The sequence below is a fragment of the Papio anubis genome, chromosome 17 (genome assembly GCF_008728515.1).
Source record: "Papio anubis isolate 15944 chromosome 17, Panubis1.0, whole genome shotgun sequence".
Classification (NCBI taxonomy): Eukaryota; Metazoa; Chordata; class Mammalia; order Primates; family Cercopithecidae; genus Papio; species Papio anubis.
In genome coordinates this window covers 23,320,062-23,392,150 of record NC_044992.1, presented here as the reverse complement: position 1 = coordinate 23,392,150, position 72,089 = coordinate 23,320,062, and the positions used below count along the sequence as shown (strand labels likewise).

Below are 72,089 nucleotides of genomic sequence, written 5' to 3'. Positions count from 1 at the left end.
GGCCGAGGTTAGGTAGGACTATTCTATTTTAAATTTTAGTTAGGCCTGTTTCTAGGGCATCGATTATGCTGTTTCCCAATCATGAGAGCTTGATAGTAATTTTGATCTGTATTTCCAAAAGACTCTCTATTAGCCAGCACTGAATAAACAGTAATTCTATTATCATGAGGCAGGGAAGGAGCAAAGCAGGTATCAGATACTTTCAGTTGTATGAGTCAGAAAACCTGACTCATTCTAGCTTAAATAATAAATGGAATTTATTGGCTCATGTAACTGAGAAGTCCAAAGGAGAAGTCTGGATTTGGGCATAGCTTTATCCTGTGCCCATTTTGGCTAAATGGGCACAAAACACCTGGTTTCTTTTTGTCCTGTGGCCCTGCCTTCTACAATGTTCACTTCATTCTAAGTCTGACTCCCCTGGTGATTCCACGAGGGCTGCCAGAAGCTCCCAATGCTACACGCATTCTCATTCATAGTTCAGCAAGAAAACAGAGGATGTTCTTCTCCTTCAAAATTGCCAAGCATAACTCAGATTGGAACTGCTTAGGTCACCTGCCTACTCCTGAACCAATTGCTATGGCCAGGGAGATGGAATATGCTGATCGCCTTAGTTTAGGATATGAGCTCTATTGCTGGTGCTGGGAATGGAATCTGATTCCCATGAACTACATGGATTCCCAGATAGAAATCAGGGCCTTTGGCAAAGGGGACATACCAATAAACACCAACCTGCTTCATGAAACAAGCAAAGGCAACAGAATATTGTATTCACTCAGCATTTATGAGCGTGCCCTGTCCTGGGCTGGGGAGCACATAACTACGTATGAGACAGAAGGAAGAAGAGAGAGAGGAAAAAGAGGAAATGCAGTGCAATACGTGACAATGTGAACAAAGTGTTGCTAACCAATACCAACATGGCACTTCAGAGTTTATGCTTTTCATACAGTTTGTCTCACTAACCCCCACAATTGGGAAAGGAAACTTTGTCCTTATTTTTGGTTGTCCAGTGTCTGAACTCCCTCTCTTCATCTGGGGAACCCTCCACCTTAGGAGTTGTGGTGGAAGGCAGGGCCTTCTCCCACTCTGCAGGCTAAAAATAACAGGTGCTTGCTCTCATAGGACATAAGATACATAGTCTGGCTTTAACCAAGCAAACAAACCTGTGACAGACTTCGAATTGGGAGCTAGTGACACAAAGAAACAGAGGCTGTGGATAATTCTTTCTAACTGTGGTGGGGGAGATGGCAGCAATATATAGCTTCTGGGGCGACAGAGCAAACAGAACACCCCGCCCCCAGCACCAGTGGTGCTGGCAGGACAAGCTGCAGCAGCTGGTACTTGGTGACAGTAGAGTGGTCTCCTAAGTTCTGCTGCTTGCTTTGTGGCATTCTTCCTTTCTGTTTGTAACCCCTGATTTCCCAACTGTCTTAGCAATTCTGTGAACCAGCCAATATCCTTTTAATAAATTCATTTTCAAGCAGACTCAGTTCCTATGGCTGCAACTTATGGAAATACAACTCTTTCAGGTCAATATTATCATAATTTTACAGGTAAGGATACAGGCTCTGAGACATTAGGTTACTGGTGCCCAGGACCACACTATCTTCCAACTGCAAACCCCATCGTTTGTTCAGTATATGTGTCATTCTTAGGTGAAGAGTAACTGGAAAAGTTTCCTTCATTCCTAAAACATTTCCTTCCCTCCCCATTTGTTTAGTGCCTAAAATGCACCATTAGAGAGGGGTTCTCTGAATCTAAAAGGCTTTTCCCTCAATTAAAAGGCAAACATCAAGGAATCTTGAGATCAGCTGACCCTTAAGGAATGGGGAGAAAGAGTGGGAATTCTTACCTTAGAGAGGATTTGTTTGACAGGCTTCTTGGAGAGCAAAGGCTAGTGAGAATGAATTGCAGATGAGAGAGAAAAACACTGAAAGAGGAGGAGTCGGGTTGCCAAAGCCAATGGTACCTGTGTGACTGGGGCAAAAAAAACAGAACTTGCCCCCACATTTCTAAAGAGAATCTTTGATTTAGCTGCTTGGCCACCTGGATAAACAGTGGCATTCTAAGTAGGGAGAGGCAGAGGGGAAATGAGATTGCATGACGCTAATTGTTCTCAGCCCTGGCTGCCCTTTTGTTTTTCTTGTTTTGTTTTTTGTTTTGAGATGAAGTCTCTCTCCATCGTGCAGGCTGGAGTACAGTGGCATGATCTTGGCTCACTGCAACTTCCGCCTCCCAGGTTCAAGTGATTCTCCTGTCTCAGCCTCCAGAGTAGCTGGGATTACAGGAGTGCACCCCTAGCTAATTTTTGTATTTTTAGTAGAGATGGGGTTTCACCATGTTGGTCAGGCTGGTCTCAAACTCCTGACCTCAGGTGATCTGCCCACCTTGGCCTCCCAAATTACTGGGATTACAGGCGTGAGCCACCGCGCCCAGCCCTGGCTACCCTTTTGAATAGCCCAGGGGGCCTTTAAAATATACTGGAAGAGGGCCAGGGGAGGTGACTCATGCCTATAATCCCAGCACCTTGGAAGGCTGAGGTGAAAGGATTGTTTGAACTCAGGAGTTCAAGACCAGCCCGGGCAACTACTAAGACCCTGCCTCTGTTTTTTTTGTTTGTTTGTTTTTTTGTTTTTTAAAATATATTAAAAATAACAAAATATGCTGGTGCAGGGGGGACTGGGGGAATCCGCTTAATGGGTGCAGGGTTTCCTTTTGGGTAGTGACAATATTAGGGAACTAGATAGAACCAATAGTTGTACAACCTTGTGAATATAGTAAATGCCACTGCATCCTTGACCTCCTCGGCCCAAGCAGTCCTCCCACCTTAGCCTCCCAAGTAGCTGGGACTACAGGCACACACCATATGCCTGGCTAATTTTTGTATTTTTTGTGGGGACAGGTTTTTGCCATGTTGCCCGTGGCTGGTCTCAAACTCCTGGGCTCAAGAGATCAGCCCACCTCAGCCTCCCAAAGTGCAGGGATTATAGGCATGAGACACCGTGCCCGGCCGATTGTGCACTTTAAAATCATTAATTTTATGTTGTGTGAATTTTGCCTCAATTAGAAAAAAATATTGGCATCCCCTGAGAGGGAAGTGGGTGATAATGAGCTTATATGAGGGTGGAAGCAGCTCTTGAGAAGTGTGCGACTTTAGTAGAGTGATGGTGCACTCTATAATGAGCTCAGAAACTTTCTCCTAGATGCCCTCAAGATCACTTCAGGTGAATAATGAATGGTGAAGATTTACATGCTTTACTTTTCAAGGCTTTTGTAGGAGTTGGACTTTGATTTCTTTTGGATGTGAATCTGGGCTGAGACAGGGCAATATAGCTTAGTTTCACCAGGGTTCTACCTTATACTTATTTTACCGGTTAGACCAATGCTAGCCCTAGATTCTAGCAACAAATTTGAATGGGACCAAATACTCTCTTGCTCACAGGTAGTATGGTGTGCCAGATCTGAAGACATCCTCCAGTAAAAACAGCAAGAAATTGGGATGGTGCACTCTTGCATAAAGGGTCTAGGGCATGACTCCCATCCCCAGCCAGAAAAATGTTCAGCTACCAGGAATGCCCTGGCAGCCAGCAATTTCAGCCTCTAATTTTGATGAAAACACTTGCCAAGACTGAATTGTCACAAACAAAGCACATTTACACCCAACCAGCTGTATTCCATCTTAAGAGTACAAGCTGAAGCTCCAGAAGGTGAAGAGACTGATGCTATTCATGGGAACAATCTGCAGCCATCTCTCTGTTATAGGTCTGGGTGAAAAAAAAAGGTACAAGGGAAATTATAGTGCTGGAGAAAGCAGTTGCCCAAATACTGCAAGCCCGCATACAAACCAAAGCTCCCTGGGAAACCCTAAGCGTGAGGGACACAGAACAGGAGAGCGGGTCTACAAAAGACCTTCATAAGAAAAAATTAGTAGCTCAAGGGAAACACTCAAGGAAAGGAAAGAACAATGAAGCCACATAAAAGAGGGTGAACTGATATAACCAAAGATAAGACAAAACTGGTAGAAATTATAGCAAATCTGAAGCCGATGTTCCAGGCAAGTTCTCTAATGGTGCTTTCCAATGCCACCCTGCTCCCCATTCCCTATCTTTGTCCTTTTCCCAGTACTTGGTTCTGCTCTGCAAGCTCTTTCATCCATTTATTAGTTAATTCAACAAACCTTGATTAAGCGTGGTCTTTATGCCAGTACAAGGCTGCAGGCACGCAGAAGTGAAGAAAACACAATTAAGACCAGATAAAGAAGAGCCTTGCCGGGCGCGGTGGCTCGCACCTGTAATCCCAGCACTTTGGGAGGCTGAGGCGGCCGATAACTTGAGGCCAGGAGTTCGAGACCAGCCTGGCCAATGGGGAGAAATCCTGTCTCTACTAAAAATACAAAAATTAGCTGGGCATGGTGACATACGCCTGTAGTCCCAGCTACTCAGGTGGCCGAGGCAGGACAATCGCTTGAGCCCGGGAGGCAAAGGTTGCAGTGAACTGAGATTATGCCACTGCACTTCAGCCTGGGCGACAGAGCAAGACTCTGTCTCAAAAAAAAAAAAAAAAAGAGAGAGAGAGAGAGAGCCTTAGAGAACTTAAGCACTAAAAAGATGAGAGTCTCCCTGTCCCAAAAGAAAACTCAAAATTAAATTTGATTTTTCTTTTTTTTTTTTTTTTTTTTTTTTTTAGACGGGGTCTCCCCCTTTCGCCCCGGCTGCAGTGCAGTGGCACGATCTCGGCTCACTGCAAGCTCCGCCTCCCAGGTTCAGGCCATTCTCCTGCCCCAGCCTCCGAGTAGCTGGGACTACAGGCGCCCGCCACCACGCCCGGCTAGTTTTTTGTATTTTTAGTAGAGACGGGGTTTCACCATGTTAGCCAGGATGGTCTCGATCTCCTGACCTCGTGATCCACCCGCCTCGGCCTCCCAAAGTGCTGGGATTACAGGCTTGAGCCACCGCGCCCGGCCTTGATTTTTCAAAATGACATAAACCTTGCATGTTTTTGATTTTTCATAATAACATAAATCTTGCATGTATGCTAACATTAAAATAGCTTCTTTCTAGATGTGGGGATTACAAAATTCAGATTTTATTAATTAAAGATGAGTGTTTCTCTCACTGTCACTCTCATCCTGGTGTTCCTGCTTTGCTAGTGCCTTCAGGGATGACCCAGCTGTAAACATTTCCTCTACCTTTGAAAAGGTGAGGACTCACGGGAGGACGATTCTTAACTTTCTGGCTACTGTGGCTGCTCTTCTCTTTCCCAATTTCTGGTAGCCAGTGTGTTGGTTAATGAATGGAAGGATGTTGGGGTGGCAACAGGGGAAGGAATTGGTATTCTTGAAAAAGGATCGGCCTATTTGCTGACAAAATTGTTGGGCTATTATGTCAGCTGTGGTAGCTGTGCTTCAAGACATGGAGAATAGTCAGGCGTGGTGGCTCACTCCTGTAATCCTAGCACTTTGGGAGGTTAAGGTTGGTGGATCACTTGAGCCCAGGAGTCCCAGACGCCCAGGCAACATAGTAAAACCCAGTCTCTACAAAAAAAAAAAAAAAAAAAATTAACAGGGTGTGGTGGAATGCACCTAGTCCCAGCTACCCTGGAGGCTGAGGTAGGAAGATTGCTTGAGCCCAGGGGGTCAAGGCTGTGATGAGCTGTGATTGTGCCACTGCACTCCAGCCTGGGCAACAGAAAGAGACCCTGTCTCAACACACACACACACACGATGTGGGGAAGATTTTGAAAGCACCAAAGGAACAGAATGGATTCCATCTTGGGGTGAATTAAATCAGTTCTTTTTTTTTTTAGAAAGAGACCCTGTCTCAACACACACACACACGATGTGGGGAAGATTTTGAAAGCACCAAAAGAACAGACTGGATTCCATCTTGGGGTGAATTAAATCAGTTCTTTTTTTTTTTTTGAGACAGAGTCTGACTCTGTCGCCCAGGCTGGAGTGCAGTGGTGCGATCTTGGCTCGCTGCAACCTCTGCCTTCCAGGCTCAAGCGATTCTGGTGCCTCAGCCTCCTGAGTTGTGTGTGCCACCATGCCCAGCTAATTTTTATATTTTCAGTAGAGATGGGTTTTCACCATGTTGGCCAGGCTGGTCTTGAACTCCTGACCTCAGGTGATCCACCTGCCTCGGCCTCCTAAAGTGCTAGGATTACAGGCATGAGCCACTGCACCTGGCCCCAAAAGGAGAGCTATTTTTGAAACTAAAAATATAAGGACATAGTTTCAGGATAAAGAAGAGTTCTTGGGCCTTACGTGGTGGCTCACACCTGTAATCCCAGCACTTTGGGAGGTTGAGATAGGCAAATCACGAGGTCAGGAGTTCAAGACCAGCCTGACCAACATAGTGAAACCCCGTCTCTACTAAAAATACAAAAAAAGAAGCACTTTGCAAGGCCAAGGGAAGTGGGCAGATTGCTGGAGCCCAGGAACTTGAGACCAGCCTGGGCAACATGGCAAAACACCGTCTCTACAAAAAATACAAAAAAAAAAAAAATTAGCTAGGCATGGTGGTCCATGCCTACAGTCCCAGCCACCTGGGAGGCTGGGGTGGGAGAATCACCTGAGCCCAGGAAGTTGAGGCTGCAGTGAGCCATGATTGCACCATTGCACTCCAGCCTGGGCAACAGAGTGAGACCCTATGTCAAAAAAAAAAAAAAAAAAGAGTTCCTTTTTTACTAAATGAAATTTAGACCAAATGAAATTTTACCAAAAGAAATAATGTTCTCCCACATTATTCTTATTTTTAAAATTTCATGACAGATTAATAATAATGAAAAAATTACTTCCATATCATCACCAGTTTGGAGACTAGAATTCGGAACCACTACCAGTAGATAGCACAAAATGGGTTGATAGGACAACCAGGGATAAAAACCCTGAGCCCATTGAAACATTATTCTGACCTATATGACATTTCTTCTGTCCTGAAAGCATGCTTGCACTCAGGTATAGATGAATAGCATGCAGAAATATTTCATAGACAGTTACTGGAAGACTGAAGACCAAAGAGGCCTCTCCACCAGAGGATGAGTGACAGCTGAGGAAACATCGTGTTCTCAGCCTGACACATTCAGATAGTGCACTTGTGGCTCCCCTGCACTTATGTTCTTATTTGTGTGCCTTTAATGGGTCACCAGTTTCACCAGCAATAGCTCTTGCAATTGTGGCTTACCAGGGGCCAGGAAATGAAGCCACCCAAGCGTGACGCATCCAGGAGGCTGAGTCTGTGTGGGTGGTGACAAGGTGAGAAGAAAATGTGACAAGTGTGAAACCACAAGGAAATTCAGAGTTGGTTCCAAGGCTTAACCTTTGCATGAAGTTCCAGAAAGTTTTGGGAGTCTACACAGGGACTAAGCTTCATGTGCCTTCTTAGGCAGCAGTGAGGAAAGAAGTGAATGGGTGTTGCAAACTGAGGTGATCTAGGAGTTCTCAGGGTTTACTTGCAGTCTACCCACTTCCTTTTTTTTTTTTTTTTTTTTTTTTAATTGAGAGAAAGAGACAAGGTATTGCTCTGTCATCCAGGCTGGAGTGTGGTACTGTGATTATAGCTCACTGCAGCCTGAAACTCCTTGGCTCGAGTGATCCTCTTACCTTCACCTCTCAAAGTGCTGGGATTACAGGTGTGAACCACCGCACCCAGTGTCACACTTCATATTCTTTTTTTTTTTTAGACGGAGTCTCGCTCTGTCTCCAGGCTGGAGTGCAGTGGCACGATCTCAGCTCACTGCAACCTCCACCTCCTGGGTTCAAGTGATTCTCCTGCCTCAGCCTCCCAAGTGGCTGGGCTACAGGCGTGCACCACCACATGCAGCCAATTTTTGTATTTTTAGCATAGACGGGGTTTCACCATGTTGGCCAGGATGGTCTTGATCTCTTGATCTTGTGATCCACATGCCTCGGCCTCCCAAAGTGCTGGGATTACAGGCGTGAGCCACCACGCCCGGCCACACTTCACTTCATATTCTTTAAGTAGCATTAAAATACTTTAATAAATCAGCATGAAAAAGTTTCTGAATGATACATCCAAAATTATTTATGTATTAGAAAAGCAAGACAGTTGAAAGGAATCAGTGTCATGTGATTAATGTGATACTCCTAGTATCTGTATACATAAACATCAAATAATGCTTTAAATATATTTTCTATGTCATTTCCCCACAGGTAATTATCTGTAATATCGGGGCGAAATCTATGTTAGGGCACATTTTTTTAAAAATCACATACTTTCAGAAAAAATGGCAAATAAGTACAAAAAACCTTTTTACTCTGCATAGGTAGCCCCTCTACATACTGCTCAAGGTTTCACACTGTGCAGGCCTATGCTCCCATATGGATGCCCCTCTCATTTTGCTTGAGCTCTGATATCATCAACAGGTCACCCTCATGCACGGATACCTTCCTCATTTGGCTCAGACTCTGACACTCTGCATGGAGCCACCACTACTACCATACGTGAACACCTGTCTCACCCTGCGCAGGCTCCCACTCCTTGCACTCAAGCAGCCCTCCAACATAGGTACCCTGCTTAGATTCTGACACCCCATCCTGGGCTGCACCCTGGAGTGGATGATGCCCTCTTAGGCTCTGACATCTTGTACTGGGTCACACCACCACCTGGATGTCCACCTCACTTTGTTTGGCAGTTCTGCTTTCTTATTCACATATGTAGGTCCTGTTTTGTAATATCTATGATTGTTTTGCCTTATTTCTAGATTTATATAGATTCAGACTTCATGATTAGCCTTATTAAATCTTTCCCATTTTCTAGTTTTTCATTCGGAAATGTCTTTTTTTTTTCTTTTATTTTTTTGAGACAGAGTCTTTCTCTGTTGCCCAGGCTGGAGTACAGTGGTACAATCTCAGCTCACTGCAACCTCCACCTCCTGGGCTCAAGCAATTCTCCTGCCTCAACCTCCTGAGTAGTTGGGATTACAGGCACGTGCCACTGCGCCCAGTTAATTTTTGTATTTTAATAGAGACGGAGTTTCACCTATGTTGGCCAGGCTGGTCATGAACTCCTGACCTTAAGTGATCTGCCCACCTTGGCCCCCCAAAGTGCTAGGATTACAGGCTTGAGCCACCACGCCCAGCCTAGAAATGTCTTAATTGGCTAGACTTTATCATCAGGTAGCTTTTTCAACCAGTGTTTATATATGTTTTACCTGAAGTAAGCCTTTGTCATTTGAGACTATTTTTTGATGACCTTATACACAAGTGGAAATTTAGCTGGGTATAAAATTCTTGGGTCACACTCATTTCTCCTTAGAACTCTGTAAACATTGTTCTATCATCTTTTGGCATGGATGATTATTGTCAATGAGTTTGAGCTGAGGTTTACATCTTCCTATTATAAGTGGCTTGTGTTTTCTGCCTAGATACCCATAAGATTATTCACTTAGTTCATGAAGTTTAGTCACTTCATGTAGCTGTGTCACATTTCTATTCCTCTGTGCTGTTTTTTTTTCTACAACACAGTGTATCTTTTAAATCTGTAGCTTCTGTTCTTCATTTCAGGAAAGTATACTTTTTTCTTTGAATATTATTCTCCACTTTGCTCTGCTCTCTGCCTAAAATACACCAAGTATAAATATGGTGGATTTTTGTTGTGCTTTATGAATGTATATAATATCTGTGACTGAAAAATTCTATGTAGATGTAAGTATGATATTATTTTGATCCAAATATGAGAATTTTAATATTCTTTCTCAGTCTAGGTCTCAGATACTAAAAACTTTGTGAATGATCTTTATTTTTTGGTGTATGTGTGAGCGCACACATGTGAATATGTAGAATAGGATACAGTAGGCTAAGATCACAGACAATATAGTGGTCAATTTATTTTCCAAGAGTTATAGTGAATAGACAATAATCAGAACTATTTTTTATTTAATGCTTAACTATACAAGGCAAGGACATAAGCACTTTTCATATATTTGCTCATTTAATTCTCACAATAACTATATAAAATAAGTGTTATGATGCCATCATTTAACAATAAGGGGACTAAACCTTAGAAGTGTTAAATAAATCTCCAGAGTGTCATTGCTACAAAATGGTAGAGTGGGTTTGGAACCTGAGTTTCCCAAAGCAATGGCCACATATTAATCCACTGTATTCTCTCTCTTATTTGTCTTCTGCTACAGTTGGAAGTCCTGAGGGGAAAAGCAAGTTGTGGATGCCTCCAAAAGGTATTCATATTTTAAGAAGTCAAAGCTGTTGGTTTCCATGAAGGCATGTTATCTTTATGGTAATGGACGTTAGATTGCAAAACATATGAACTCTAAAAAGGAAGTTTTAGCCATTGTCATCTTTAAAAAAAAACACACACACACAAAAGGCTTCACGAATTTGCATGTCATCCCTGTACAGGGGCCGTGATAATTTCTGTATCATTCCAATTTTAGTGTATGTGCTGCTGAAGCCAGCACCAATTTCTTTTTTTCAACTGGTCCATAGGTCCTTTCACTTAACGTTCCCAAAGGCACTAAAGTTCAACATGTTTAAAACAAAATTCATTGTTTTGTTCCTCAATAACTTTGTATTTCTCTCAATTCAGTTACTGACACTTCCCTCTCCCCTGTTTTCTATGCGTCATTGGTTGTCAACATTTATTACTTCTGTCTTCTCATTATCTCATTCCATTGAGTCTGTTCCTTTCCATTCAAAATGTCACCACCTTAATACAGCCTCTTATTAACATCGGCCTGAAATATTGTATTGCAGAAGTAACTGACTAGTCTTCTGTCCTCTCGTCTTTTTGTTCTTTCTCTTCTTTTATCTCATACATAGGCTCAGACCTGTCTTCCTACAGCAGTGGTCTCCAAACCCTTTTGAAAACACTCCCTATCAATACAAATGCTTGAGCATGAATTTCTAGTATATTCATTTTAATTTATTGTATTGTATTTTTGAGATCGAGTCTAATGCTGTCCCCCAGGCTGGAGTGTAGTACCACGATCATGGCTCACTGCAGCCTTGACCTCCCCAGGTTCAGGTGATCCTCCTCCGGCCTTAGCCTCCTGTGTAGCTGAGACTATAGGCATGTGCCACCACACTCAGCTAATTTTTGTATTTTTTATTTTAGAGAGGGGTCTCAACATGTTGCCCAGGTTGGTCTCAAACTCCTGCCCACCTTGGCCTCCCAAAGTGCTGGGATTATAGGCATGAGCTACCATGCCCAGCCCAATTTATTTATTTCTAAACGATGTCCACCTATGACTATGTATATATTGCATATATACATGTGTATTATATATTTATATATTGTATATATTAATATACATGTATGTTATATATTATTTCTAAATGATGTCCACCTATAACATATATGTATAAAATGTACACAAGTATAGAAATTAAAAGGAGATGAAGAAGAAATGAATATTTTTAATTTAAATTTTTATATATTTGAGGTACAAAAACATTTTTGTTCTCCCTATAATTGAGTAAATTCCACTGTTTTTAAAAAAAATTGGCTTAACAATTTGTGATGAAATGATTCACAAGCATGTTTCTAACTTTAGTTTATTTTGAAAATAGGTTTTAATTGCCATCATAGCTGAGAAATATATTCTCAAATTTACACAATGCCAAATGCACCACAAACACATTGCTAAATCCTAATATTCATTTCTATCCAGCAACTATGCAAAGTTTTTTTGAAATTCAGCCAATAAATCAACTGATGTCCAAGAGTTATTTCTGCAAGCTAATTGAAAAGTATTGTAAACCTATGTCTGGAATATTAATAGATTAAAAGACCATTTCCAAGTTTTTGTAAAGCATGCAGATATAAATGTTTCATAAGTAATGATAAAGTTATATGATTTTCAGGAGTAAAAAAACATTGTAGTGATTGTGAATGGGAGCTCACTCAAGATTTGGCTCTCTGTTTGTCTGTTATTGGTGTATAGGAACGCTTGTGATTTGCTGAAGTTGCTTATCAGCTTAAGGAGATTTGGGGCTGAGACGATGGGGTTTTCTAAATATACAATCATGTCATCTGCAAACAGAGACAATTTGACTTCCAGGCATCCATTTTCAAAGTGGTTTCTTAACAAAAAAGAGTTCCTTTGCAAGAGCAGTTACTTTTCTATTCTTTTCTTTACTTCTTGAGACAAACTCTCTCTGTCACCAGGCTGCAGTGCAGTAGCCCGATCATAGCTGGAGCTGTGTGTGATCGTAGCTCGGCTGCTGCACTCACACTGTAACCTCAAACTCCTGGGCTCAAGTGATCCTCCTGCCTCAGCTTCCTAAGTAACTGGGACTACAGGCGCATAACACCAGGCCCAGCTAATTTTTAATTTTTTTGTAGAGATGAGTTCTTACTATGTTGCCTGGGCTGGTCTCAAACTCCTGGACTCAGGCGATCCTCCTGCCTTGGCCCCCCAAAACAGTGACTTTTCATTCACTGTTAAACACCATTTTTTCCTTAAAGATCCTAATTAAATGTCTTTATTATTTTAATTGTACTATTATTATTAATTAGTTGATTGATTATTGTAATATCTCCTGGTAGCACAGTTTTGAAATTCATTTGTCATAACGGAAAAGGTCAGCAATTTTTGAACACTAGTCTTTTTGTAAGAGAAAAATTGTGCAGTTCACAGTTCATCTTTTTAAATTGACAATTCTTTTAAGTCCTTTACCCCACAATGGCCCATAATCCTGTTTGATACAATTGATTCTGATGGTCACTCTTCAACTCACTTTACAGTATTATAAAGATTCTGTGATTTATTAACACCGGGCTCTAACCAACTGAGCTAACCCGCCACCCAAGATTCTACTATCTAAAGTTTGAAGGTCTTGTTTTTTTGTTTTTTTTTTTTTAATAAAAATAGCCTAATGACACCCTGCAGCACACAAATTCCTCTTGGGAGATCTCTCTTACCATTTATAACACTTGACTCATGTTCAGACAAATGTGGCTTCCAGCATCACTTGATACACTGGGTATCGTAACGTTTAATTATTTTAAAGATAAATAAATATAAATTCTAATTTGTTTTCTGCAGCCCAGGGCAGCCAGCCCCTAATGAATTCCAGGAATTAGCACACACCCCACTTTGGAGACCACTGTTATAAAGCATCGCTCTGATCCTTTTACTCTTTTGCCAGTAAACCCTTGTTATCCATTGCCCATTTATCCATTGATAAAGCCCATGCTCTCTTTTTCTCAATAACATGGTTGCCCCCAGCCCCCTGCTGCCTTCTCACTGGCACAGGTGAGCCCTTTGTAACAGCCACACTTGAGGCTTGGAGACTGGCCCCACTTCTGAACTTTGAGGGACTGACATTGGCAGCTCACTGTTGAACCTGAGCCAGTCCGTCTTTCTGCTGTGTGCAGTTTGATTTTAGCATCTTAGTTCCCAGTTACGGGTTTCCTGCCTTGTACCCTCATTCTCCAGTGCTTGGGTTTGAGTACCAGACTGAATAATGATAATAATAATAGCAAAGACTAGAGAGCTTACTTGCCTACCATTGTTCTGAATGCTTTACATATATCAATTTATTGAATCCTCATAACTCTACAAAATAATACTATTCATAGCCCCATTTTACAGAAGATGAAACTGAGACACAGAGGTTACATAACTTCACCAAAGTCACTAACTATAAGTGGTGGAGATGAGTGGGTTTGACTCTAGGCAGCCTAACTTAAGAGCCTGTAACACCTGGCTGTTCTGGCCTGCCTCATGTCAACTTGCCATGGCTGATTATGGTAGGGCTGGAGAGGTATTTCTAAGCCTGTCAGCCAACAGCATCTCTAGCTTTTGGCCAAAAGCATGGCCAAGTTCAACGTGATGCAGTGCTGCTTTGGGGTGGATCAGATACTCAGCGTAAAAAACACTGGCACTGGTTGGGAGCTGACGTATGAAAGATGACTGGGAGCTGTAGGTGGTTCAAAAGTTAGAGTAAAAAAGAGAGACTGGGACTGATTCCAAGGAAAAGGACCTGGTAGCCAAGAAGTAGACTGACAGAGGATATGAACATTAGCCACTAATTATTAATACTTATTATGTCCCAAATGCTGTCCTATTTGCCTTATGTTCATTGTCCCTTTTACTCTCACAATGACCCTGTGAAAGTGTGTCACCATTTTCTAGACAAAGAAACTGAAGCCAGGCATGGGTTCATGCCTGTAATCCTGGCACTTTGGGAGGCTGAGGCAGGTGGATCACTTGAGGTTAGGAATTCGAGACCAGCCTGGTCAACATGGTGAAACCTCGTCTCTACTAAAAATACAGAAATTAGCTGGGCATGGTGGCAGGTGCCTGTAATCCCAGCTACTCGGGAGGCTAAGGCAGGAGAATCACTTGAGCCCGGCAGGCGGAGGTTTCAGTGAGCCAAGATCGCCCCACTGCACTCCAGTCTGGGTGATACAGCAAGACTCTATCTCAAAAGAAAAGAAAAGAAGAAAGAAAAAGAAAAAGAAAAAAGAAAAGAAAAAGAAACTGAAGCTCAGAAAAATCTAAGTAATTTTCCTAAGCTCACATAATCAAATCAAGTGGTTCCGCTAGGATCTGAACCTTAGTATATCTGAATTATGCTTGGTGTGGAAAGGTGCTACAGTCATCAGCCCCTATAGAATTTCCATTAGTTTGTCCAAAGCCACTGATATGGTTTGGCTGTGCCCCCACCCAAATCTCAATTTAAATTTAAATCTCCCAGAATTCCCATGTGTTAGGGGAGGGGTCCAGTGGGAGGTAATTGAATCATGGGGGCCAGTCTTTCCCGTGCTAGTCTCGTAATAGTGAATAAGTCTCACAAGATCTGATGGGTTTATCAGGGGTTTCCGATTTTGCTTCCTCCTCATTTTCTCTTGCTGCCACCATGTAAGAAGTGCCTTTTGCCTCCCACCATAATCCTGAGGCCTCCCCAGTTATGTGGAACTGTAAGTCCAATTAAACCTCTTTTTCTTCCCAGTATCGGGTATGTCTTTATCAGCAGCATGAAAACATACTAATGTAGTCACCCTAAATAAATATACAATTTAAGGAAAAGCAGTGTGTTAACTCTTAAACACAACTTCAGCACAAGACCTCCTTCCAACTACACTGCTGCATACTTGAACTGCCCTAGGCTTGTTCTAAAGGTGGCCTCTTAATGATAGATCTCTATACCTCCTCATCACTGAGAAGATCAAAGGGTAAGAAAGACAAGGGTGAAAATATATCTGCACTCTTCTTCCTCCAACTCCAATTCAGAGCAAGAGAATCAGGAATTGGTTATGGTGCCTAGTGGTGGCAGTGGTGGCAGAAACATCCGTTTCTAGGGGCAACTTGAGTTTCTGCAATGGAGCAGTATTCAGTGTTTTGGGGCCCCCATTCCAAGCTGTGGCATTTAGTGGCTCATCAGTAATGGCTTTCCTGGATGGGTTTATGGCAAAAGTTTAGCCTGTGGTCTTGGTTGCTCCTGGGACCTTCTTGTTCTAATCCTTCACTGAACCTATTTCTCTCTCCTCCTCCACAGTATGTCATTAGTAAATTTATTTCGTGCTTAAATAAGCTAAAGTCAGTTTCTGTTAGTTCCAACTAGAAACTCTGACTGGACAATGATTAAATTTTCATTTTAATTGTTACTGTCACAGTGCATCATGTTTCCAATTTAACAAAAATGGACAAGTAGCTCAAAAGCAGTTTCATTAAAATATTCATATAATGCACAGTTAATATAATGCTTAATGGTGAAAGATTGAAAGCTCCCTTAAAATCAGGAACAAACCAAGCATGTTCACTTTCTTTGTTTTTTGTTTGTTTGTTTGTTTGAGATGGAGTCTTGCTCTGTCACAAGTGCAGTGATGTAATCTCAGCTCACTGCAACCACCACCTCCCCGGTTCAAGCGATTCTCCTGCCTCAGCCTCCTGAGTAGCTGAGACTACAGGCGCATGCCACCACACTTGGCTAATTTTGTATTTTTAGTAGAGACAGGGTTTTACCATGTTGGCCAGGATGGCCTCGATCTCCTGACCTCGTGATCCACCTGCCTCAGCCTCCCAAAGTGCTGGGATTACAGGTGTGAGCCACCGTGCCTGGCCAGAATGTTCACTTTCTATTAAACATTGTGCTGGATATTCCAATCAGGTCAATCAGGTAAGAAAAAAAGAAAGCCATCAAGATAGGAAAGAAAGAAAGAAGACTATCTCTATTTGTAGATGACATGATTTACTTTTACATATAGAAAATCTTAAGGAATCCATTATAAACCTATTAAAACTAATAAACAAGTTCAGTAAGGTTGCCAGATATAAAAGCAACTGCAAAAATTAATTGTGTTTATATACACTAGCAAAGAACAATCCAGAAATGAAATTAAGAAAACAATTTCATTTATAATGGCGTCAAAAAGAATAAACAAAATACTCAGGAATCAGTTGAACCAAAGAAGTGCAAGACTTGTACACTGAAAACTATAAAACACTATTGAAAGAAATTAAAGAAAACCTAGACATCCCATGTTCATGGATCAGAAGACTTGATATTGTAAGATGCCAATACTTCAAATTGATCTACATATTTAATGCAATTCCTGTCAAAATACCAGCATTTTTTCTTGCAGAAATTGATATACTAATCCTAATATTCATATGGAAATGCGAGAGACTCAGAAAAGCCAAAACAACCTTGAAAAAGAAGAACAAAGTTGAAGGATTCATGTTTCCTGATTTCAAAACCTAGTATAAAGTTATAGTAATCAAGAGAGTGTGCTAATAGCATAGGGATAGACGCATAGATCAATGGAATGGAATTGAGCATTCAGAAATAAACCCTACTATTTTTGGTCAATTGATTTTCAGCAAGGGTGCCAAGACCATTCAATGGGGGAAAGAATAGCCTTTTTAACAAATGGTGCTGGGTCAACTGGATATCCACAAGCAAAAAAAAAAAATGAATTTGGACTCCTATCTCACACCACAGGCAAAAATTAACACAAAATAAATTCTGGGCCAAGCACGGTGGCTCATGCCTGTAATCCCAGCACTTTAGTGGGCTAAGGCGGGTGGATCACCTGAAGCCAGGAGTTCGTGACCAGCCTGGCCAACATGGTGAAACCCGTCTCTACTAAAAATACAAAAATTAGCTGGGCATGGTGGCAGGCACCTGTAATCCCAGCTACTCAGGAGGCTGAGGCAGGAGAATCACTTGAACCCAGGAGGCAGAGGTTGCAGTGAACCGAGATCACACCATTGCACTCCAGCCTGGGCCACAAGAGTGAGACTTCGTCTCAAAAAAAAAAAAAAAAAAAAAAATCTGGTCATAAATAGAAGAGCTAAAACTATAAAATTCTTAGAAGAAAATACAACCTCAGATTAGGCAATGGTATCTTAGATATGACACCAGACATATACATGACAAAAGGAAACATAACTGTTAGCCTTCTTTACAATTGAAAATTGTATTACAGGCCGGGCGTGGTGGCTCACACCTGTAATCCCAGCACTTTGGGAGGCCGAGGTGGGTGGATTGCCTAAGGTCAGGAGTTCAAGACCAGCCTGGCCAACATGGTGAAACCCCGTCTCTACTAATAAAAGAAAAAAAACACACATACACAAAAATTAGCTGAGCATGATAGCGGGCGCCTGTAATCCCAGCTATTCAGGAGGCTGAGGCAGGAGAATGGCTTGAACCCGGGAGGTGGAGGTTGCAGTGAGCCGAGATTGCACCACTGCACTTCAGCCTGGGGGACTGAGCAGGACTCTGTTTCCAAAAAAAAAAAAAAAAAAAAAAAAAAAATTGTGCTACAAAGACTCTCTCAGGCTGGGTGTGGGAGTTCATGCCTGTAATTCCAGTACTTTGGGAGAGCCAGGCTGGAGGATCCCTTGAGCACAAGAGTTCCAGAACAACCTGAGCAACACAGGGGGACCCCCATCTCAACCAAAAAAAATTAAAAGTTAGCTGGACATGGTGGTGCATGTCTGTGATCTCAGCTACTGGGGGTTGGGGGATGGGCGGTGCTGTCTGAGGTGGGAGGGTCATTTGAACCCACGAGGTCGAGGCTGCAGTGAGTCATAATCACGCCACTACACTTCAGCCCGGGTGACAGAGCAAGACCTGTTTCAAAGGACACTATCAAGAAAATGAAAAGAAAAGACAATCCACAAAATGAAAGAAAATATTTGCAAATCATATATCTAATAAGGGATTTGTATTTAAAATATATAAAGATTCTTACAACTCAACAATTAAAAAAAAAACTAAAAATGGACAAAAGATTTTAATGGACATTTTTCCAAAGAAGATACACAAGTGGCCAAGCAGCACATGAAAAGATGTTCAATGTTATTACATACTAGGGAAATACAAATGAAAACCTCAACAAGATTGCTAAAGGGTATGAGGTTTCTCTTGTGGATGATGAAAATATTCTAAAATTGATTGTGATGACGTTGCACAACTGTGAATGTAGTAAAAACCATTTAATTGTATACTTTAAATGGGTAAATTGTATCTCAGTATGTAGGTAAATTATATCTCAATAAAGCTGTACCAAAAAAAAAAAAAAACCCTCACAGTGAGACGACACTTTACACTTACAAGGATGGCTAAAATAGAAGAGACAATAACAAGTGTTGATGAAAATGTGGACAAATTGTAACCCTTGTACATTGCTGATGGAATTGTTAATGGTTCAATCACTATGGAAAACAAGCTAGGTGTTCTTCAAAATGTTAAACATAGAGTTACTATATGACTCAGCAATTGCACTCATAGATATACACCCAAGAGAAATGAAAACACATGTCCACAAAAAAACTTGTACATGAATGTTCATAGTAGCATTACTCAAAAGAGCCAAAACTGGAAGCAATACAAACATCCAGGATGCACAAAGTAACAAAAATGTGTTATATCCATATACTGAACAATATTAGGCCATAAAAAGGAAGGAAGTCACATACTGCAATATGGATGAATTTTGAAATCATCATGCTAAGTTAAAGAGGTCAGATAGAGGCCAGGAGCAGTGGCTCACGTCTGTAATCCCAACACTTTGGGAGGCTGAGTTGGGCAGATCACAAGGTCAGGAGTTCAATACCAGCCTGGCCAATACAGTGAAACCCCATCTCTACTAAAAATACAAAAATTAGCTGGGCAGGGTGGTGTGCACCTATAGTCCCAGCTACTCGGGAGGCTGAGGCAGGAGACTCGCTTGAACTCAGAAAGCGGAGGTTGCAGTGAGCCGAGATCAAGCCACTACACTCGAGCCTGGGTGACAGAGTGAGACTCCGTCTCCAAAAAAAAAAACGGTGGCTTACGCCTGTAATCCCAGCACTTTGGGAGGCCGAGGTAGGTGGATCACAAGGTCAGGAGTTCAAGACCTGCCTGGCCAACATGGTGAAACCCTGTCTCTACTAAAAATACAAAAAAATGAGCCGGGTGTGGTGGCGGGTGCCTGTAGTCCCAGCTACTTGGGAGGCTGAGGCAGGAGAATGGCATGAACCCTGGAGGCAGAGCTTACAGTGAGCCAAGATTGCACCACTGCACTCCACCCTGGGAGACAGAGTGAGACTCTGTCTCAAAAAAAAAAAAAAAAAAAAAGAGGTCAGATAGAAAAGACCACATATTGTGTGACTACATTTAAATGAAATGTCCAGAATAAGCAAATCCATAGAAACAGAAAGGAGATTAGTAATTGCCAGGGACTGTGAGGCAGAGGGAGAAATAGGGAGCGAATGCTTAGGGATGCAGAGTTTCTTTCTGTGGGGATGAAAATGTTCTAACACTAGTCAGGATGCTTGCACAATTCTGTGAATATACTAGAAACCACAGAATTGTACTCTTTAGAAGAGTAAATTTTATGTATCTTAAATCCATTAAAGTTTTTTAAAAAATCATGAACATAGGAATATAAACACCACAGATCATAACAGTATTATAAAGTTAAATAGTGACCAGGTGCAGTGGCTAACACCTTTAATCCCAACAGTTTGGGAGGCCAAGGTAGGAGGATCACTTGAAGCCAGGAGTCTGAGACCAGCCTGGGAAACACAGCAAGACTCCATCTCTTTAAAAAAAAAAAAAAAAAAGGTTGGGCATGGCAATACATGCCTGTTGTCCTACCTCCTCAGGAGGCTGAGGCAAGAGAATCCCTTGAGTCCAAGAGTTCCAGGCTGCACTGAGCTATGATCAAGCCACTGCCCTCTAGCCTGGGCAATGGAGTGAGACCCTGTCTCAAAAAAACAAAAGTTGGCCGGGCACAGTGGCTCACGCCTGTAATCCCAGCACTTTGGGAGGCAGAGGCAGGTGGATCACTTGAGGCCAGGAAGACTAGCCTGGCCAACATGGGGAAACCCTGCCTCTACTAAAAATACATAAATTAGCCAGGTGTGATGGCTCTGTAATCCCAGCTACTCATGGGGCTGAGGCATGAGAATCACTTGAACCTGGGAGGTGGATGTTGTAGTGAGCCGAGATCACACCATTGCACTCCAGCCTGGGCTACAGAGTGAGACTCAGTCTCCAAAAAAAAAAAAAAAGTCAAATAGCGAACAGGACTCTACTTAAACTATGGTGTGACCCTGTATGTGACAGGATAAGCCTCTGAAAATATGATTATTTTACATAAATAGTCCAAAAATAACACTATAGTAGTAAAAGGGCTGATGAGTGTCCAAAAATTGGATTTTACTGTATGTGATGGTTAACTTTACATGTCAACTTGACTGGGCTAACAAATGCCTAGATAGCTGGTAAAACATGATTTCTGGGTGTGTCTGTGAGGTGTGTCTGGAAGAGATTAGCATTTGAATCAGCAGACTGAGTGAAGATCTGTCCTCACTAATTCAGTGGGTATCATCTAACCCATGGAGAGCCAGAATAGAACAAAAAGGTGGAGGGAGGACAAATTCTCTGTTTGAGCTGGAACATACATCTCACCTCTCCTTGGACATCAGCATTCACAGTTCTCAGGTCTTTGGACTTGGACCAGGACTTTATACCATCAGCTCCCTAATTTTCAGGACTTCAGACTTGGGATGAATTACACTACCAGCTTTCTTGGTTCTCCAACTTGGATCTCCAAATGACACATCATGGGACTTTTTGGCCTCCATCATCACATGAGCCAATTCCTATAATAAGTCTCTTCATTCATAGATGGAGAGACAGAGACAGGGAGAGAGAGAGATCTTGTTGGTTCTGTTTCTCTGGAACCCTGACTGATACACTGGGCTAGCAATGTATTCATCTCTACTTCTCAGTGTATTGTTTGTTTGTTTGTTTGTTTGAGATGAAGTCTCATTCATTCTGTCACTTAGGATGAAGTGCAGTGGCACAATTTCAGCTCATTGCAACCTCCGCCTCCTGGGTGGAAAGGATTCTCCTGCCTCAGCCTCCTGAGTGACTGGCATTACAGGTGTGCACTACCACATGTGGCTAATTTTTTCATTTGTAGTAGAGACAGTGTTTCACTGTGTTAGCCAGGCTGGTATCAAACTCCTGGCCTCAAGAGATCTGCCTGCTTCGCCTCCAAAAGTGCTGGGACTACAGGTGTGAGCCCGGCCGCTCAGTGTATTGTTTATTATGAACTTGTTCATAAGCCACCCATTCTTTTTAGTGTCTTTTTTTTTTTTTTTTTTTTTTTGAGATGGAGTCTTGCTCTGTCACCCAGGCAGGAGTGCAGTGGTGTGATCTGGGCTTACTGCAACCTCCGCCTCCCAGGTTCAAGCAATTCTCTGCCTCAGCCTCCCAAGTAGCTGGGATTACAGGCTCTCCCCACCACACCTGGCTATTTTTGTATTTTTAGTAGAGATGGGATTTCACCATGTTGGCCAGGCTGGTCTTGAACTCCTGACCTCGTGATCCACCTGCCTCAGCCTCCCAAAGTGCTAGGATTACAGGCATGAGCCACCACACCTGACTGCTCAGTGTATTGTTTATAATGAACTTGTTCATAAGCCACCCATCCTTTTATAGTGTCATTTTCAAACAAAATATGGGGACCTCTCCGAAAAGCAATGAATTTTTTTCGTAGAATAAGAACAAAATAATACTTTTCAAACTGAAAATGTTATATCTAGCGGCAAAGACAAGACCAAAACTATAGCCACATCATTGATATCTATATTTCTTTAGCAAAACAAAGCTATAAATCACTCTAGTGCTAAAAAAGTATAAATCTATTTACAAAGCTAATGACACATTTTATGCTTGAAGAGAAAGCAAACAGAAGTCCTTTATCTGGTGACAGTCTAGGCTGTTATGAAAATTCAACGACACACAATGTGAAAGCGTCTAAGAACATACAGGATAAAACCAAACTCCGTTTCGCCTGTACTCTCACTCAGTAGTCAACACAGAAGACGTCTCTGACCAAATGTGGGTTTCCCCCACTAATAAGCAGGCAATCAATTCTGCAGCAGACACCAGCTGAGTGTCCTCTAATTCAATTCAAACCTGGAGAGAGAGCATCAGATCCCATAGATTGAGAGCTCAGTCCCTAAGCCAGCCCCCCATTTCAGATGCCAATTGCAAGCCCCACATTGTTTTATCTGTGCTTCTGACAGACTGCCTATAAATCAGTATTTCCACCATCCTCTCCTGGGGTTAGAATAATGTGTTAGAGTAGCTCACAGAACTCAGGGAAACACTTACGTTTACTGGTTGATAAAAGGACATTACCAAGGGTACTAATGAACACCAGGTGAAGAGATGTATAGGGTAAGGTTTGGGGGAGTGGGTACAGAGCTTCCATGTCCTCTCTGGGCACCATCCTCTAGGAACCTGCACACGTTCGGCTATCCAGAAGCCCTCTAAACCCTGTCCTTTGGGGTTTTTATGGAAGCTTCATTCGGTCGGCATGATGGATGAGATTATTGGCCATTGGTAATCAACTTAACCTTCAACCCTGTCTCCTCCCTGCAGGTTCGGAGGTGGGGCTGAAAAGTCCCAACCCTCTAAACCTGCCTTGGTCTTTCTGGTGATCCGCCCCCAACCTGAAGCTACCAAGGGGCTGCCAGCCACCAGTGATCTCATTAACATACAAGAAGACACATCACTTTGGAGAGTCCAAGGATTGCAGGAGATGTATGCCAGGAAAGGGGATGACCATATATTTCATAATCTCACAAGGAGCAATTACTATCGTGTGTACATCCTAGAAGATACTTCCCTTCACATAGGAAGGAAACAGCTGATATGCTGAGCATAAGTCAGTCTTTGGGATATGTGTATATATGAGAGAAAATATATATATGAGAGAAAAGTATACAATAATGCTTCATTCTATTTATCATTGCAGACTCATGCTATGGGAGAAGAGATTTTTCATCTATAACAATTAAAATGTATGTTGGAGTCAGTACTGATGGAACCCTGGCCACGTGTTCGGCAAAGAAGGGTGTTAGTAACCCTAACATTCCTAGTTAGGAATAAAAGGTTGCGCCTGAATACCAATCACACACCGCTTCACTCACAGAGAGCAAGTGCCTTGACCTTGAACCAGGGTTGAAGTTTGCAAATATGATCAGTACACAGCCACTAAATGACTTTTCAGAATGTTGTGAGAGGAAACAGGCAGTGAGCACAAAATTCTGCTTTTCCCCTTGGAAGCATGCTACCAGAACACTCTCACAATTTTTTTCAATAAAGGAAGTGACTTACAGTATTTCTTTGTAGACACTCATAATGCTTGTAAAGATGTTTCTGTACTTTCGCGTGAGTTATCTCAGCTCTGTAGTCACATTCCTGCATGATTTGAACCTATTACTTCAGGACTGATTGAGCAATGAATGAATTTTAAAAGTCAAGAATGAGACTAAACTAGCAGAATTTTTTTAAGAAGATATAAATCTGTATTCGTTATGTATTGCTGCATAACAGAGTATCCCAAAACTAAGAAGCTGAAAGCAAATGTTTATCATCTCATGATTTTTGTGGGTTTGGAATCTGGGTGCAGGCTATTAGTTGGGTGACTCTGGCTCAGGATTCCTCATGAGGTTGTGATCAGGCCGTCAGCTGAGGCTGCATCATTTCAAGGCTTGACAGGAGGAGGATCCATTTCCCAGCTCACTCAGGTGGCCGCCTGCTGTCTTTCCTCAACGTTGTCTGGAGAAGTCAGTTCCTTGCCAAATGGGCCTCACAACATGGCAGCTGGCTTCTCCCAGAGCAAGTGAGCCAGAGAGCAAGAGAAAACACAGTCTTTTTGTGACCTCGTGTCAGAACTGATGGCCTATCACTTCTGCCCCATTCTGTTTGTCAGAAATGAGTCACTAGGTCCAGCCCGCACATAAGGGGAGGAGTTTACCTCTAGGGCATAAATCTTTGGAAGCGAGGATCGCTGGGGCTCTCTCAGAGTTGGCCTCACACAGTATCCATATACTTCTGTGGACCAGGTGAACTAAGATTCAACAGGTCTTAGTCAGTGAAGCTTTCAAAGGCCCCTCCATCCGGCATGGCCTGCATCCTCAGTGTTCTGTGATCCAGTAGGCAGAACTTGACCAGCCATGTTAGGTGTTAGGTGATGAGTGCAAGGGCTGGGCTCTGTGGCTCATGCCGGTAATCCCAGCACTTTGGGAGGCTGAGGCAGGAGGATCACTTATGCCTAGGAATTGAAGGCTGCAATTAGCTATGATCACACACTGTACTCCATCCTGAGTGACAGAGTGAGATCCTGTCTCTAAAAAATTACAAATAAAAAAAAAGAGATGGATACAGGGCCTAAGTAAGCTGGATTGTGACTTAAAAGTCTGGTGTCCTCAGGTACACATCTACTACAAAGCTGGTGGGTTTCCCCCGGCCTTTTTCAGCTGGCATGGCTGTAAGCTTGTGTTTCCTTCCATGGTAGGGACAAATGTTGCCATACCAGTCCTGGGCTGACTATCTCTGGACTTCCTAAGTATAAGAGAGAAAATATATTGTCATATTTGTTTAAGCCATTTCTACATTTTTCTGCTATGCCTAACTGAATGTAATCCCAACTAATGATGTGGCTTTGTTCAAGTACAAACCCTAAACTTACGCAATTCAAATCTAGTCTTGCTGTGACCTGAGCTGCCCCACTACTTCCTCCTAGATGATGCTTCTAATGGGGGGGCGTATTGTCTCTAAGTGTAGGACAAAAGTTATGGCAAACATTGCCAGGTTTCCACTGATAATGGGTAAGGACCAGGATGTGTTAATGGACTGTGTCCAGAGTATGTTGCAATTTGCCGACAGCTGTATGCTCCCGCTGAACCACAGGGATGGCCCTAGAGTGGGGCAGGGGCTAGTCCTCTGGTTCCTCTTCAGGTAACAGGACGAGCAAGAGGTGGTGGGGCCCTGATCTGAGTTCTCCTGCCATCTGCCCTGGGTGCTGCCTAAGTCCAAAGGCCTGACGGGTACAAGACCTGTACATCAAATCCCTGTCTAACTGAGATCCACAGATCCAGCAGATAGCTTTAAAAACAAGGAGTAGGAGTGGCCAGGGATGAGGAAGTGCAGATAAAAGACAAATGAGTTCTCAAAGTAGGCAGGGAATGGACACAAACAAAAAAATCTATATAGGCCGGTGCAAGTGCAGTGGTGTTTACAACAAATCGATCAAGACCAGTTACAGATTTCTTTGTTCCTTCCCTACTCTCATTGATTCACTTGACTGGCCTTAAAAAAAAATCTGTATAAAGCACCAACGTGGACAGTGTTTGCGTTGTGTGTGCAATGCCAGCCAGAGGCCCTGGGAAAACAAAGGCCGTGACTGTTTTCTTTCACTGCCTCTGCTCCGCAGTGTCAGTGACTTTATCTAGTGAAATCCATACCCGGGCTTACTCCAGGGCTGTGCTCAGCTCCCACTCTCCTTTTCATAGCATGCCAAGTAAATCACTTGCCTCAGGGCACCCATGGGGCATTTCCACGGTATTTTATAGCAGTGGAGAACCAAGGGTATCCAGCAATTTCTTAGACCCAAAGTATTCCTATTGTAAAATATATTCCCTGCCTTCCGGGAAGGGCAGGAATTCACCTTAGAGAACAAGAAATTGTCAGCAAAAAATCTGTACTGTGGATGTTTTTTCAAATGCTTCTGAACTAACTTTAACTTTAATTTGACACACTAGCTAGGACTCGCTCCATTAACTTCAGTCTAATTTCCTTTAGTAGAAGCAGGCCCAAGAATGCTTCTAGTTCAAAATCCATATTTCCCAATATTAGGCAGAAGGGCACTCACTAGGCAAGAAATGGTCAGTGTGGGAGGCTCAGTACGGAGTGGAAGGTCATGGACCCTCAAGTTAGACATCCCTGTAATGAAGTCAAGACTTCCACACTCAAGTCCAAAGATATTATCTGTAGTTGTGGAACAGAAAACAAAGGTGTATGAGCATTACTTATAGTTACAAAGGTGTAGCTGAGGCATTTAAAATACTGATAAAACCTTAATGGACAGCAGTTGGAGAGGTAAAAGGAAAATGTTAGGGTACTAGATCCTCATCTTTCATAGCAGGAGGTCAATTAATAAATCAAGAAGTGATGTTATACAGGCAAGGCATGGTGGCTCATGCCTGTAATCCCAGTATTTTGGGAGGCTGAGGTGGGCAGATCACTTGGAGCCAGGAGTTTGAAACCAGCCTGGTCAACATGGCGAAACCGCATCTCTATTAAAAATACAAAAAAGTAGTTGGGTGTGGTGGCATGCACCTGTAATCCCAGGTACTTGGGAGGCTGAGGCATGAGAAATGCTTAACTCGGAAGGCAGAGGTTGCAGTCAGCCAAGATTGCACCACTGTATTCCAGCCTGGGTGACAGAGCAAGACCCTGTCTCAAAAAAGGAAAAAAAGAAATGATGAGTTTTCTTTAAAAACAAACATTTATGATGTGCCAAGCACTGTTCTAGACATTGAGGCTATAGCCAAAAAATAAACAAAACAAAGTTGCTGCACTCCTTCTTCTAGTAATAAGCTGATCGGTGAAATATAACACTATTAAGGTGACTAACAGAAGAACTAGAAGAACTAGTTAAAAGTCTTAAAATAATTCTCTTAGGGAGCAAACTTAGGGGAAGGAAGAGGGAGAGAGAAACAGGACAAAGGATTGTGGATTGTTTTTCCCAACAAGCCCTGCTATTCTATTTGATTTTTTAAAATTTGATTTAAATTATTAACAAGCTATTCTACTACCTACTAGTTGTATGTCCTTAAATAGATTAGGGAAATTCCCTGGGCTTTAGTTCTTTCATCTGGAAATTGGGGATAATAATGTCTCCCTCAAAGACTATTCATAGGCTGGGCACAGTGACTCACTCCTGTAATCCAAGCAGTTTGGGAGGCCAAGACAGGAGGATCACCTGAGGTCAGGAGTTAGAGACCAGCCTGGCCAACATGGTGAAATCCCGTCTCTACCAAAAATACAAAAATTAGCCAGGCATGGTGGTGTGCACCTGTAATCCCAGCTACTCGGGAAGCTGAGATATCAGAATTGCTTGAACCTGGGAGGTGGAGGTTGCAGTGAGCTGAGATTGTGCCATTGCACTCCAGCCTAGGTGACAGAGTGAGACTCCATCTCAAAAAAAAAAAAATTAAAGACTGAAGTAGACACACAAACGTCAGTCCCTCCCTGATGTTTCTCATGTCACATTTTGCAGCTCAAGTTTTTCAGGCTGAGAAGTGACATCCATGGTTGGGTCTGGCCTCAGCAAGTCACGCAACTTTTTGGGACCTGTTCCTGTCCATCTGACACAAAGATGCTCAGATGCTCATCTCAAATTTCTCCATTTGCAAGAGGAACAGGTGTAGGTTGGTGAGAACTCAGGGAGGCCTTTGAACTTCTTGAGAGAACACTGGCCACATCTTAACATGGTTTCCATTTGGAGGAGACCATGCAATTGTTATATTATTGTCTTTGCTGTTCACTTGGGGATATAAAGCGTAATCTACTGGCCTGACTCTATTATTGCCTCAGAAGGTTTCACAATTAGATACTTAATCCCTGAAATACTGAGGGTCTCATGATGTAAGGGAAAGAACAATTATGAATTCAAGAAAGAGAGAGATCACCATCTGAGATCAGGATGTAAATAGTAGGAAAACACTAAAGCTGTCAGCATGACAGAGCAGGGAGGGCCGCTGAGATCCAAGCTGGCTACAAAGGGAAAGTGTGCATATGTGATTCTTTTTGTGTTTATGCAAACACATAAATACGCAGGAGAAGTGCTTGCAGGTTCTGTGCTCTGTGTGTGTGTGTGTGTGTGTATGTTAGTGGTGAGGTTCAGGCAATGACGTGCTGGTAAAGGGTTAACAACCAGTAGTGGGGAGAGCCCTGATTTTTAGCAATTGCCAATTTCAATGGTGTAAATACTCCCACTGTGGCTTTCAAGCTATCAAGTTGAAGTCACTGAGTGTAGAGCTGGGAAGAGACACAGAGTCAGCTCCCACCAGTCGATGCAAGCCAGTTCCAGAAGATTGCTGGTTGCAGGTTTCCAGCACTGCCCTCTTTCAGAAACGGAAAACCTCCCAGCTCCTTCCACTCCTCTGCTTCTAAAGGTGTGGATATTGCCTTTGCTTTTATTCCAGAATCCATTCATATCTCCCAAACAAAATTGCTATTTCCATCTTGGTTATTTACTCCTTTGTAAAGTTTGTAGGTTATCACAACTCATAGAAATTCTGGAACTAGGCTGAGTATGGTGGCTCACACCTGTAATCCTAGCACTTTGACAGGCCAAGGTGGGCAGATCGCCTGAGGCCAGGAGTTCAAGAACAGCCTGGGCAATATGGTGAAACCCCATATCTACTGAAAATACAAAAATTAGCTGGGCATGGTGATATGTGCCTGTAATCCCAGCTACTCAGGAGGCTGAGCCACAAGAATCCCTTGAACCCCGGAGGTGGAGGCTGCAGTGAGCCAAGACTGCACCACTGCACTTCAGAGCAGACTCTGTCTCAAAAAAAAAAAAAAAAAAAAAAAAAATCTGGAACGATAGTGTGGTTTCCCCCCTCAAAATCTACACAATTGTTGGCAAGACGATTTGTTTATTCAGAAAGCAGTGAACAGGATGCTACAGAGCTGTCAGTGAACCACCCTGCTTCTAAAGATTTGGCAAACTCCTACTGACTCAGGAAAGCTCCCAGCAGGCAAGAAGAGGGGGCTCCTTCACGTCTGGTGCCCCCACAATTTCAGTTCTTTGGAGATCAAATGACTACCTTGTTCTTTGGCCCATGTATGGAGCTCTTTCTCATCCCACAGGAAATCCTCTCTTATTAGTTTCGAGGGGGGCTTCCCTTTGAAACGCTCCCCATTCTCTTTTCTCTTCTCTGAAATCCTGTAACCTAGAGCCAGAGAGGACTAGATCCAAGCCCTATGCGGCCTGATGTTTTTATACTTGACGGTGGTGGTGGTGGGGGAGTTCCTCTAAGGAAAAAACCCACAAAATTAAAAATACAAAGTGACTAAGGTCAGGGCCTTTAGAACAGGCCTAGGCAAATGAGGGTCCCTGAAGGCGAAGCTTCATTAGCTTCCAGTAAATATGCCCCTGGAGCCAGACTACACTCCAAAGGAAATTGGAAATTTGCCTGATGACGGTGGGTGGTGGAATGTCCTGTGTGTTTTTCCTTTTGGATGAGGAGGAAGCTTTAGAACCCTGCTGTGTACCCACTTGAAAACCCTGTCTTCAAGACTGATCCTGGAGGCCTTCTTCAGAGGGATCCATTTTATTCTGTATTGCTCCTGCTGTGTCACACGGCCACTCCCGGCCACTCCCGGACTGCCTGGTATGAAATAGACCAGTTAAGTCTGTAACAGACAGAGCCCACCTCCCAGGAAATATCTTCTCTAACCCCTAGCAGTCTAACTTCAAAATCACTATGTATGAAAAGGGACCTCTAGTAGTCAGTTGCAAAGGTCGCAAAGGTCACATCTCTGCTACCTTCTACCTATTATCGTACAGGTGTTCCTGCTGTCAACTCTGGGTCAGTCCCAATAGGTGGAGGAAGTGGAGGAATTAAATACCGACAGATAGTTTCCTGCTTGCTATCAGTCTGGAGGCAGGAAGATTTGGGGGAAAGGGCACTGGTTTTGGGAGCATTCTCACTTGGGTTACTCTTTTATTAGTTTTATCATCTTAACCCTGAGAGCTGGCTATGTCTTAGTTTCCTCACCTGTAAAATGGTGATTCGTCATAGGCACTTTCTAGGTGGATGTGAGGATTGAATGGCAGAACATGTGTAAAGGGCTCAGCGTACAATAGGTATCTGGTTAAAGTTGGTTCTCCTGGCTGGGCATGGTGACTCACGCCTGTAATCCCAGCACTTTGGGAGGCCGAGGTGGGCGGATCACCTGAAGTCAGGAGTTCGAGACCAGCCTGGCCAACATGGCGAAACCCCGTCTCTACTAAAGATACAAAAATTAGCCAGTTGTGGTGGCATGCACCTGTAATCCCAGCTACTCGGGAGGCTGAGGCAGAAGAATCACTTGAACCCAGGAGGCAGAGGTTGCAGTGAGCCGAGATCGCACCACTGCACTCCAGCCTGCGTGACAGAGCAGGACTCTGTCTCAATAAATAAATAAATAGACAAATAAATAAACAAAAAGTTACTTCTCTGACTCCTCCCTTCAAATGAAAAATTCATGGAGGGCAAAGAAGGAAGGAGAATATAGGGTAGTTCAGAGGAGTTTTTGTTTTTGATATAGGTAGGTTGTAGAGCACAGAATGATGTCTTAGTCCACTCAGGCTAAGATGAAAGACCATCTCCCCAGACAAATACACATATGCGCATGCACACACACACACACACACACAAACACAGTTTTGCCTACAATTCCAGCGGTTTCATTGACACTCTAAAGCTCATCCATAGTAATTCAAGAAGCCAACTTTTAAAACTCTGAAGTTAGACACTTGGAAAAAGATGCCATGTGGCCGCCAAGAGTCTTGAAAGCATTCCAATCCCTGCTCTGCCACTAAATAGCTGTGTTACTTTGGACAAGTCCCTTTACTTCCCTGAACTTCATTTCTTCATGTACGAAAAATGGGAGAAGACAGATGGAGAATTGCCAGATAAAAGACAGGATGCCTTGTTAAATTTGAATTCCAGAGAAACATGATGTTTTAACATATAAGTCTTAAAATATTGGTTTGTGATGAATTAGCACATAGTAGTTACCTAGGACATACTTATACTAAAAAGATATTTGTTAGTTATTTACTTGAAGTTCAAATTTAACTGAGTGCCCTGTATTTTTATTTGCTAAATCTGGCAACCTTTTTCAGATAGCCCTTCAGGTATTGCTTTAAGGTTTAAGATTTCTGGTGATGGAAGAATCCTTAATAATGGGGAATGAGAGGTTGGAGAATCACTGATTGTCACTTAAGCTATGACCAGGCCAGGTGCGGTGGCTCACATTTGTGATCCTAGTACTTTGGGAGGCTGAGGAGGGAGGATCACTTGAGGTCAGGAGTTCAAGACCAGCCTGGGCTGGAGAAACCCTGTCTCTACCAAAAATGCAAAAATTAGCTGGGCGTGGTGGTGCATACATGTAATCCCAGTTGCTCGGGAGACTGAGGAAGGATAGTCACTTGAACCCGGGAGGCAGAGGTTGCAGTGGGCTGAGATGGCACAACTGCACTCTAGCCTGCGTGACAGAGCAAGATCCTATCTCAAAAAAAAAAAAGAAGCTACGTCCAATTTTAAGCAGTCTAGAGAATGCTGTGTTGGATTCTGGATGGAAAAGGCAACACACTGGGTCCCTGTGTTGCTAAAGAACCACTCTATTGGCTGGGTGCAGTGGCTTATGCCTGTAATCCCAGCACTTTGGGAGGCCGAGGGGGGTGGATCACAAGGTCAGGAGTTCAAGACCAGCCTGGACAACATGGTGAAACCCCATCTCTACTAAAAATACAAAAATTAGCCAGGCATGGTGGCGGGCACCTGTAATCACACCTACTTGGGAGGCTGAGGCAGAGAATGGTTTGAACCTGGGAGGTAGAGGTTGCAGTGAGCTGAGATCATGCCACTGCACTCCAGCCTGGGCAACAGGCGAAACTCTGTCTCAAAAAAAAAAAAAAAAGAGAAAAATCATTGCTAGGCTATGCCTGTCAGATTTCTAGTTTTTCTGTCACTTTAAAACCATCAGTGGCATTCCCACTGACCTGGCCAGATGACCCTGCTGGCCCCCGGGCCCTCTAGCTATTTCCTGAGTTGCTGTCTCTGTCATACCAAGTTTGGTCACAGCTCAAAGACTGTGGGATGGCAGTGCTCAGTGACCGCGGCCCTAGGCTGCAGGCCTTTCCCACATTCTGGTTGGTTGTTTCTCTCTCCTGTTCTTCATTCCCATACAACAGAAAGTACTGTGAGGCCTGTGAACCCATCCAGCCAGCCTCCCATAAGGCGCCCCTGTGCACACATCCCCTTCCAGGGCAGAGCACCCAACTTGTACCTTGAATTTGACTCCATGGTTCTCAAAAGGAGATTCACAAACCGCTGTGCAGAGTCCCTTGGAAGGCTTGTTAAAGATGAAATTTCTAAGTCTCATCAGGACTGAGGAAGGAAAGGTACTGGAGCCTCCCCCAGGTGATTCTAATACTTGCCTTAATCAGAGAGTCATGGACTCCCTTGTCTGTTACCCTTCTAGAAGTACCTGGGCCTTGGGGTTGGGAAGCAGATTGTCTTTTTTTTTTATTTTTTTGAAACAGGATCTCGCTCTTTCACCCAGGCCGTAGTGCAGTGGTACGATCACTCTCACTGCAGTCTTAAACTCCCGGGCTCAATCCCTCTTCCCACCTCAGCCTCCCAAGTAGCTGGGACTACATGCCGCTATGCCTGGCTAAGTTTTGTAATTTTTTTATTTTTTATTTTTTGTAGAGTTGAAGTTTCACCATGTTGCCCAGGCCGATCTCGAACTCCTGGGCTCAAGCAATCCACCCGCCTCGGCTTTCAAAGTGTTGAGATTAGAGGCGTGAGCCACCACACCCTGCCAGATTGGTCTTTATTCCCAGGAATGTTCAGACTGGAGGCTGCTTTTCCTCTCTCCCTCTTGGTCTAAGTCACTGTGGAAGCTGTGGAGTATTGGACTCTGTAAATACTGCAAACAGTCAAACTACTTAGGCTTAATGGTTAACTACTGGGCTTAACTACTTACAGAAAAATGCCTTCTTCCCTCTGCCAGGTCTAGGAAAGAGGACTGTTCCAGGGATTTATATGAGCTTGCACAAGTCATATGATTTCTTTGACTCTCCAGCAGGGGCGCCATTATACCATTTTGCTTATCTGAAATCCCTGCTCAGCACCTGAGGCCACTCTGCATGGCTACTGATCATCATTAACGTTCTACTCTACAATGTAAGACCTTCAAAAGCCCAGAGCTTGTTTTTCATCTATGTATCACCATTTAATATTATGGAGACCTGGAAGCACTATTCGTCTTACAGACATCATAGCTTTGTAGAGTTATTATAACAATTTTCCACAGATGGCAGTAGAGTGACTAGAGAAGCCATCTTTTCCCTAATTCATGACACAGCCACCACATTGGCTTGGCCGCAACTCACATCCCCAGTGCTTAGAATACTTAGCACATGGCAGATACTCAATAAATATCTGCTGAATATATTTCCCCAATATTCTGGTGACAAAAATGTCATACAGAAAAGTTGAAACAATAATGCAATGAAGATCTATAGACCCCTATTTAGATTGAATAAATGTTAACATTTGCTATATTCGCTTTGTGTGTTTATGTGTTTACTTTTCTTGCTGAATCATTTGAAAGGTAGTTGCAATTATCATGACACTTGACCCATAAATATTTCAGCAGGCATCCCCTGAGAATTAGAACATTCTCTACATAACCGCAATACCATTATCACAACTAATAATAATTAACCATTATTTCCTAATACCACCTAATATCCAATTATAGAAGTTGCTGGTGGTGCTCTACCCACATCCCCTTGGCCTACCTAGAAGTTACTTGCAAAGAGTTCCCGTATAGCCCGTGACTTCCTGAGCATCTTTGCCTGGACATCTTGGCCAGCTTGAGAGAGTACACTCTGCCCTCACAGGGCAGGCTGAAAGTGCCAGAGAGTCAACACCTTGAGAGTGCCCCTCAGTCGCTGGAGATGGAGAGAAGCTGGTGATAAATACTAACACTTCCTTCCCTATCAGAAGTTGATTCAGAGGTGTGCTCCACCGAATACAACCTTGTCCAAGGCTCCAGGAGGACAGTTGCTCACAATAGTAACCTTTAACACATGCTTTACTAGTTTCCTCCCTTCCCTATCTTACTTCCTTACTATGCTTCCTGAGATCACTTTTTTTTTTTTTTTTTTTTTTTTGAGAAAGAGTCTCACTCTCTCACCCAGATTGGAGTCCAGTGACCAAGTCGCAGCTCACCACAACCTCCGCCTCCCAGGCTCAAGGAATTCTTCCACCTCAACCTCCCGAGTAGCTGGGATTACAGGCGCCCGCCACCATGCCCAGCTAATTTTTCTATTTTTAGTAAAGAGGGCGTTTCATCACGTGGGCCAGGGTGGTCTCAAACTCCTGGCATCAAATGAAGCACCCGCCTCGGCCTCCCAAAGTGCTGGGATTAAGGAGTGAGCCACTGTGCCTAGCCGAGATCACCTTTAAATAAACTACTTGCACTCAAAAGCTCTGTCTCAGGGTCTGTTTTGGAGGGACCAAGAACCAAGACATCACTCCATTGCTAAATTTATTTTAAAATGACAATCTTGGATCCCTAGAGAGGCAAACTCAAAACCTGCTTAGGTGGTGCTTGCAACCCAGCCAACAGGAGCTGCTCTTAGCTCTGATTTTTGCTTGAACAATGCTATAGTGAGGTTGTGTTGATTTAGGATGCCCTGCTCAGCCTATATTAATAATAACAGTAATAAGAGCTACTGTTTACTAAGAGCTTACTGTGTGGCAGCTTCACATGCTTCATTTCATTTCATCCTCACAGTGACTCCGTAGGGAGGGCACTATTACTATTTCCATTGTATTGATGAAGACCCTGAGGCTCATGGAGGTTAAATAACTTTTCAAAATCACATAGCTAGTAAGAGGCAGATTGCTGGTGTGCTTCAACAGTGTGTTCAAATTTGTGGATAACTATAAATATTCTTCTGTTATATTTTTGTGTAAATGGGAACAATAGTATTTGGCAGGTAAAATTTGCATTGTTAATAATACCATAAACATAGTGTAATGCAAGGATCCCCCAATCGGGTGAGAGCCTCAAGAGGATAAAACTGTTCCCTAGGCAAAGTGGGCAGATTGCTTAAGGCCAGGAGTTCGAGACCAGCCTAGGAAACATGGCGAAATTTCATCTCTACCAAAAAAATATATATAAACAAAGTTTAGCTGGGCATGGTGACTCACACCAGTAGTCCTAGCTCCTTGGAAGGCTGGGAGGCAGAGGTTGCAGTCAGCCACGATCTTGCCATTGCACTCTAGCCAGGGTGACAGAGTGAAACCCTGTCTCAAAAAACGAACGAACAAAAAAAAAAAAAACAGCTCCCTGCTATGCCTGGCTCGGTACAGCTTATGGACTGGGCTTGGGTTACCAGCGGTAACTTAAGACTTTTCCAGCATTATTTAAGTTATGTAGAATCTTCCGATGTTTTGACATCTGTGAAAGTCAAACTCCTTCTTGGACTTGTACCATCACAATCCCCAGGCTAGTAGACAATCAAAACGCAGCTATCTTACTTAAATATGACAATATTCAGTGAGATGCGCTACAGAGTTTTGCACAAGTTCAGGCTTTCTTGAAACAACACATCCCTGTCATTAACATCCGGCCCCACCTAGTAACCTAGGTACACATAGAAACTCAGATCTTAAGAAGATGTCTTTCCCAATTACTATCTTCTCTAAGACTCCATAAAGAGAAACAGACTTTGAACCCAAGTTATCTTATTTATTTGATCCTACTGTCATAAAGTGTTCAAATTCAAGTATTATAAAGGATTGTAACAGGGAAAGCATTTAGGGTTTTCAGGCAGAGGAACAGTTGGCCAAGGAAGTCAGCTTCTCAGAGTTCAAGAGGTAAGTGGTAAGACTGTCTTATATAGAAAGTAGAGAGTCATACAGATTAAAATCAAGCCAAGTGAGGGAAATACATTTTGAAAAGTTGCCGTGTCGGTGGAGTGGAAGGAAAGAGAAGACATAGATTTGCCCCCTTAATAGGACGGGGTGAGGTCTGGCAAGAAGCCTGCACTCTCAGTTTTTATTGAGTACTTGTAGTGGAGAGTGCTTGAGAAATTTCTACTATTGACCGCATTCTGCAATCATAACTGTTACAACACTGTGATAGAAATCTTTTTGGCAAATATTTAAAATTACAAAAGAATCAATATTAGTAGTAATTGCATCTTACGAAAAGATTGATGCAGGCTTGTCTGCCAGAAAGGGTGAGCCTGGCATGAATGAAACTTACTCCTGTTGGGACACGCCTGGGACGGGGAGGAGCAGAGTAAGTATAGGTATATTTCAGCTCTTGTAGTTTAATACTGGTGTTAAAGGGAGAGAACTCCAAGTGGTCAGGGACTGGAAAAGAATAACAGCAGCTTCTTTTTATTTATTTATTTATTTATTTATTTATTTATTTATTTATTATTTTTTTTTTATTGAGACCAAGTCTCGCTCTGTCGCCCAGGCTGGAGTGCAGTGGCACAGTCTCGGCTCACTGCAACCTCCGCCTCCTAAGTTCAAGCAATTCTCCTGCCTCAGCCTCCCAAGTAGCTGGGATTACAGGTGCCCGCCACCATGCCTGGCTAATTTTTTTTTTTTTTTTTTGTATTTTTAGTAGAGATGGGGTTTCACTATGTTGGTCAGGCTAGTCTCAAACTCCTGACCTCAGGTAATCCACCCGCCTCAGCTCCCAAAGTTCTGGGATTACAGGCATAAGCCACTGCACCCAGTCTAACAGCAGCTTCTTAAAGGAAAAGAATATTATTCTAGGCAGTAGATTGGGTAGTAAGGTGGTTAAGAGTAGGGTAGTAGTAGGGTGGTTAAGAGCATGGTCTTGGGAGTCCTGGGTTCAAATCCTGACCTTGACATTTACTGTCTGTGAGATCCGGGCAAATTACATAATCTCTTTAAATCTATAGAAACAACCTCAAGAGCGTTGTTGGGAGGCTTAATTGTGACAGAAATGATGTATGTAAAGTGTTTAGCACAGTCTCTGTTGCACAGAAAGTTTTTCATATGTGGTTCCACTATATTTATAGTAGTACTCTTGAAAGGAAGTAATGAATATATGTTTTTTTTCTCAGATGGAAGTGGAGAGTATCTTAGGGAGAAGGAGAGGTGAAGCAAAAGCAAGAAGGGAGAAAGGACAGCTTTGTTATTTATTATTTTTAGTACATATGGGTCAAGGGGAAGAGAGAGAGAAGAGTGGGAGACAGGCAAGATTAACATGGTTTAAACTAGAGGCCATGTTTCAGTTGAGTCTTTCCTAAGTACACACCATTTCAATTCATGGCATTTGGAGTAATCTCAAAAACTCTCTATTGCCAGAGAACATCTTTACAAAAACGACCCAAGAGAAACTTTCAGAACAAGAATTACTTTATTCAGTAGGGACTGTCTGAGAATGACACAAGTTTCATTCTGTTAAAATGAAATTCTATCAGTTTCTCTAGGGAAGTCTCTTGGTTTTATCTTCCCCAGGGCACCCTAATGCTGCTGTATCTGTCACAGCCTATTTCCTTGTGGTTTTCTTTATGTTGCTTTAAAAAAAAAATCTTACTACTAAATGTACTTTGAACTTAGTCAGGCAGGGTTGTTTAATTAAAAGCTAGAAGTAGTACCGTTACAGCTGGGATGATTCATCTGGGACTTCACTTTAAATGCGTAATAGACAGAAGGAAGGTTCACAAACCAAAGTACAAAATCAACTGCACTATTTTTCCCTTAGTAGATCCTACTTTAACTCATTAAAGATGGCATGGAACAGCAGTGTCGTAATGCAAATGGGAAGATTTCTTCTCTTAGTAATTTTATTTCTGCCACGTGAGATGACAAGTAAGTTAAAGCTCTTTTTGACCTCTTTTTAGATAAAGGAAAATTTCCAATTAAGAAAAATGATCCATGGGCATTGGATATATCCTTAAATTCCAAATTGAAATGACTACACAGTTAGCATGGCTCACAGTATAGGAGTTAGCTAACAATAAAAAATCAAATGGAGGCCGGGCGGGTGGCTCATGCCTGTAATCCCAGCACTTTGGGAGGCTAAGGCGGGCAGATCATGAGGTTAGGAGATTGAGACCATCCTGGCTAACACAGTGAAACCCCATCTCTACTAAAAATACAAAAAATTAGCCGGGCGTGGTGGCAGGTGCCTGTAGTCCCAGCTACTCGGGAGGCTGAGGCAGGAGAATGGTGTGAATCCATTTCATGAGGCAGAGTTTGCAGTGAGCCGAGATGGTGCCACTACACTCCAGCCTGGGCAACAGGGTGAGACTCCGTCTCAAAAAAAAAAAAAGGAAAAATATTGTTTTTAGGGTTTTATTATTACAAGACAAGGTGAAGTATTCTATTCTCTCCAGAGCCACCACCAGAATCCTCCTACATTTTAATGCATTTTATTACTAATGTTACCCCAAATAATCTTCTGTTTATCTGAACATGCCATTTCACATGAAAATCTTTCCAGCATTTGCTCCCCTACCACTCTTTTCTGATTTTAAAAGTAATGCATAGTCATAGTAAAATAAATTAGGCAATCTATTAAAAAAAAAAGTACAAATCTCCCTAAATACTTTCATCCAGAGATGACAACCACTCAATATTCCATATTTAAAAAAAAAATACTAGACAATACGATTATCTTTACAAGTAGCTTAAGTTTTTTGTTTTTTGAGAAAGAGTCTCACTCTTGTCACCCAGGCTGGAGTGCAGTGGCCTGATGTCAGCTCACTGCAACCTTCACCTCCTTGGTGCAAGTGATTCTCCTGCCTCAGCCTCCTGAGTAGCTGGGATTACAGGAGCCCGCCACCAGGCCTGGCTAATTTTTTGTTATTTTTAGTAGAGACAGGGTTTCACTATGTTGGCCAGGATGGTCTCAAACTTTTGACCTCAAGTGATCCGCCTGTCTTGGCCTCCCACAGTGCTGGGATTACAGGCATGAGCCACCGTGCCCGGCCAGCTTAAGTTTTTTAAAAGGAAGGTTAATGTGTTTACAGAACATATCAACAAATGTTATCCAGGCTACAGGTTTATGATAGATAAAATTCTTTTTTAGCTTTTGTTACTTGCTTCTAAACCAGGAAAATAAAAATCAAAATTCAAGTGTATTACTACACAATGAATAGATTTCTAAAAGTCAGAGCTGAAAGAAAAAAAAAAAAACCTACTATGTATCCTGATCACCAACCCACGAAGACTTGTCTACCACACAAACCCCAGCTACTTAAACATCTTTTTATTTTTCTTCACTGCCAAAACAATATTAAAACACTATAGATGCAAGACCCAATTTGTCCATAATCCTATCATTTAATCATAAAAGTGTTTTCAAATCAGTTCTTACTCATATGCATGTGCAATTTTGATACATTTGTAGTAATTATTAGAGCTTTAACTTATATTCTGCATTTTTTGCCTAATGTTTATACCTTAAATATTTTTCCATTTCATTCCCTTGTTTTCCTACTTTCAATCCCTTCAAGTAAACAAATTAAATATGGTATGTGTATATGTATATACATATATGCATGTGTGTGTGTGTGTGTGTATTCAATATATATGGGATTTTTTCCTAAGTCTTTTTTCCATGAAAATGTGTGTATGTGTATATGTATACCATACACACATACACACACACGCATATGATCATTCTGTATGTATTGGTTTCTAACCTGGTGCTTCTCAAACTTCACTGCATATTACAATCACCTGGGGGCTGGTGGTGAGGTGCTTTAAACAACACAATGCCTAGATTGCACTCACGTCAACTAATCAGAAGTCTGGGGATGAGAACCAGGCATCAGTACTTTTTTTGGAGGCAGGGTCTTGCTCGGTCACCCAGACTGGAGTGCAGTGGTGCGATCTTGGCTCACTGCAACCTCCACCTCCTGGGCTTAAGCGATTCTCCCACCTTATCCTCCCAAGTAGCTAGAAGTACGAATGCACACCACCGCGCCTGGCTAATGTTTTTTTTAATTATTATTATTTTTTGTGGAGAAGGAGTCTGACTATATTTCCCAGGCTGGTCTTGAACTCCTGAGCTCAAACGGTCCTCCCGCCTCTACCTCCCAAAGTGCTGGGATTATAGGCCCGCACCCGGCTACATCAGTACTTTTAAAAAGATCCCCTGGTGATTCCAACGTGCACCAAAATTTGATGACCACATTTTAATCTTTTTGTTTTTCAGTTAACAATACATTATGAATATTTTTCAATATAAATCATATAGATCAATACGACTATTTTTAATTGTTCAGAGCTTATTTTGTTCTACTGATGTAACGTAACTTATTTAACCAATCCCCTGTTCATGAGCATCTAGGTTGTTTACTCTGTATATCTAAATAGTTTCTCTGTATACTCCCAGGTTCTGTTTTAACTGTGAATGGTAAAACTGAGAACTATATCCTGGATACTACACCTGGCTCCCAAGTGTCTCTGATATGTGCTGTTCAAAACCACACCAGAGAGGAAGAACTGCTCTGGTACCGAGAGGAGGGGAGAGTGGATTTGAAATCTGGAAACAAAATCAATTCCAGCTCTGTCTGTGTCTCTTCCATCAGTGAAAATGACAACGGAATCAGCTTTACCTGCAGGCTGGGGAGGGATCCGTCCGTGTCCATTTCGGTGGCACTGAATGTTATTTGTGAGTGAGGGGAACAGAAACGGCTAGTGGGTCTGTAATGTCTGTAACATATGAAGTGGTAGTTGAAATCTAGGTCTTGGTATCGCCAAATTGCCCAATTTACGCTCCCACCACAAAGCATGAGAGTACCTATTTCCCCTCACCCTCATGAGCACTGAGGATCGTCAAACTCTGAGAATTTGCCAGCCTCCTTTGAAATTCTCTTTTCCTTTTTTCTTTCTTTCTTTTTTTTTTTTTTTTTTTAGACAGAGTCTCGCTCTGTTGTCCAGGCTGGAGTGCAGTGCGGTGGCGCAATCTTGGCTCACTGCAACCTCTGCCTTCCCGGGTTCAAGCGATTCTCCTGCCTCAGCGTCCTGAGTAGCTGGGACTACAGGCACCTACCACCACACTCGGCTAATTTTTAATTTTTGTATTTTTAGTAGAGACGGCGGGGGTTCACCATGTTGGCCAGGCTGGTCTCAAGCTCCTAACCTGAAGTGATCTGCCTACCTCAGCCTCTCAAACTGCTGGGATTACAGGTGTGAGCCACTGCGCCCAGCCTATTTTCAATTTTTAAATTAAGAAAGAGGGTGTTCACCTTTATGTAAACATATTGGCCTTTTTTGTTTGTTTCCGTGAAATGCCTGCTTGTATCCTTAACTCATTTTTTTCTGTTGGGTTTTATGCCTTTTGCTCATTAATCTGTACGAGGGTTTTGTGGATTAAGGAAATTAGTCCTTTGTCATTTTGAATTGTAAGTATTTCTCCTACTTGTTTTTGAAAATTTTTATAGTTCTTTTTTGCCATATTGAAATTTTAAATGTTTATATATTTAAAGCTACAAGTCTTTTCCTTTGTAGTGCCTAGCTTTTGTGTTCTGCTTAGACAGATTTTCATGGCCTGGCACAGTGGCTCATGCCTGTAATCCCAACACTTTGGGAGGCAGAGGCAAATGGATCACTTAAGATCAGGAGTTCGAGACCAGCCTGATCAACATGGCGAAACCTGGCCTCTACTAAAAATACAACAATTGGCCAGGTGCGGTGGTGGGCACCTGTAATCTCAGCTACTCAGGAGGCTGAGGCAGGAGAATTGCTTGAACTAAAGAAGCGGAGGTTGCAATGAGCTGAGATGCCACCACTGCACTTCAGCCTGGGCAACACAGTGAGACCCCATCTCAAAAAAAAAAAAAAAAAAGATTTTCATTAGGGAATCTTTAAACATTACCTTAAAGTCAAAAAAGGTGAAGCTCTTCAATGACTGGGTTCCAGGTATTGGTAACCCGTTGGTGGAACTGTATAGGCTTAGGGGACTGTCAAGTGATATTATGTAGGTGATCACATGGGTCATTGGGTGAAAAGCTGGTTCTGCATGAGAATGGTGTGGATGGTATGGCGATGGGTGAGGTATGATGATGCAGTACGATTTGGTAGAAAGACCCTATCTCTACAAACATAACATAGTGAGACCCTATTTCTACCAAAAAAAAAAAAAAAAAAAGTATGTTTTTAATTAACTGGGCATGGTGGCACACACCTGTAGCCCCAGCTACTCGGGAGGCTGAGGCTAGAGGATCGCCTGAGCCCAGAAGATTGAGGCTTCAGCGAGCTATGATTGCCCCACTGCATTTCAACCTAGGCAACAGAGTGAGACCCTGTCAAAAAAAGACAGCTAAGGAAACTAAGGCCCGGACTAGGGGCTCAAATCATAGCTGCAGCTGAGAACAAAACACTAATTCCCAAGCTTCTAACCTAGTGCTTAAGTGCTTATTCCATGAAACCTCTTTCTTTTTCTTTTTTTTTTTTGGAGACAACGTCTCACTCTGTCACCTACACTAGAGTGCAGTAGCACAATCTCAACTCACTGTAACCTCTGCCTCCCAGGCTCAAGTGATCCTCCTGCCTCAGCCTCCCAAGTAGCTGGGACTACAGGCACACACCACCACGCCGAGCTGATTTTTGTATTTTTTGTAGAGACGGGGTTTTGCTATGTTGCCTGGGCTGATGGAACCCTCTTAAGGGAGACACGGCAGAAATGCCAACAATGTGATTTGTGATTTGATGACTTAAATAAATTGTTTTCAGTTTTCTAGCCTCAATCCACTTTTTAAATTCTCTTTATAAGAATCTCCTAAATATCATTGTTGCTAAGTGTGTGTGTATAGTTAATTGCTCAGTAATCCATAATGACAGTACTGACACAAAGTACTGTCAACAAAAAACCAATAAATCAAAATGAGCTCATGAAACGTGACAAGGATATTATGTACCCTTCAAAGGCAGGACCATTATTGTTATAAATAGCAGATCAAGAACCAAATGGAAGCTTGATAATACACTGTTTGGAGGAGAATATGGAGAAACAGTTTCTCTCATACATCGTTGCTGAAAGTTTAAATTGAGAACACCTCTTTCATAATACCTATCAAAATTTAAAGTGTGCGTATCCTATGACACAGCATTTCTCCTTCTAGATGTTAACCTTGGAGATGTATACATGCACATAGGCATAAAGAGATATGTACAAGGATGTTTACTGTATCATTGTTTAACATTTTAAAATGAAAACAACCTAATGCTCATCAAAACACAAATGATTAAAGTAATGCATTCTAAAAGCAATAAGCTAGATCTCTGTGGTTCAATATGAACATATCTCAAAAACATGCAAGTTATTGAGAGAAATGAAGTACTTTATGTAAATCCTTTCCATGCCCCTAAAATAATATGGTATATCTCCTATGGGTACACTATATGTATAGAAAACTATTTAAGAAAAAAGAAAGATAGGGAAGGATTTACACCAAACTCATAGCAGCGGGTATCTCTGGGGGTCAGGAAGTGACCAGCTTGGATCTTAGCTTTATCTGAAAAGTACTAATTTTTACAGAGGAGATATTCACATATACTGATGTGCTTAAATTAATTTCAAATAGTTAAATAAAAAGAAATCACTAACAGAATCTGTCCACAAATGGAATTGTTCTATTTGGCAATTATGTTCTCTATTCCAGCAGCTTCCTGCATATCTGAATACCATATAACATCCTTGTTGGATTTGATACAGAATTCAAGCTCATTCCAAAGAGCAACAAAATATCATTCTTCTGAGAGAGTTATTAATAGCACAGCCTACTCAGGGTCTAATTATTCAGTGTGCAGATTATACAAGCTCCTTTTTCCTCCTTCTCCATCTCTATCTTTTTCCTAGTTCCCACTCTCCAACCATTTCATTACTATTCTGCACTTCTGCCAGAATATGCAAGGTGATATACATGTTTGACTGTCTATGGGTCTACAACTCCCCTTATTGTAGAGGGAAAAAGGAATTGCTCACACAGAGGGATGAGAGGGACTCACTTGCCTTCCACAGATGCCAGAGTTCTCATGCTTAGAACACCTGGGAGGAGGACATTATTTCTAGAGCACCACTGAGAAAACGCAGAGATGCATAGAGATGCATTGGTAAATATGTTACCAAGGCAATGGTTAGATAAAATGCAAAAACAGACGGTGAGAGTAACCCTCAAAACCACCACCACCGTAATAATAATAGTAGCTAGCACTGTGGCAAATTCTTTACAGGGATTATTTTATTTAATCTTTACAGCATCTCAGGAGATGTATGATTATCCCATTTTTTTACATGAGAAACAGAGGCCTTAGCAGTTAGTTAACTGTCTCAAAGTCACAGTAAATGGTGTAGATGGAATTAGGTCTAATTGCAGTGTATGCCTTCTCAATTTTGTACTGTTTTGTGCAACACTAGGACAGGTTGGTTTATTAAGTCTCAGAGAACAAAGACTCAAGGGTTATACTCTTGGGTAGTGTTACACATTGTCTGCTTATCATAGATTCATTACTATATATCATGCTCATAATCATATATTGTTTCATGGTTTGTCTTGTTCGTCACATTAAAAGTTCCATGAGGTTTGGAACTGGAAGTGTTATTTGCCCTTGTTACCCCAGTGCTTGGCACACAGTACGTATTTAATAAATTTTTGTCAAATGAATAAATGACCACATGAGATAGACTGAAGGAAGACTTTGAACTCTGACAGTGAACTATTGCTTATCAGCTAATTAAATCTAAATGCTTTGAGTCTTGCAGTTCCTCCTCTCCTAAGTGGAAACAACTTCCAAACAGTTGAGGAAGGCAGTAACGTGAAGTTGGTTTGCAGTGTGAAAGCCAACCCCCAGGCTCAAATGATGTGGTACAAAAACAGTAGTCTCCTGGATTTAGAGAAAAGCCATCACCAAATCCAACAGACAAGTGAGTCTTTTCAGCTGTCAATCACCAAAGTCGAGAAATCTGACAACGGAACCTACACTTGTACTGCAAAGTCATCTCTGCAAACGGAGAGCTTGGACTTTCACCTGATTGTTAAAGGTAACTCTCTCTTTAAGTAATACTCAGCACAGTGCAAAACTCACGCCAGATGCTCGTAAATATTTTTGGTGACAATAAATGATAATAACAATTATGATTAGTGGCTAGGATTTTCTTTGGAGAATCATCCCCATCCAAGGATTTTTCCACTAAGAATCCTGATCCATCCTTTTAGGGAAATCATGCCCATTCCATACAGGACACTGTTTTTTGAGCAAAGATCCTTTCTTAGAACAAAATATAGGAAACAATTCTGCTTGGCTTTTAGGGAGGAGTATTTCCATGAATTCTTCTGGGCAACGAGGTGTGTAGCAACTGGACTTTTGAGTTCATAGCTTCATAACTAACAGAAGAGAAGTAAAAAACACACAGAGAAGAGAAATTATGACTAGATAAGAAAATGGATCTCTACAACCACTCCTAACTCAAATTCTAACCTGTAGGCTAATCAGCAGAGAGAGTAGGAAAAAATAAGGGGGAAAAAAGCCCTTTCTCTTGGATTCATGCTTCATCTACCCAGGGTTATCACCTCTACAATGACAGAACAAATGACCATCTGTGGGGTTTTCCCTCCTCATATTTCTTGCTCATACAGAAAGAGAAAGGCAAAATGCCTGGGGTAGCAGATGCCGAAAATGCTCATTCACACGTTGTCTGCTCTCACGCTAGCACACCAGAAGCAGCCCAACACGCTGAGACTCCCATATCTTGTTAGAACATTATTCACTTTGTCATTTGCCTCCCTGTACCCACTCATTGCCAGTCTTGCCAGTCCCCAGGAAGCCAACTGAACCCCTGCCAGAAGTGTTGTGGTGATATAACCTTAGCGTGTCTTATTTCCTTCCCCTTGAGGGGAAGGTTATGGGATATGAACAGAGTGGCTGGTGGGGAAGAAGAGTTACTGGAGGTTGAATGCCCGTCACTGTGATTCCTGGAATGACCAGTAATTCGTCCTGCAGAGCACTAACAATTGCTCAGGGGCTCCTTGTTTTAAAAACCAAACCCACAAATATCCTGAGTACCCATGAGATAGAAGCAGTGAAAAAGCTTTGTGGCTATTTACCTCCCGCAAGACCACAAAAGCATGGAAGGGTGGGCCTCATGCCCTGCCATCCTAAGTGACTATGAACACCACACTTGGAGGCCAGGGAATTATATCCCTCCTGGTTAAGAAGAAATCATAATTGTTCTGTGTCACATTTTTTAAAAATACAGCTTATGTGGCAATCAGGATGCTAGCTTAGCAAATTGGCTTTCAGGTGGGCAGAAACTTGTTTTGGGTGGGGCTCTTCCAAACTAACTTGTTTTTCTTATTTCTTCTTGCTTAGCTACTTCCCACGGCTGGTGGCGTAAATGCTCTGCTGCTGGGGCTCAGGCTAAATGCTTTCATGAGGCCTCTCCTGGCTTCACGGCTCAGTGAGGAAGTACCTAAATGAGGCCATGCAAAGCTACAGATGACATCACAGATCTTTTCTTGAGCACAAGATTTAGCCCATGTGTTGGGATTATTTAACCATGATGAATATGGGAGGGAAATATCAGATCTGGTTACAAATGAGACCGTAAAACAGGACAAGTGGAGAGGCGCAGTTATGCAATTACCCTCGCCAGAGTCTCTTTTTTCTTTCTTTTTCTTTTCTTTCTTTTTTTTTTTTTTTTTTTTTGAGACAGGGTATCGCTCTGCCACCTAGGCTGGAGTGCATTGGCATAATCATAGTTCACTGCAACCTCATCCCCCCAGGCTCAAGCGATCTTCCCACCTCAGCCTCCTGAATAGCTGGGACAGGTGCATGCCACCACAACCAGCTAATTTAAAAAATTGTTTTTGTAGAGATGAGGTCTTGCCATGTGGATCAGGCTGGTCTTGAATTCCTAGGCTCAGGCAATCTGCCACCTCAGCTTCCCAAAGTGCTGGGGTTACAGGCATGAGCCACCATGCCCAGACCAAAGTCACTTTCAACAGAAATTTGAAATCCAAAGCAAGCCAATGGGTAAGGTTGTTTACTTCAGTTTGTTTATAGAATAAGAACTGTTGGCCGGGCGCTGTGGCTCACGCCTGTAATCCCAGCACTTTGGGAGGCTGAGGCTGGTGGGTCACGAGGTCAGCAGTTTGAGACCAGCCGGACCAACATGGTGAAATCCTGTCTCTACTAAAAAATACAAAAAAAAAAAAAAAAAAAAAAATTAGCCGGGCGTGATGGCCAGGCGCCTATAATCTCAGCTACTTGGGAGGCTGAGGCAGGATAATTACTTGAAACCAGAAGGCAGAGGTTGCAGTGAGCCAATATCGCACCACTACACTCTAGCCTGGGCAACAAGAGCAAAACTCTGTCTCAAAAAATAAGTAAATAAAAAACAGAATAAGAGCTGTCACATGTGGCTTCATTTTATCTGGCTTGGTAAAAATATTCCAACCTGTGAATGAATTCTGATTTCTTTTTCTAATTGTCCCACCTTTACTTCCCCTTTTTTTTGACATCTTGCAAATAGAGGGGCTCCCCAGTAAGGTTAGGGGCTCCCCAGTAAGGTGAGGGCCCTTTGGTGTGTCCCAGAGCTGGCTAGTACAGAACCAGGGCTTACTAGAAAAAGGCTCACTGAGCAAAGTTTCTCCATAGGGGTGATGTGACCCATACCTTCATAAGAATAATGTTTAGAAACAGCCAAGAGAGGGCAAAAATTTAATCCATTTATTCCCCAAAATTATCAAGAGCAGGAAAATTATAAAAAAAGTAATTACAGGCTGCGTGGAATGGTTCGTGCCTGTAATCCCAGGACTACGGGAGGCCAAGTGGAAGGGTTGCTTGAGGCCAGGAGTTCCAAAACAACCTGGGCAACTTGCTGGGACGCTGTCTCTTCAACAAATAGAAAAATTAGCTGGGTGTGGTGGCACGCACTGGTAGTCTCAACTACTCAGGAGGCTAAGGTAGGAGGATCTCTTAAGCCCTAGAGGTCGAGGCTGCAGTGAGCCATGATCATGCCACTGCGCTCCAGGCTGGGTGACAGAGTGAGACCCTGTCTCCAAAAATTATAATAATAATTGGTTAGTGTGTTATACAGCTATGGGGACAGGGGAGATAAACCCTGTTTCATAATCTTAAGGTATATAGGGATTGGGCTTTGAAATTAAATTTACTTAAAGTCACTTCTTCCCTTCTTCCCTGGCTTTTGCCCTTCACTTGCTATTTCATGACCCTGTTTCCTTTCTAATACTTAATCTGTAGTATCTGTTTGTTTAATGTCTGTCTCCCCCACTAGAAGATGAGCTCCATGAAGGCAGAGGAGCCTTCCACACCTGTCCTATTTTTTGCAGAGCTGAACACAGTGCATAACACACATTAGTCACCCAGTAAATATTTATTGACTGCACCTCAATCCATAAACTCAATTGTACAAGAAATAGCACATGCTTAATTTCCTTTAAATGCCTAAAATGTTATTTAAGCAATGACTGAAGCTCCTTCCCCTCGTTGGGTGGCATCAGAATCCAGGGGCTTGGACAAGGTCACTTAAAAACCTTTGTTGACCTTAAGCACTTTTACTTTATTATTTTTTTAAGAAATGGGGTCCTGCCAGGTGCAGTGGCTGACGCCTGTAATTTCAACACTTTGGAAGGCCCTGGTAGGAGAACTGCTTGAGGTCAGGAGTTCAAGACCAGACTGGCCAACATACCCAGGCTCCATCTCTAAAAAAAATTTTTTTTAATTAAAAAATAGGGTTGGCCAGGCATGGTGGCTCACACCTATAATCCCAGCACTTTGGGAGGCCAAGGCAGGCAGATCACTTGAGATCAGGAGTTCGAGGCCAGACTGGCCAACATGGTGAAACCCTGTCTCTACCTACCTAAAATACAAAAATTAGCTGGGCATGGTATTGCACACCTGTAGTACCAGCTACTCGGGAGGCTGAGGCAGGAGAATAGCTTGAACCCAGGAGGCAGAGGTTGCAGTGAGCTGAGATCAAGCCACTGCACTCCAGCCTGGGTGGCAGAGCGAGATTCTGTCTAAAAAAAAAAAAAAAAAAATAGGGTCTCACTATGTTGCCCAAGGTAGAGAGCAGTGGCTATTCATAGGTGCAATCATCGGGTGCTATAACCCTGAACTCCTGGGCTTAAGCAATCCTCCTGCCTCAGCCTCCCAAGTGGCTGGGGCTACAGGTATGCCGCCCTGCCTGGCTTTCACTTTTACTTGTGAGAGCTTCATTCCATATCATATTAAAGATATTAAAAGCAAAGCACATTATCTGTGCTTTCTGCTGTAAAATTTTTGAAAGAATTTTTATAACTTGTATAGATTTTGAATTTTGTTATAAATAAGTTACTCATTTGGTTCTTGAGGTTTAAACATCATTATTTAACAATTGAGTTATAGTTGATGCCAGATTGCATTTTACAGATGCTTAAACATTGATTAATTTTGATTAATTTTGCTACTTTATTTTCATATCTTGGGGCCAATCATTTTTTTCTGGGTCTCAAATATTTTCAGAGGCTCTTAGAAAGCTTGAAAACACAGGCACTATGCCTATAGTGACTGATAAATAAAGTAGCTCTTAGCCAGGTGCGGTGGCTCACACCTGTAATCCCAGCACTTAGGGAAGCCAAGGCAAGCGGATCACAAGGTCAGGAGATCGAGACCATCCTAGCTAACACAGTGAAACCCCATCTCCACTAAAAAATACAAAAATTATCTGGGCATGGTAGCATGCGCCTGTAATCCCAGCTACTCAGGAGGCTGAGGCAGGAGAATTACTTGAACCCGGGAGGCAGAGGTTGCAGTGAGCCGAGATTGCACCACCGTACTCCAGCCCGGGCAACAGGAGCGAAACTCTGTCTAAAAAAAAAAAAAAAGTAGCTCTCAGTTTGCCTGGTGTTTAGAAAATAAAGGAGTAGACTTTCACTTCCAAGCTGTTGTGGTTGCTGCTGATCTCTTCCTAGTCCCAGTTAGAAGTAGGCCCTCTGTCTTTGCATGGCATTTAGAGAGATGCGGAAACCTTTGCCAAGGTTGGGAAGGCTAATGCTTAGAGTCCTACTTCCCTAGAGACACTATGTAGCCACCTACCTTCTATAATGTCTTGTCACCTGCTTGGGGCACCATCGTAGTACAGGTACAAGGCTCCCCACTGCTTTTGAGGCCCACAGACCTCTCTCTCCTTCTTAGTCCAGAAAGCTCTCCACCCTTTCTCTTCTTGCTCTCAAAGCCTTCCTCCCTCTCTTCCCTCACCCACCCCAGGATACTTCCCAATATATTTTGGGCTTTTCAAAATCCAGGCAAAACCGTTGACTTCAATCTAATTCTGCTCTGCGTGTGGCAAAAACTGTGGGTGAAGGAAGCACAAAATGGCCTACTTGTTTTAGGGGAGTTACTCATATTACAATAAATTATTAATCCACCAAGGAATTGATTCAAAACCTGCCTCTGCCATTTACTAGTTCTGTGACTTTTTTTTTTTTTTTTTTTTTTTTTTTTTTGGAGAGACAGAGTTTTGCTCTGTCACTTAGACTGGAATGCAGTGGTGCGACCCTGGCTCACTGCAACCTCTGTCTCCCAGGATCAAGCAATTCTCCTGCCTCAGTCTCCCACGTAGCTGGGAATACAGGCACTCACCACCATGCCCAGCTATTTTTTTTTTTTTTTTGTACAGATGGGGTTTCACCATGTGGGCCAGCCTGGTCTTGAACTCCTGACCTCAAGTGATCTGCCTGCCTTGGCCTTCCAAAGTTCTGGGATTCCAGGCATGAGCCACTGCACCCGGCCTAGTTCTATGACTTTGGACAAGCATTCTAACCCCTCAAAGCCCCTGGTTCCTCACCTGTAAAATGAGGACAATCATATCTATCTTTTGAGATTGTTGAGAAGGTTTAATTAAGGGGATGATATACATAAAGTTCAAGGCACCATTGCTGGGATGTACTGGAAGTATGTAAATGTTCATTCTTATTCCCTGTGTTTGCATTTCCAACAGATAAAACTGTGAGTGTACCAGTAGAGCCCATTATTGCTGCATGTGTTGTGATCTTTCTGACATTGTGCTTTGGACTGGTTGCTAGAAGAAAGAAAATAATGGAGGTATCTAAGTATTCTGAGCTATTTAAGTAAAAAACGATCATCTGAATAAAGGCAGAAAGCTAGAAATATAAGTGACTTCAGTTAGGAACCCTTCTTGGCAAAGTCAAATCTGGTCTTTCTACCATGAGATCTTAAAATATAGTTGCTCAAGGGAATAAAAATTATATGGTATATTATGAGTACAGATTTACAAAGAAGAGAAGTGCACATGGGCAAAGCCTGAATTGAAAATAGCTGTGTTGCCAGGGGTAGGGAATTGGGGGCTAATTTTCCTTCCTTTTAAATTTCCCTTTATTGTTGCTATGGTACCTGTGGTATGATAAATAAGTATAAGGAGGAACATCTGCTCTAGATTCAGAGATCTGCATGAAAAAGATGGCACTGGCTGCTCACCTCTGGACTATAACCAGATGCCCTGGCTGTAGTGGGCTGGGGTTTGAACTATAAAGTAGTTATCCTCATTGGTTGGTATGATTCAGAATATGTGCATGCATAGGTTAATGCCATGCATTTGACTCTGCCAGTTAAGCCAGTGCCAAAGAAGAGCAAATATGGCAGAAAGCCCTAGGCTGAGTTCATCATTCAGCCAGGGGCATTCTCCTTGGAACACATAGTAACAGGGCAGCCATGTCTCTCAAGAAGCAATTCACTCCACTCCCTATTCCATTCCCAAGCATATTTCCTTCCTTCCTTCCTTCCTTCCTTCCTTCCTTCCTTCCTTCCTTCCTTCCTTCCTTCCTTCCTTCCTTCCTTCCTTCCTTCCTTCCTTCCCTCCTTCCTTCCTTCCTTCCTTCCTTCCTTTCTTTCTTTCTTTCTTTCTTTCTTTCTTTCTTTCTTTCTTTCTTTCTTTCTTTCTTTCTTTCTTTCTTTCTTTCTTTCTTTCTTTCTTTCTTTTTGAGATAGAGTTTTACTCTGTCTCCCAGGCTGGAGTGCAGTGCCATGATCACAGCTCACTGTAGCCTCAACCTCCTGGGCTCCAGTGATCCTCCCACCTCAGCCTCCCAAGTAGTTGGGACCACAGGCATGCACCTCCATGCCCTGCTAATTTTTGTATTTTTTGTAGAGACAGGGTTTTGCCATGTTGCCCAGGCTGGTCTCGAGCTCCTGAGCTCGAGTGATCTGCCTGCCTCAGCCTCCCAAAGCACTAGGATTATAGGTATGAGCTGCCATGCCCAGCCACAAAGCTTTTTTTTTTTTTTTTTTGAGACGGAGTCTTGCTCTGTCACCCTGGCTGGAGTGCAGTGGCACGATCTCAGCTCACTGCAAGCTCCACCTCGCGGGTTCACGCCATTCTCCTGACTCAGCCTCCAGAGTAACTGGGACTACAGGCACGCGGACCATACCTGGCTTTTTTTTTTCTGTATTTTCAGTAGAGACGGGGTTTCACCATGTTGGCCAGGCTGGTCTTGAACTCCCAACCTCAAATGATCCACCCTCCTCGCCTGGGATTACAGGCGTAAGCCACCCCACTCGGCCACATTTTTTTTCTATAAAAAAAGAAATACTCGAGTATCTAAGATCCTGGAAGTATCTTAACTAACAGTTACATCTTCTCTGCATTTAATAATAACTACTAGTGTGGCCCCCAAAACAACACCTGAGCCAGTACAGAGGTGGCTGTATTTCCATGCCCCTGTCCTCAAGTCATCTTAATGCATTCAAAATATTTCTCCATGGGCCTTAAAAAGCAGGCTAATTTATTGCCATGTTTGCTTTTAGCTCTGCATGAAGGATAAAGACCCTCACAGGGAAACAGCTCTGTAAGTACTCTAGGCCGGGACCAGTGCTTTTTAAATAAGCAGATGAATTGCAGTGATATGCATGACTCTAGACAAACTCCTAGAGTTTGGAAATCTAGAGATGGGAGGTGCTGGAAGGGGAAGGAGTTCAAAGAAGAATAGAAGGTGGAGGAAAATCTGCCTCCACTTTAGAGGAAGATAGGTTGAAAAGTTGCCTAGAACAGAGAACACCTTCGGTCCTAAGCCTACTCTCTCCTTAAGTGAGTTTGCCTAACGTTTGTGCAACTGCATTTTATTGCCACACAACGCAAATGCTCTGGGGGAAGCCACTGCTCCATACTGCTTTACAACGAGGCCAGGAACCACGTTCATCCTCATACTGCCTTCTCTTTGCAGCTTCGTTTAGTGCTTCTAGCATATGTGGGGTGGGTAGTAAGTAATAAGAACAAAGGCATGTTGTCAGAGAGTATGGGTTTTGTTTTGAATTTTTTTCTTATTGCTATGAGCATCATTATAATTAATGTCTTCATTCATTTCAGATGAGAAAGCTGAGATACCATCGAATACAGAGAGTTTTGCATCAGGACCTCCAAAGTTATGTAGTCCCATCTGTATTTATCGCTATTATTAAATTCACTCCTGTCACTCCTGTTTCATTAATCACTTAACAGTAGTTGTTAGGGCTAATTTGATACACTTGTGGAATATTTTTATGGAGACAGCTATTAAGAATGAAAAGTAAGATTTCTTTAAGTCTTCTCCTTGAGGTATATATTAATGAGATTTGTTTCAAATAGGTTGGTAATAATTTACTGTTTAGTGTGTTTTTTTCTAGGTAGGAGATGCTTGGGTCTCACAAATTGGTGCAAAACCAAAAAAAAAAAAAAAAAAGGAGGAAACAACAGAGTAATCAATTTTTTCAGTTGCCCAGGAAGCACATGAAAAAATAGCAGTTATGTCAGGTGTGGTGGCTCCTATAATCCCAGCACTTGGGGAGGCTGAGGCAGGCAGATCACTTCAAGCCAGGAATTCAAGATTAGCCTGGCCAACATAGTGAAAACCATCTCTACTAAAAGTACAAAAAGCTGGGCGTAGTGGCGTGCACCTGTAATCCCAGCTACTTGCGAGGCTGAGGCAGGAGAATCACTTGAACCTGGTAGGCGGAGGTTGTAGTGAGCTGAGATGGTGCCACTGCACTCCAGCCTGGGCACCAGAGCAAGACTCTATCTCAAAAACAAACAAACAAAAAATCAATTATTATCTACCTTCACTGTCATTTCATAAAAGAAATGTTTTAGGACTAAAGAAAGAAGACTATAATCTTGAAATATAAGATGCTCCTTTAAATAGAATAAATTTAGTATTATGAAAAACTCAGCATATGTTCTTGTTTTTCTCATCTCATTGTCGTTGACAGGGTCACAAAATTTGTGAGCTCTATGTGGCAATGAATGTTCAAACAGCAATGAAAATGGTCATTTGTGCCACACTATCTGTACTAATGATGAGTCAGCCTGTACTTTTCTCATACATCTCCTGTTTAAACCGCAGCTCTCTTATAATTTATCATTGACTTTCCCCACCTCCATTCTTTCTTCATTTTTGCCCCATAAGAGTTTATGCTTCTCTTTCCCACACAACTGGGGGAGCTTGTGGGGAGAGGCAGCCTTGGCCAGAATCATCTTTGATGTCTCTTCTGTGCTCCTCCTCTGTCTTAGAAAAACAAAACAAAACTGTTTTCATCTAATTTTGCAGAAGCTAAATGTGCCACAGTGCAAGAGAAATCTGCTGTCAGACAGGTGGTAAAAAGCCTTCTTGACATAGAAGCAAAAAGAAGAAATTAGCAGCATGTATGAAATCTGAACAGACTTGTTTCTAAAAAGAACAGACATAATCCTCCTGTTCGTCTCTCTGTGCTTCCTTGGAAACTTCGTTATGGAATGGATGAGAGAGACCGCTACAGACTGTGGGTTACAGATTTCTCTGTCTTCTTGGAGGATCCAGCAGAGTTTTGTGGGGAAGCCTCCAGATCACGTTCCTCACTCGAGATTTCTCAAAGTAGAATCTGGAAACCCTAGGAGAATGCTGTAAGGATAAAATAGAATTATGAAAAAATCTGAACATTTAGACGATTAAGTAGAAGCCGTGAGACTGTAAAGCAAAAAACAAATCTCAGGCAATGATGGTTGGGATAGTTTAAAATGGAAAAGGAAACGGAAAACATACATATCAAATTGGACTTGGAATCAGGAGACCAGAGTTCTAGTGTTGGCTCTGTTGACTTGGGCAGGAAAAACTCTCTTGGACATTTAGGAAATGAGGAGGTTAGATTAGGAGATCCTTATCCTTAAAGTACACGTTAGCTTCAAAAGTCTATAATTCTCAAAAGATCCTACATAATTTAGTTAAATGCTGGAAAGAGTTGGCAAGAAAGACTGAAAATGTAATCCCTTTGCCCCACCTAGTAGAATTTTGAATCAGCTTTATTCTAGGACATATAACAATCCTTGAGAATTACAGGTCATAAGTAAAGAGTTTCCTCACCCTTATAAAATACAGTGGCCTTGTACATTAGCACAGGCAAGGAACATTAACTAGCTTTAACAGAGCTCAGCAATATTGTAAATGGTCATTGCATTTTGCCTTGCAGTATGGAAAAAACAGAACTTGTATTAAAAACTATGTATACTATTAACACTAAAATCATGAGTGAGCCTGCCTGAGAAGGACATGAAATTTCAGGACTCAAAAGAGGACTCCACTGCCTTTTTCCAGATGTCTTTCCCACTTACCATGAGATACCTGAAATTCCAACATTCATTCTTCTGGTTTTGATCCATAGGACTAAAAGTAGCAGCAGAGAAGTGACAATGCCCGTGGCTCCCTTCCCAACCTTTCCACTAATAAGGATACCTCTTGTTATTGTCACATTCTCTTTCTTGGGCCCCATTTTTCCAAGAACTAATCTATGAAGCAAACTTTATTTATTAAATAATAATAATTATCTGTCCAGGAGCGGTCGCTCACGCCTGTAATCCCAGCACTTTGGGAGGCCGAGGTGGGCAGATCACTTGAGGTTAGAAGTTCAAGACCAACCTGGTCAACATGGTGAAACCCCGTCTCTACTAAAAATACAAAAATTAGCCAGGTGTGGCATGGCACACCTGTAATCCCAGCTACTAGGGAGGCTGAGGCAGGAGAATTGCTTAAATCCAGGAGGCAGAGGTTGCAGTGAGCCAAGATCACACCACTGCACTCCAGTCTGAGCGACAGAGTGAGATGCCGTCTCAAAAATAATATTAATAAGGCTGAGCACAGTGGCTCACACCTGTAATCCTAGCACTTTGGGAGACTGAGGCGGGTGGATCACCTCAGGTCAGGAGTTCAAGTCCAGCCTGGCCAACATAGTGAAACTCCATCTTTACTAAAAATACAAATAATTAGCCGGGCGTACTGGTGGGCATCTGTAATCCAGGCTACTCGGGGGGCTGAGGCAGGATAATCGCTTGAACTTGAGAGGCGGAGGTTGCAGTGAGCCAAGAACATGCCATTGCATTCTAGCCTGGGCGACAAAAGTGAATCTCCGTCTAAAAATAAATAAATAAACAAACAAACAAACAATAAAGTAGTAATAAGAATTATCTGTTTTTCCAATTTTTAAAACATTAATCAATGATACCTGTTTGCCATTTTGATCTTTTATGACAATACAGTTACCTAGTTGACAGAATTTCACCTAAAAGCAAAGAAATCTGGTGCTTTAGTTAACCTGTGCAGTCTTTTAGAGGTTAAAGATAAAATCATTGCCAAAAGGCTTTTTTAATCATTGAAGAAAACCTCACAAACCTCTTTTCCCACCAGCTTTGCCCCTGTCACCACCACCATCATGACTACTTTCCTGACCCTATTGGCCAGGGGTCATAGATTCAAATTCTTACAGGTGTCAAGCAGGTCAACGAGTGAAGCAGGCTAGATGTACAATAATAGGGAGTTGTGGGGAGTGTGGCAAACGAAGAGCACATCTGTGTCCAAAAGAAGGCTGATAATTATAATCAGGGACAGATCTTCTGCTTCTTTTTTTTTTTTTTTTTTTTAGACGGTGTCTCGTTCTGTCAGGCTGGAGTGCAGTGGCACGATCTTGGCTCACTGCAACCTCCACCTCCCGAGTTCAAATGATTCTCATACCTCAGCCTCCCAAGTAGCTGGGATTACAGGCATGCACCACCATGCCTGGCTAACTTTTGTATTTTTAGTAGAGACAGAGTTTTGCCATATTGGCCAGGCTGGTCTTGAACTCCTGGTCTCAAGTGATTCACCTACCTTGGGATTACCTCTGGGATTACAGGTGTGAGCCATTGCACCTGGCCAGATCTTGTGATTCTTCAAGAGAAGTCAGAGATCTGAATTTTTATGTGTGATTCCCCTAATTTAAAAATGTTTTTTGTTTGTTTGTTTTAATCCTGAATGTCTAAGAGTAGAAGAATCCTCTTACCCAATATATGCCATCCTCTGGCAGGTAGGTTATAACAGAGTTGCCTTGGGCTTTCATTGTCTCGTGGAGATCTTTGTGAAACAGCTCTTGGAATTCTCACTCATTGCTTCCCCAGAGATCAGGCATGATCATGAGGAGCTAAGTCAGGGAGCAGTTAGTTATGGTCTGCTGAGGACTTTGTGCACATGATTGGACTGTAAACAATCCTATGAATTGGTCATGATTGTTGCAACTTTGGAGATGAGGACACTTGGGTTCAGAATGCATAATTAATGTATAGAGAGTGACTAAGCTGAGATTTATACCCGGGCTGATCCAAAGCCTGGGACTGGAGTAGCAAAGAGGATATCACAGAAGGGGTAAAGGTTGAATAATAAAAATTTCACCTCTCTCGTAATATGCTGAGAGTGATATCAGTACAACCCCACTTCTAATGACCTCTAGAGAAATTATTTCCGGAAGTAAAGGAAATTTACAATAATCTTAGTTGGAGAGACTTTTGGAAATGTTACAACACTCCTTGAGCTACTTTGCAATACCCTGCAGTGTTGCAGGACTGGAACTGAGAATTGCTGCCCTAAATATTTGCTTGTCCTCCTGATGATAATAATCACCAAGTATTACTCTTTGTCAAGGGGTTTGCATAGATCATTTCCGATCTGTGCAACAACCCCTGAAAGGTAGGCGTTGAAGCCTCCATTTTATTGTCAAGAAAAGGGAAGGGTTGAGAAACAATATAACTTAGTGCAATAACAGTAGTGCAAACCAGAATAAAATTGGTCTCATTTTGTTTTAAAAAATCAAATCATGCTTAATCTCATGCCAGAGACTACAGGGAATAAAATTGACACATTAATCACATATTTCCTAATACTCAGGTAATCTTTTCCCAAGAATGTATCTCTGCAACTTCAAGATTGCTATGTGGCAAACAACTTATATCACGGGTTGTTTACATATACATACTGGTGGAAAACATGGCGAACACTATTGTAAATTCACAAAAAACCCTGAGTTCTCAAAAAATTGTATATATATACATATACACACACACACATATATATACACACCCACATATGTGTACATATACAGATATATATATAAAATGGAAGAAGTTCAGAGCTTCCTTTTTCTTTATGTATATATATATATACACATATATATGTATATTTTTATTTATATATATTTATATATATATATATATATACACACACAAAAAAAATGGAAGATCTGGGGTGCCTGCCAACATATCTCTACAGTAAAGTGTTGCTGTGGAAACCCATGAATTCATGAATGATTTGTCCTTATTTCTTCTGACACTCCTGATAGCAGCACTACTGCTAGCCTCTGTTTAAATTGTAGTTAGTAATAACAATCTCATATTTTCATGTTACCTTACAGTTTATGAAACATTTTTACAGGTATTTGGTTTGATTCTCACAGCCACTCTATGAGATAGGTAGTGCTATCATTATTTATGATTTGCAACTAAATGATACTAAAATTCAGAAAGGTTAAGTGATCTGTCCAAGGTAACAGAGCTAGTAAGAAGAGTCACTTCTCCCATCACCCTGCCTTTTGGTCCTAAGTAAGTACTACAGTTGTTTTAGTTTTGTAGAGGACAATCATTAGGTCCTTTTGCCTTACAGGTGATTACTGTATGACAGGAAAAGTGGCAATAGGAGGTGAAAAAATAAATGATCTCACACAAATACTAATTGTTTCCATTGGGTATTGTCAGGAATTGTCAACATTGAGTTCTCTGCATTACCTGACGTGTAGTGGCTTCACCTAACAGAAGTTACACCCCTGTGAGCACTTACCTTGTACGGTTATGAGCACTTTTAACATGTTATAACTCAATCTTAACAATCACAGAACAAGGATTCTGTTTTTAAATCATACCCATTTTATAAGGAAGAAAACTGAGGCACAGAGGATTTAAGTCATGGGTCCTGGGTCACACAACTTGTTGGTGGCTAAACCAGAATTTGGGCCAAGATACTATGGTCCTGGGTCTTTAACCACTAGGCTAAATTGTCTTTTACATTAAGAATGAACATGTATATGATACTCCTATATTCCAGGAGCACACATAAATAGACTTATTTAATCTCCATTATTGACACATTTAACATTTGAATTCAAATAGAAAGCAGTGAGGCCAGGAGTTTGAGACCAGCCTGGGCAACACAGAGAGGCCCTGTCTCTAAAAAAATTTTTTTTTATATTAGACCAGGTGAGGTGGCTCACACCTGTAATCCCAGCATTTGGGGAGGCCAAGGTAGGCAGATCACTTGAGGTCAGGAGGTCAACACCAGCCTGGTCAACACGACGAAACCCCGTCTCTACTAAGAATACAAAAATTAGCTGGGCGTGGTGGCACACACCTGTAATTCCAGCTACTCGGGAGGCTGAGGCAGGAGAACCACTTGAACCCAGAAGGCGGAGGTTGCAGTGAGCCAAGATCGTGCCACTGTACTCCAGCCTGGGTGACAGAGTGAGACTCTGTCTCAAATAAATAAATAAATAAATAAATTAGCCAAGTATGGTGGCATGCACCTGTACTACTAGCTACTCAGGAGGCTGAGGCAAGAGGATCACTTGAACCCAGGAGGTTGAGTCTACAATGAAATATGATCATGCCGTTGCATTTCAGCCTGGGTGACAGGGCGAGACCCTGTCTCGAAAAATAATAACTTTTTAAAAAGCAAATATAAAAAGACAGGGAGGGAGGGGCAAATGGGGAAAGGGAGATGAGAGAGACACATGCACACAGCTTGAAGTGCCGTGATGAGTCTTGTATTCCACTCAAAGAACACATGCCTTGAAGTGAGCACAAGAGTGGGAGGAGCGTCAGCTCCCCTGGTCAGTCCCAGTTCCCTCATGGCTCTTTAGGTTTGAGCCTATTGTGTGCTGAGGGTGAGTCTAGTGTTCAAGAATTTATATTTTTTTTTACAACATAGTCCCTAAAAGGAAGCCAGATACCTCATTTGGTTCTCAACCACGAAATAGCCCTCTCCATTCTGGAATAAAAATTTTCTCTGCGGTGCTTACAAAGAGGAGATATTTGGGTCTCCGATGATGCCTTCCCAAAGAATTTGCAAGGATAATTTTGACTACGACCAATTTGTGTTTGACTTTGGAGCCTCATCCTTGAGTAAGTCACAATTCCACTTATATCTTTGAACATGGTCAGTGCTGAAGGGAGTAGTCAGATTCCTGTAGTTTGTCACGCAACTGTGCTGTATGTATTCAACACTGCTCATGGAGAAGTTGTAGCTACCAGATATACATGAAGCCACCAGATCCATGAACAGTTGTTTGAAAGCCTGGCCCCTCATCCTGGCTCAGCCACTAATGAACTGCTCAACTCAAGGAAATGATGTAACATTTTATAGGTTCAAAACTAAGGGACTAGACCGGAAGATAATCTGTAAGATCCTGTGAGGCCTCACATTATAGGACTGCTATTTTTTAAAAGTTTAACAATAGATGGGGCACAGCAGCTCATGCTTGTTAATTCCAGCACTTTGGGAGGCTGAGACCAGTTGATTGCTTGAGCCCATGAGTTCGAGACCAGCCTGGGCAACACGGTTAAACCTCTTCTCTACAAAAAATACAAAAATTAGTTGGGCCTGGTGGCATGGGCCTGTGGTCCCATCTACTCTGGAGGCTGAGGTGGGCGGATCACTTGAGCCAGGCAGGTTGAGATTGCAGTGAGCCATGTTCTTACAAAATACAAAAAAATAGAAAAAATACAAAATACAAAAAATTAGCCAGCGTGGTGGTGCACACCTATAGTTCCAGCTACTCAGGAGGCTGAGGCAGGAGAATCGCTTGAACCCTGGAGGCAGAGGCTCCAGTGAGCCAAGATCGCGCCACTGCACTCCAGCCTGGGTGACAGAGCAAGACTCTGTCTCAAAAAGAAAAAAAAAACAAAACCAAAACTCCCAAAATAATAATGAAACAACTCTTAGGAGGCCTTACTACTTCCTAGGCAGCTCAAGGGCATCATTAAACAATTCCACCAAAGAGGATATGAACTTTGTTGCCACTCAAGAATCACAGCCTTGAATTCCTGAAATGACTTTATAGCTATGGTACTTCATAAAAGTGTTCAATAACAAACTTGACTCACTTGGAAATCACCAGTCTAAAGGACTTTGCTCCAATTTGAGATGTGAGTTATACTCGTTTTTAAGACAATATTTAATGATGTATTAACAAGTTCATATTTCTGCTAAAGATTCACAATTTTTTTTTTTTTTTTGAGAGTCTCACTCTGTTGCCCAGGCTGGAGTGCAGCGGTATGATCTCGGCTCACTGCAACCTCTACCTTCCGGGTTCAAGCAATTCTCACCCTTTAGCCTCCCAAGTAGCTGGGATTACAGGCGTGTGCCACCATGCCTGGCTAATATTTTTGTATTTTTAGTAGGGATGGGCTTTCACCATGTTGCCAGCCTGGTCTTCAACTCCTGGCCTCAAGAGATCTGCCTGCCTTGGCCTCCCAAAATGCTAGGATTACAGGCATGAGTCACCATGCCTAGCCAAAGAGTCACAATTTCTTGATCACTCTAAATGTAGGGATAATGCTTGTATGATTCTACAATGCTATCAGTCATATAACAAAGTCTTCTATCAATGATTCCTTGTTTGTCATGTTGAGTGATCTTCATTATTTTCTACCTATATCAGATAAATTAAAATGGGCTAATGTGAAAACTTAACAGCTGCAAATTTGTGTGCCTAAGAAAAACTTCATGATTATGTTCCATTAACTATCCACAAATGGTTGCTTTGGGACAATTAGAAAAATGCCATAGGAAAACACTCAGCCATTTATAAATCTGCAGGTTTATTGTATAGACTGGTATGTCTAAAGTGCTTGAGTTTCAAAGTGCTTTCACTTACATTACATCTTTTGATCCTTAGGCTTAGAGAGCTTAAGTTTTTGTTTGCTTGTATTTTGGAGACAGGGTCTTGCTCTGTCACCCAGGCTGGAATGCAGTGGCGTGATCACAGTTCACTGCAGCCTTCAGCTCCCAGGCTCACGTGATCCTCTGGCCTCAGCCTCCCAAGTAGCTGCCCGCAGACACATGCCATCATGCCCAGCTTTTTTTTTTTTTTGTAGAGATGGGGTTTTGCCATGTTGCCCAGACTGGTCTTGAACTCCTGGGCTCAAGTGATCCACCGCCTCAGCCTCACAAAGTGCTGGGATTCCAGGTGTGAGCTACCACGCCCGGCTGAGAGTTTAAGTTTTTAATCTCTGGAATCAGACTGCTTGGGTTTGTATTTTGACTCTATCACTTTATTAGCTGTGCAAGTTATTATGTGCGAGTCACCTAGCCTTTCTGTTCTTGTGCTTCCTCATCTATAAAATGGGAATGGTAATAGAACCCACCTCCTGACTGAGGGTTATTGTGAAGATTAAATGGGCTAAAGCTTGTATAGAAAGCAGAACGATGCCTGCGGCACAGGAAGTGCTCAATAAATTTTAGCTACTATAGCTAGTATTATTATCCACCCCACTTTTCAGAAGATGAAACAGACTCAGAGATTAAATGAATACCTACAAACACTAAAAGTATTAAATACTAAAGCCATTAAAATACTAGAGCTATTAAAACCAGGTATAATAGACTTCAAACTTTGGCCTCTTTTTCCTAACTCCATGCTGCCTTTCTTACTTAATGTAAGAAATTCAGAGTTCTAATTGAGGACTTTTAGGGAACAATTTTTTCTTTCTTTCTTTCTTTCTTTCTTTCTTTCTTTCTTTCTTTCTTTCTTTCTTTCTGTCATCTTTCTTTCTTTTCTTTTTTTTCTTTCTTTTTTTTCTTTTTTTTTTTCTTTCCTCTCTGTCTTTCACTTCTTTCTTTCTTTCAGTTAAGATATTATGTTTATCTTTTGTTTTTAGTTTTCATTTGCATTGTAATGTCTTCAGTTTTACTCTTAACTCATGAATCACTCTTGTTGGAACAAGGAAGAAATAAAATTAAACAAAAGAAAAATCAGGTGAGAACAAAAAGTGGAAATTGGATGAAAAAACATTTCAAAGGATATGCACTGGAAAAGGTGGAACTGAGCCACCAACTCCTGCATATTCACTTTGTTTTGTGATTTTTTATGCTTTTTTTTTTTTTTTTTTTTTTTTTTAAAGCCTCTGGCCAGGTGCGGTGGCTCACACCTGTAATCCTAGCACTTTGGGAGGCTGAGGCAGGTGGATCACTTGAGGTCAGTAAGTCGAGACCAGCTTGGCCAACATGGTGAAACCCCGTCTCTACTACAAATACAAAAATTAGCCGGGCATGGTGGTGTGTACCTGTAATCCCAGATAATTGGGAGGCTAAGCCAGGAGAATCGCTTGAACCCAGGATGCGGAGGTTGCAGTGAGCCGAGATCATATCACTGCACTCCAGCCTGGGCAACAGAGTGAGACCCTGTCTTAAAAAACAAAAACAAAACAAAACAAAAAAACACCATAATTATTATACTTAAACATTTGCTTCAGATAGTAAAGAATGTAATTCATAAACAAAGGAAGAATTAAAGAAAGCTTTGGTTTTGCATCTTTAAGTAATGCCAGTCTAACAGCATTCCCAGAAGGAAACTGGGATCTAAGGTCTCCAGTCATATTTAATTGTGATTTTCTCTCAAGTCCAATTTCCTCTGTTTCACCTCTGTCACTTTCTCTTCCATTTGCCCTTATTTTCCTTTTATCTTTGTTCCAATCTTTCTGTACTTCAACAAAATTTAGCTTTTGGTGATTGTGGTAGTCACTTTTTAAGAGTGAGTAATGCAAAAAAGCATTTTTAGGGTAGCCCAACCAGGACTTCCTTCTAGATCCTCACAGCGCTGAGGATCAGCACCTTATTTTGTTGCTCTTCACAAGGATCTTCCTTTCTCCCTGGCAGGAGGAAAGAAAAATAAAGACAGTTTCCCTGCATCTTCCAGGATAAGGTCTTAACTCCTCTGTGGGCACTGGTGGCTATGTACACTCAGCCCCTGCCCTCTCTCTCCTTAGTTCAGCTGTACTCAGTTTCCAGAGATTTTGTTGTTTTAAAACTTTTAAGGGGCCGGGTGCAGTAGCTCACGCCTGTATTCCCAGCACTTTGGGGGGCCAAGGTGAGCGGATCACGAGGTCAGGGGATCGAGACCATCCTGGCTAACACGGCGAAACCCCGTCTCTGCTAAAAAATACAAAAACTTAGTCGGGTGTGGTGGCGGGCACCTGTAATCTGAGCTACTCTGGAGGCTGAGGCAGGAGAATGGCATGAACCCAGGAGGCAGAGCTTGCAGTGAGCCGAGATCACACCACTACTCTCCAGCCTGGGCGACAGAGCAAGACTCCATGTCAGAAAAAAATAAAAAGACTTTTGGGGCCCAGCACTTTGGGAGGCCGAGGCGGGCGGATCACAAGGTCAGGAGTTTGAGATCGGCCTGGCCAACATAGTGAAACCCCATCTCTACTAAAAATTTTAAAAATTAGCCGGGCGTGGTGGCAGGCTCCTATAATCCCAGCTACTTGGGAGTCTCAGGCAGGAGAATAGCTTGAACCTGGGAGGTGGAGGTTGCTATGAGCCGAGATCATGCCACTGCACTCCAGCCCAGGGGAGACTCCATCTCAAAAAAAAAAAAAAAAAAAAAAAGTTTTTTCCATATTTCCTTTAACTGGAATTCCTTTCCACAGCTATTATCACTTGGCAAACTCCTAACCGGGCAAAACTCAGATGATCTGTCATCTCTTCCAAGAAACTTTCCCTAAAGCTCCCAGGGAGCTTTGACTTAGATATTCCTCCTCCACACTCCACATCACACCATGCAAATCTCTACCACAGCACAAGGGTTAGGGTTAGGGTTAATGTGATCCACCTCCAAAATATGTTCCATATTCATCTGTTTCTTTTCATCTCTACCACAACCCTTTTTTTTTTTTTTTTCTGAGATGGAGTCTTGCTATGTCACCCAGAATGGAGTGCAGTGGCGCCATCTCAGATTACTGCAACCTCCACCTCCCAGGTTCAAGCCATTCTCCTGCCTCAGCCTCCCGAATAGCTGCAATTACAGGTACTCGCCAGCACGCCCAGCTAATTTTTAATTTTTGTATTTTTAGTAGAGACAGGATATCCCCCTGTTGGCCTGGCTGGTCTTGAACCCTGGACCTCAAGTGATCCGCCCACCTTTGCCTCCCAAATTGCTGGGATTACAGGTGTGAGCCACTGTGCCCGGCTCCACCACTGCCTTCTTGATCCAGGTCACCATTCGCCTCTTGCCTGGAAAAATTATAGCCTCCTAACAAGTCTTCTGCTTATATTCCTTTCTTTTTTCCTTTTTCTTTTTCTTTTTTCTTTTTTTTTTTTTTTTTTTTGAGATGGAGTCTTGCTCTGTCACTCAAGCTGGAGCATAGTGGTGCGATCTTGGCTATCTACAACCTCTGCCTCTCAGGTTCAAGCGATTCTCCTGCCTCAGTTTCCTGAGCAGCTGGGATTACAGGCGCCTGCCACCACGCCCAGCTAATTTTTGTATTTCAGTAGAGACAGGGTTTCACTGTGTTGGCCAGTCTGGTCTAGAACTCCTCAGGTGATCTGCCCGCCTCGGCCTCCCAAAATTCTGGGATTATAGGCGTAAGCCACCCGCCCAGCCTTCCTTTCTTTCTTAAGTCACTGCAGTCACAATGACCTTTTAAAGAAGTAATATTTCATATATACAAATACATACATAATATATAAAATTAGGTATAATAAATACTGTAGAATGAACACCCATGTACTCAACACCAGCTTAAGAAATAGGAAACTAGGCTGGGCATTGTGGCTCATGCCTGTAATGCTAGCACTTTGGGAGGCTGAGGTGGGTGGATCACAAGCTCAGGAGTTCAAGACCAGCCTGGCCAACATGGTGAAACCCCATCTCTACTACAAATACAAAATTAGCCGGGCATGATGGCAGGTGCCTGTAATCCCAGCTACTTTGGGAGGCTGAATCAGGAGAATCGCTTGAACCTAGGATGTGGAGGTCGTGGTAAGCCAAGATCGTGCCACTGTACTTCAGCCTGGGTGACAGAATATGACTCAGTCTCAAAAAAAAATTTAAAAATAGGAAACTATAAATACCTTTGAAGCTCAGTGTCTCCTCCCCAAAGGTAAATACTATCTTGAATTTGGTGTTTAACATTCACTTGTTAAAAAAATATATTTTACCATCTATGTATATATTTCTAAACAATACTTTAGGCCAGGCACAGTGGCTCACACTTGTTATCCCAGCACTTTGGGAGGCCGAGGTGGGCAGATCACGAGGTCAAGAGATCAAGACCATCCTGGCCAACATGGTGAAATCCCATCTCTACTAAAAATACAAAAATTAGCTGGGTATGGTGGTGCCTGTAGTCCCAGCTACTCCGGAGGCTGAGGCAGGAGAATTGCTTGAACCTAGGAGGCAGAGGTTGCAGTGAGCCGAGATCAAGCCACTCTACTCCAGCCTGGCAACAGAATGAGACTCAGTCTCAAAAAAAAAAAAAATTATTTGACTTTGCTTGTTTTTGAAATTTTGAAAACAGATTTCATGCCATTTGCTCTGCAACGTGATTTTTGTACTCAACATTGCTTCTGAAACTCATCCATGTAGATTTTTACTACTGTGTTATAATATTCCATTATATGACTATATCATGATTTATACAAATTCCTGTGATGAACTGTTGGATTTTTTTTGAGTTTTTATGCAACCACCAGCAAAGCTAGGATCAACAGTTTTGACCATGACTTCTAGTACATGTATGTAAGAATTTATCTAGGGAAAGAGAAATTACTGTGATAATGAAAATGTTCTAGTTATATGCTCTGCATCTAATAAGGTAGCCTCCAGCCATGTGTGGCTATTAAGCACGTGGAATATAATTATTATAACTGAAAAACTAAATTTTTATTTTACTTAATTTAGATTTAAATAGCCACAAGCATCTAGTGGCTACCATACTGGACAGAATAGCTCTAGAAAATATACACAAGAATAGAGTTGCTAGATTATGGAGTATGTTTGTCTTCAACTTTACAAAATGTTGACAAAAGTTTTCTAAAGTGGTAATATTAATTTATACTTCTATCAGCAGTATAAAAGAATTGTCAACATATTTTTTAATGCCTGCCTTAAAATTTTTCGCTTGTCTAGGTATAAACTGGGAATAGTCAGAGGTGTTTGAACCAGAGTGACACCATCCAGAATTGGGGCTGTGTAAAATAAGGCTGAGACCTACTGGGTTGCATTCCCAGAAGGTTAGGCACTCAATCACAGGATGCAATAGGTCATTGGCACAAGGTACAGGTCACAAAGATCTTGCTGATAAAAGGATATGGTAAAGAAGTCAGCCAAATCCCATCAAATCAAGATGGCAATGAAAGCTACCTCTGGTCATCCTCACTCCTCATTATACATTAATTGTAAAACATTAGCATACTAAAAGACACTCCCACTGGCACCAGGACAGTTTACCAATGCCACAGCAATGTCAAGAAGTTACCCTATATTGGCCAAGCACGGTGGCTCATGCCTGTAATCCCAGCACTTTGGAAGGCCAAGGCAGACGGATCACAATGTCAGGAGTTCAAGACCAGCCTGGTCAACATGGTGAAACCCCGTCTCTACTAAAAAAATACAAAAATTTGCTGGGCATGGTGGCGGGTGCCTGTAATCCCAGCTACTCGGGAGGCTGAAGCAGGAGAATTGCTCGAACCTGGAAGGCGGAGGTTGCAGTGAGCCAAGATCGTGCCACTATACTCCAGCCTCGGCAACAGAGCAAGACTGTGTCTCAAAAAAAAAAAAAAAAAAAAAAATGTTACTCTAAAACGGGGAGGAACCCTCAGTTCCAAGAATCATCCACCCCTTTCCCAGAAAACTAATGAATAATCCATCCCTTGCTTAGCATATAATTAAGAAATAACTATAATTAGTCAAGCAGCCCAAATCGCTGTGCTGCCTGTGGAGTAGCCATTCTTTTATTTCTTTGCTTTCTTAATAAACTTGCTTTCACTTTACCGTATGGACTCGCCCTGAATTCCTTCTTGTGCAAGGTCCAAGAACCCTCTCATTGGGCCTGGATCGGGATCCCTTGCCAGTGAAAGCATCTTATTTGCGTTTTAGTTTGTATTTCCACCATCATTGTTTATTTGCCATTTATGCTTTCTTTTTTGTAAAATGTCTGTCTAAGTCTTTTGTCTCCTTTCCTATTGGGTTGTTCGTCTTTTCCTATCGATATTTTGGAGTTTTTTATATATATTTTTGCTTGTTTGATGTGTATATATTTTAATATTACATTTTACAATTAAATGTGCTACAATTATCCTCAAAGTTGCCCTTAGAAACATAAATCAAATCATGTCTTATTTCTTAAAACTCATTACACTTCAAATAAAACCTAAATTTCTTATGATGATGCAGTGAACATTGTGATTAACTCTCGACACCCATCCCATCTCTGTAGCACTGAGGAGAAACAATACAGTTTGGGGAATTGACCAGTGTAGTAAGGACAGGCTTCATCGAGGTAAGGGTAAGGCACGTAATCTCCTTTTGGACAACAAAATTCAGGGAGAGATTTGCTGAAAGCCTCTGGGAAAGTTGGCCTTCACTCTTAGGAGGGAGTAAGAAAAAGCCAGACTTTTTTCCACTGGACTTGAAAGAGGAAGTGAAACTGCCTTTGCAAAAATTGTAACAGTGAGAAAATTATGACAATGAAAAAGATCTGATCTAACAACTCCCATATTGCCTTTAACCTCCAAATTATCCTTGTTCATTTCTGGGCTTAGGCCAAGCTAACTTTGCGAGAAACTTAGTTTATAGTTTAAATGATAATAGCCTTTCCCCAAATTAAACTGCCTTTGTAAAACTAATGAAAGATCACTGTTAGGATTAGAGAAGCCTGGATTCTGCTAAGATCTAGGTGTGAACAATGACCAGCCATTATTACAGAGGTCACAAGATTTGCATCTTTCTCAGTTACTCCTACTGATAACATCACTATTGTAGAATATCTGCTATTGTAGAACCTAAGATTGGCCTTTTGAAATGTCTTTTCAGGCTTTTGCGTTTCTGACAACTAGATGGCCTCACCCAGACCCGCGACTCTTGAGTCAACTGGTCCTGTGGCCCCACCCAGAAGTAGATGCAGCACACAAGGACTGGGGTTTCCACATCCCTATGATTGTATCCCCAACCAATCAGCTGAACCCATTCCTTTGCCTGCTAAACTGTCTTTGAAAAACCCTAGCCTCTGTGTTTTCAGGGAGGCTGATTTGAGTAATAATAAAGCTGTGGTCTCCTAACTAGCTGGTTCTGTGTGTATTAAGCCTTTTCTCTACTGCAATTCCCCTGTTTTGATAAATTGGCTCTATCTGGGCAGCAGGCAAAATGAACCCAATGATCTTGTTAAGTGGTGCTTGTTTCTATAAGGCCCTTGCCCTTGCTTTCTCCCACAGAGCCTCACAAAGCCAGACCTTTATTGTCATTCAGTTTCAGAACAAATAGTCACCTCCTTAAAGAGGTCTTTAATGCCACTACTCCCCCTGGCCAGTCACTATCACATCATTTGAAATAGTGACATATTTTTATATGTCATATATTTGTTTATTGTCTAACTCCCCCACCAGAATGCAAGCACCAGAAGGGAGAAACCTTGTCTATCTGGTTTTCCTGTGTATTTCTGTATCATTTTTATTATTTTTATTTTATTTATTTATTTTTTTGAGACAGAGTCTCACTCTGTCACCCAGGCTGGAGTGCAGTAGCATGATCTCGGCTCACTGCAAGCTCCGCCTCCCAGGTTCAACGCCATTCTCCTGCCTCAGCCTCCCGAGTAGCTGGGACTACAAGCGCCCGCCACTGCGCGTGGCTAATTTTTTGTATTTTTAGTAGAGATGGGGTTTCACCGTGGTCTCAATCTCCTGACCTCGTGATCTGCCCACTTCGGCCTCCCAAAGTGCTGGGATTACAGGCGTGAGCCACCGCCCCCGGCTGTATTTCTGTATCTAATACAGTGCCTGATATGTAATAATGCTCAATTAATTTTTTTTCTTTTTTTTTTTTGAGACGGGGCTTCACCATGTTGGCCAGGCTGGTCTTGAACTTCTGGCCTCAAGTGATCCACCTGCCTTGACCTCCCAAAGTGCTGGGATTACAGGTGTGAGCCACCACACCCAGCTGAATATTTTTTGTATTAATCAAAAAATAATGATTAATTTTGTTGTGTTCATTTTCCATACTAGATTGAAGCTTCTTGAAGTCAAGGACGAGTCTCCTTCATTTTCTGTATTTCAAGTGCCTAGTACAGTTGCTGCCAATCGGTAGGCGTTCAATAAGCAGTTAAATAAATGAATTAAAGAGAGAAATTTGGGGGAAATATAATGTCAACCTACTCCCTTTATGGAAAATATAATTTGAAGTTGATTCTCTTTTTTTTTTTTTTTTTTTTTTTTTACTGATAGAGGAGGATTTTGTGAGTACAGTCATATCCCCATGAGTAAAAGATGCATACCTTTCAAAGGGCTTCATAGTTTGACTATAAACCATTTTTTCAACCTCATTTCTTACCTCCTATATACATTTTTCCCCCGCCATTTACTCTATGCTACTGCCACACCAAATTCTAGAGCAGCCGAATTTTATGAAAGGGATACATTCCTGAAATCTTCACGTAAAATTTAAACTTCCAAAATCCAAGACTATTTTTCTCATAGCAATAAATGTGAATTTATTGAAGGAAAGATACTATTTTTCCAGCTAAAATGGCTCCGCCATGTGGCACTAGCATAAACAGTTTCTAATTCACTTTACCACCACCAGGTTTGAAAGTATGCAATTCCTGACAAATGCTAAATATTACAAAGGTTTCACACCACTTCAAATTTTGTGTATATAATGAAGTACTATTAACGGTTTATAATGAATGATTCCAAATTTGCATATCTCAAATGCTCATAAAACTCAACCAAACTTTCTCATTGTTCTTGAATCAGACTCAAGGCCATTCATGCCTCTACCTTTGCATGTGCTGTTTCCTCTGCCTAGAATGCTCTGTGAAGTGCTAGCACCTAGAGCAGTGACTAGCAGAAATGTTATATCCAGAGGTGAGAATAATGTGGGTGTAAACATCAAGAACATTGGATCAACATTCAAGAACATTGGATCATGTTTCAAAAAAACCCCAGACATAATCTACAACTAATGTTGAATATGCTGAAACATTTAAAACCTGAATCTAAAGTTCTCTGGGCTTAAGGAGGGGTCACGGGGTTGGGTTAAGCCCACATGGAGTTTAGGAGTGGCAGGGAAGGTGGAAGTCAGAAAGCTGCCAGTTCTCCTGGACTCAGATGAGTGCACGCCACATTCTGGAGAAAAATTATAGTGAAGGGATATAGGCTCCTTTGGGCCCCAAAAGCCCCAGGATCCAGTATCTCAAAGTTTTGGCAGGGTCAGCACCTGCTGGCTTTGCTCATCTTAGGGAGGTGGGAATTACAAGGATAAGAATGGGGATGATAGTGGAAAGGGAGAAATAATTTTCCCAAACTCCACCCAGGTCATTCTAAATCAGGGGTTGAAAACATAAATATCCACAAGCAATAAATGTAACACTTTTTTTCCCTCTTTTGATGCAGAAATTACTATCACGGGAA

General features: G+C 42.1%; 1 protein-coding gene and 1 non-coding gene across 6 annotated transcripts; one reads left to right on the top strand and one right to left on the bottom strand.

Annotated features, from left to right (window-relative positions):
• Positions 1 to 10,333: 10,333 nt before the first annotated feature.
• LOC116271096 lies at positions 10,334 to 10,437 on the bottom strand. Its single transcript, XR_004179542.1, has one exon. It is a non-coding gene; the product is annotated as a U6 spliceosomal RNA (small nuclear RNA).
• A 25,437-nt stretch (positions 10,438 to 35,874) lies between these two features.
• Positions 35,875 to 53,829, top strand: TMIGD1 (transmembrane and immunoglobulin domain containing 1). 5 transcript variants are annotated; one of them, XM_003912556.5, is made up of 7 exons: positions 35,876 to 35,964; positions 37,838 to 37,944; positions 40,478 to 40,756; positions 44,849 to 45,127; positions 51,089 to 51,192; positions 52,912 to 52,952; positions 53,471 to 53,803. In XM_003912556.5, exons 2-7 carry the CDS (start codon positions 37,863 to 37,865, stop codon positions 53,472 to 53,474), a joined length of 789 nt encoding a protein of 262 aa, XP_003912605.1. In that variant the 5' UTR covers positions 35,876 to 35,964; positions 37,838 to 37,862; the 3' UTR covers positions 53,475 to 53,803. The 5 variants fall into 5 exon arrangements, with proteins under 5 accessions (XP_009188298.1, XP_003912605.1, XP_009188297.1 ...); XM_009190033.3 differs by having other exon boundaries at positions 35,902 to 35,964; positions 37,841 to 37,944; positions 53,471 to 53,829; XM_009190034.4 differs by lacking the exon at positions 51,089 to 51,192 and having other exon boundaries at positions 35,875 to 35,964.
• The last annotated feature ends 18,260 nt before the right edge of the window (positions 53,830 to 72,089 follow it).

What these genes read in the sequence shown, in the direction of transcription:
- TMIGD1 (XM_017950476.3), top strand. Translation starts at nt 37,770, where the DNA reads ATGCGTAATAGACAGAAGGAAGGTTCACAAACCAAAGTACAAAATCAA. An exon ending in GGTGGCACTGAATGTTATTT is followed by an intron (nt 40,757 to 44,848) that starts GTGAGTGAGGGG and finishes TGAGTCTTGCAG; the next exon opens with TTCCTCCTCTCCTAAGTGGA. An exon ending in CTTTCACCTGATTGTTAAAG is followed by an intron (nt 45,128 to 51,088) that starts GTAACTCTCTCT and finishes CATTTCCAACAG; the next exon opens with ATAAAACTGTGAGTGTACCA.